The 72,089-nt window shown below is 38.4% G+C and overlaps 3 protein-coding genes across 3 annotated transcripts in view; all 3 read right to left on the bottom strand.

Moving 5' to 3' along the window:
* The window catches only part of LOC143536332 (F-box protein At5g51380-like), a 2,382-nt gene extending 847 nt beyond the window's left edge, over positions 1–1,535 (bottom strand). The window contains exon 1 of the mRNA XM_077030353.1: positions 261–1,535. Within this exon, the coding sequence (XP_076886468.1) occupies positions 261–1,333 (1,073 nt within the window). The 5' untranslated portion in view covers positions 1,334–1,535. The remainder of the gene's footprint in view (positions 1–260) is intronic.
* Positions 1,536–9,438: 7,903 nt separating this feature from the next.
* LOC143536334 (uncharacterized) lies at positions 9,439–23,425 on the bottom strand. The gene is made up of 48 exons (XM_077030354.1): positions 23,228–23,425; positions 20,347–20,644; positions 20,032–20,260; positions 19,611–19,950; positions 19,407–19,520; positions 19,193–19,321; positions 18,919–19,110; positions 18,631–18,825; positions 18,383–18,520; positions 18,177–18,293; positions 17,854–18,107; positions 17,666–17,769; positions 17,490–17,584; positions 17,155–17,391; positions 16,880–17,089; positions 16,710–16,791; positions 16,556–16,623; positions 16,244–16,389; positions 16,042–16,150; positions 15,807–15,953; positions 15,667–15,714; positions 15,454–15,582; positions 15,132–15,368; positions 14,917–15,048; positions 14,759–14,838; positions 14,578–14,683; positions 14,393–14,488; positions 14,154–14,312; positions 13,821–13,994; positions 13,530–13,744; positions 13,291–13,423; positions 13,061–13,213; positions 12,932–12,976; positions 12,783–12,860; positions 12,571–12,687; positions 12,343–12,469; positions 12,162–12,262; positions 11,742–12,080; positions 11,543–11,662; positions 11,395–11,442; positions 11,164–11,310; positions 11,021–11,082; positions 10,786–10,939; positions 10,515–10,706; positions 10,346–10,450; positions 10,120–10,254; positions 9,708–10,046; positions 9,439–9,624 (listed from the first exon to the last, which is right to left on the bottom strand). Exons 1-48 carry the CDS (start codon positions 23,324–23,326, stop codon positions 9,475–9,477), a joined length of 7,224 nt encoding a protein of 2,407 aa, XP_076886469.1. The 5' UTR covers positions 23,327–23,425; the 3' UTR covers positions 9,439–9,474.
* Positions 23,426–29,321: 5,896 nt separating this feature from the next.
* On the bottom strand, positions 29,322–30,527 carry LOC143536309 (GATA transcription factor 4-like). Its single transcript, XM_077030332.1, has 2 exons — positions 30,090–30,527; positions 29,322–29,897 (listed from the first exon to the last, which is right to left on the bottom strand). The coding sequence occupies exons 1-2, from the start codon at positions 30,342–30,344 to the stop codon at positions 29,352–29,354; spliced, it is 801 nt and encodes a 266-aa protein (XP_076886447.1). The 5' UTR covers positions 30,345–30,527; the 3' UTR covers positions 29,322–29,351.
* Between the last annotated feature and the right edge of the window lie 41,562 nt (positions 30,528–72,089).

The following is a 72,089-nucleotide window of genomic DNA, read 5'->3' on the forward strand; positions in this document are numbered from 1 at the left end:
AAATAATATTAATGAATTATATTCAGTTGAGGTCTGCATGGGTCGATTTAGGCTCAAACCAAACCAAAATTTCAGCTTTTGAGTCTTTGAAAACCGTTCAGTTTAAGTTTTCTGGTTTCGCTTTTTTCAGTTTTTGGTTCGGGTTCAGTTCGCTTCCGGTTGAGCTTGAAAACCTTTGGCTGAAAAAAAATATATACATAAAAACAAAACCGAACCGAAAGTTTGGTTTTTGTTTGAAAAGAATAAGATCATACTCATACCTACAAATACTCACAGCACCAAACGAGTTATTATCCAACCCCCAACAATCTTCAAACCCCAATTCCCGAACCGCTTCACACACCAAAAACAACGCTGCCAACCCCTGCTTATCTCTCAACTGACACCGTTCCAAATACAACTCTTCAAGCGTACGACACGATCCCAAATACTCATTCGGCCCGGGATCCAAATCAATAAACTTACAAGACTGAAACCTCAAAGTCTTCAAATTCGTACAATACGACAACGCAGCCAACCACCCGTTTTCCATCTTATGGTCAACAAAAGTCAACTCTTCCATCATCTGACAACACTGCCCGATCGCCTTAACCCCATCGTAACTCCCTTCACACCCGACAAGCTCAAGCTTTAACAACCTCGGACACACCTGCGCCAAAATCGTCAAACCGATATCCGACACCACCGACTCGTCATCCAACCCGTTAACCGCACCGACAAGTTTCAAAATCTGTAAATTCCGAAACCCGGAAAGCGCTTTCAAATCCGTATCCGTACAAACACGTAACTCAAGCTCCTGCAACGCTAAACACTCGTTCGCAACCGACGCCAACCCGTCTTCACTCGCACCGTAAAGCACGAGCTTTCGTAAACTACAACACCCGTGGGACAAAACCCGTATCCCTCTATCGATCAACCGCGTACTTAAAAACTCGGGTTTCCAAACACGTACATTATTATTATCCGAAACGAACGAATTAACATGGACCGAAAGAAACTTATTACTCAAACTAATACCCGAATTACGGGGCGATAAAACACAGGCTTTAACAACATTAACATCAATAAGATTCGGGAACCGGAAACATACCCGACCCGAGATTAAAAACTCCCAATCTAATAACCTCAATGTGGTCACTAACCCGCCGGTAATTTGTAGCCAACGTTTAGACACCAAGGAGGTTGAAATTAGCTGTGGGGTTGTGAAATTGGAGAGTATGTGGGTTAGAATTTTATCGGAAAGTAAAAGGGTGTAATCTTGAGGTGATAAATTGGGTGAATTTGAATTTGAATCTAGGGTTAGGGTTTCGGAATTGGGTGAATTGAGTCTCATGGTGGTGTGATTACATTGTGTGGTGGTTAATTGGTGGGTTAATGGTGATTAAGGTGTTAATTGGATTTGATGGATTTGGGGATTTAGGGTTAGGGCTTGAATTGAATTGAAATGAAATTGAAGGTGTTTGTAAAAATGTGAAGTGTTAAAGGTTGTGTCTGAAATTGAAATTTTGTCTTGCTTTGTTGTTGTTATTATTATTATTTTTTTATATGTATATGTTTGTGTGTGTGGGTGTAGGTGTGTTTGTTTAGTTATGGATGAGATTCGTGGGATGCACAGATGTTGTTTTTCTAAACTACATTATTGTTTTGTCTTTACTAGGTTGTTAAATAAGTTACTTACTTCGTGTCACTTGTTTTTATCTATTTTGGGGAAAATAAAATTTTACTAAAAATGATGCTAGGATTGTAGTCTTTAAATGATTTGAGTCAAGATTATAAAAGAGAGATAAATTTGAGTCAAGATCATAGAAGATATATACATTGGATTTGGGAAATAATATTGTAAATTAAATTACGAGAGTGAAGGCGAATTGACAATTGATTAATCGAACATGAATTAAACAGAATTAAACATAGAGAATATTTGGTACAACTTATTAATTTTAATCGTTAACAAAATAACTAAAACTTGATCAAATCTCTTAGAGCATTCACATCCCATTCTATATATTTTTCCTATAATTTAGCTAAAAACATCATTCCATAAATTTATCTATCATTTTTCAAAATTCTTTCACATTCTATTCCCTACTCATATTCATAAATTAATTCTTTATTATTTTTCTCTCTTTTGTCTTATTACATAGTAAATGGTGATTGGGAGATATGTGATATATTATATGGTATAGATCAAAAATGAGTCCCTATATTTAGGGATTTACTTTAGTTGCCATATAACTCATCCATATAATAGGGAATGGATTGGAGATGCGATTTTGATGGTTTTCTTAAAATTTACCCTAAATTATATGGGTTTGACAACTTTAGAGAATGGGTTGAGAATGCTCTTATAACCATAACATGAATTAATCGAAGTTATATAGAGATCCAAATAATTAGAAACAAATACAAACTCTTATTTATTTATTTACTAGTATGAAACCCGCGCGATGTTGCGGCAACAACAATTTTCAATGCGATACTTGTTTATGTTTGTTTATCAATCATCTGGTAATATATTGTACAATACTTATACGTATGTACTTTAAACTTTTTTTTTCTACACGTTATGTCCTTTACGCTAACTGGGTTAGAAAAACTCAGTTAAATGCCCTCACGTGAGGCGCATGTGAGGGCATTTTTGTCTTTTCGTCTACCCTGCAACTTCTTCTTCCTCTTTCCCTATGTTTCTTTAATCTCCCTTTCCTATTGTTGCATCATCCTTCCCCCACTCAACCCACCATTATCCGACCACCATTTTTTCCGGTGACCACCACCAATATTCAGCCATCATCTCCTCCAGCCACCATCTGCAACTTCCTGTCTCTCGCCCTCCCTTCTTCACTCAATTCGACCATTACAGCATCAGCTAAAAATCGTCGGCCACCACCTCCGACACAACAAAACCACCTGAAACATGTACTTACCCACACTATATCTCCTAATTCATTCGATTTTAAATCTGAGCAAATTAATTTTTAGATCTAATTTTTGTTTTCGCCCCCACTATTTATCTTTCGGCGTGTTTCAAGCAAACATCAATTGAACGATTATATTTCAGATCTGGTGAGAGAGAGAAAGGAGACTGGACGGATGATCTTTCCCAGCCGGATTTGGAAAAAGGAAACAAGTAGAGAGAGAGAGAGACATGAACTTGCAGATGGTGGCGGGGGATAGTTGTGGTTGCCGGAAACGATGAATGTGGTGGCAATGAAAGATGGCCGGAAACGGAGATGAGGGTGGCGGTGGCTCAATTCGATGGCGTTATATCAATTCCAGGAGCCGAAAAGCGAGTAGTGATATACACAACCAGCCTCCGGATCGTCCGGTCAACCTTCGAAGCCTGCCGTACAGTCAAATCAATCCTACGCGGCTTCCGTATCTCAATCGACGAACGAGACCTGTCAATGGACTCGAGGTTCCTACACGAGTTACAAAACCTCATGTCAGAGTCTGGTGACGTGGACGTTGACCAGTCAAAATTGGAGTTACCTAGGGTTTTTATCGGTGGTGAGTATATAGGCGGAGCTGAGGAGGTGAGGCAGTTGCATGAGGCAGGTGAGTTGAAGAAGTTTGTTGAGCGGTTGCCGGCGGTGGCTGCCGGAGTTTGTGAGGTTTGTGGTGACTTTAGGTTTATTATGTGTGATGAGTGCAGGGGGAGTCGTAAGTGTTACAGTGAGAAAGGTGGGTTGGTTTGGTTAGGTGTCCCTTGTGTTAGTGTCGTTGGATTGGTGGGGTTATTGGGACGGGAAATAACGCCGGAGATTCTTCGAGCGATGGGTCGGGTTCCGGTGATAGGGATCGTTTGCGGTGGCCGGAGTTTATGGTGGTCGGAGTTTATGGTGATGGTGGTGGCTTAAAGAGAAAGGAGGGGATTATATATATTTTCTTTTTTTTTAATTTAAAGATACACTAAAATTACAATTATGCCCATCACATGTCTGGCACATGTCATACTTAACTGAGTTTTTCTAACCCAGTTAGCGTAAAGGACATAACGTGTAGGAAAAAAATGTTTAAAGTACACCGCCTGCAAGGAAACTTAACAAAGGACACGAACCGTAATTTGGCTTTTTTTAAAGGACAAAATTTGTAATTCTGTCTTTTTTATATGTATATGTTTGTGTGTGTGGGTGTAAGGCGTGCTTGTTTAGTTATGGATGAGATTCGTGGGATGCACAAATGTTGTTTTTCTAAACTACATTATTGTTTTGTCTTTACTAGGTTGTTAAATAAGTTACTTACTTCGTGTCACTTGTTTTTATCTATTTTGGGGAAAATAAAATTTTACTAAAAATGATGCTAGGATTGTAGTCTTTAAATGATTTGAGTCAAGATTATAAAAGAGAGATAAATTTGAGTCAAGATCATAGAAGATATATACATTGGATTTGGGAAATAATATTGTAAATTAAATTACAAGAGTGAAGGCGAATTGACAATTGATTAATCGAACATGAATTAAACAGAATTAAACATAGAGAATATTTGGTACAACTTATTAATTTTAATCGTTAACAAAATAACTAAAACTTGATCAAATCTCTTAGAGCATTCACATCCCATTCTATATATTTTTCCTATAATTTAGCTAAAAAACATCATTCCATAAATTTATCTATCATTTTTCAAAATTCTTTCACATTCTATTCCCTACTCATATTCATAAATTAATTCTTTATTATTTTTCTCTCTTTTGTCTTATTACATAGTAAATGGTGATTGGGAGATATGTGATATATTATATGGTATAGATCAAAAATGAGTCCCTATATTTAGGGATTTACTTTAGTTGCCATATAACTCATCCATATAATAGGGAATGGATTGGAGATGCGATTTTGATGGTTTTCTTAAAATTTACCCTAAATTATATGGGTTTGACAACTTTAGAGAATGGGTTGAGAATGCTCTTATAACCATAACATGAATTAATCGAAGTTATATAGAGATCCAAATAATTAGAAACAAATACAAACTCTTATTTATTTATTTACTAGTATGAAACCCGCGCGATGTTGCGGCAACAACAATTTTCAATGCGATACTTGTTTATGTTTGTTTATCAATCATCTGGTAATATATTGTACAATACTTATACGTATGTTAGTTTTCTTAATTGTGTAATACTTTACAAAAGTTTATTACGTTAATTGTTTAATTGGTTCGGTTGATACATGTATATAGGGTTGTACAAAAATGTTTTATTATTGACTTATACATTATAATCTACACATCGGGTTTGAAATTTTTTTATATCTAAACGTCGACAAAAATAAGCACTTCGTAATTTAGGTTCGGTTTCTTAAAAACATAATGCATTTAAAGATATAAAGGGAAACAATGTAAGGCTCCATTACCGGTGCCCTACATTTAGTGTTGGATTTACTCATAAACACATTCTAAATATCAGAGTTAATTAAAACTTTCACAGAATAACATAAAACATCAATAGTCATTACAAACATTCATAACTTGTCTTTAAAACATAACTTAAACATGTCTTTTAGTTCAAAACATAACAAATAGATCTTCAGATGCCAGCTTCTTTATTCTACCGTCATGTGTCCCCGCTCAAGCCAGTTGCCTCATTCTACTCACCTGCGTGCATACTAAAAGTCAGCTACGCTGAGTGAGTTCTAGTTAATCACATAACATACAATACGTACACTTACCTTCCATTATGCACCCGAAGACACATAATAATTACGTTACTATTTTACTTTCAGTACATAACTTCATACATACATACATACATACATACTTTATTACTTTCATACTATATATTTACTGTCCATTCTATCTCAGATATTATTAGGGTCTGATCCCTTCCTTTTCTATCTCAGATATTATTAGGGTCTGATCCCTCTTTCCTTTGTCTATCTCAGATATTATTAGGGTCTGATCCCTTTCTTGTCTATCTCAGATATTATTAGGGTCTGATCCCTCTTTACTTCTCTATCTCAGATATTATTAAGGTCTGATCCCTTTCTTCTCTATCTCAGATATTATTAGGGTCTGATCCCTTACTTCTTCATCTTCGTACATTCTGTCTTTACGTACTCGTAACATACATAACATTCTTTACTCTTTCATACACATTCATACATATATCTATCATACACATCCATCTATCATATACATACCTCCCTTGTCAATACGTGCAATATCCGAAGATCGTTCACGTACCGACAAGCTTTCGATCACATTCAAGATATACATAATTAACATATAAATCATACATGGCATACACTTACCATTTAAGGTAAGTGTATTAACTATCACATCGAGTATGCACACAGCCCCGAAAACATAACAAGGAAATGGGGCTAGAAACTCACCCGAATGCGGTTACGTTCACCGTTTATAGTTATTTCCTTCTTGAGCTGTGCACGGCTAACTGTATAATATTTACATGTATCAACTAACTATTACCACTCATATCGTATTTCTATCTTTATATAACCCACAACGAACGGGGTCCGGGGGCAGCGCCCCTGGCAGCGGGGTGTAGGGGCGGCAGCCCCTAGCAGGGTCCAAGGGGCAGAGCCCCTGGCTGGGGTCGAGCTGTCTTATCACATTTTCCATTAGGATTTTAAATTCTTTTTCTAATTCGCTAATCATTTTCTATAACGAATTAAGCTCAATTCGTTCTCTAATTCGTTATCATTCCTGGTCTGATTAGCTGGTTCGTTAGATTCATTCGTTGTCTTAGTTCGTTATTTTCATCAGCTGATTCGTTATAACATCATAACGAACTGACGAATAGCGAATCCTTCTGATTTGTCATCTTATCATAACGAATTGGCATATAACGAACGACCTGATTCGTTATCTTATTTAGCGAATGGATAGGTAACGAATTTAGGGTTCATTCGTTATCAAGGCATGCAAATGTGTCCCATTCGTCATGGCTGCATAATGAATTGACAGGGATTCGTCTGTTCTTATCCAAACTTTGACCTAGGGTCAAAGTCAAAATCGTCAAGAACACCCAGCAGTCAAACTATATTAAATCTGCGATTAAACCTTCGTTTCTTAACCAAATAACACGATTTTGGTATCCATGAACTCGTAATCACAGCGCTAACAAACCCCAATCATCAAATCGGCCAAACGTTCACGTTTAAAGGGTGCGATTTGGGCATATATATATACGGGTTTATTTAGGTTAACAATTAACCCATCAAATGTTAATCAATTTCCATAAGATTTGTTGTTTTGGATTCGTTTATAACAAACTAACACAGATCTATGATTTCCCTAATCAAACTGAACCTATATGAACGATTTCTAAATATAAACGTACCTTAAACGAGTCGAACCGCGAACACGAGCTGGTCTTTGATGTTGTTTTGGCCGGGCACGACGTTCCAGCACCAACAAGCTCGGGTTTTCGCCTTCGGATCTTGGTTCGGGTTTGTGTGTGTTTTCCAAGGTGTAGGCTATGGTGTAGAGATGAATAAAATGGAGAGGTTTAGGGTTTAAGGGGTATTTATACTCCCTTAAGCCCATGGACCTAAGGCCCATTCCATTTCTTATTCCATCTTCTAAAGTCCAAGCCCGCCTTCTATTAGTGTATTTACATAAAACGATACACGACACATTATAAAATAAACGAAATTTATTTTATTAATTCTTTATAAAAAGTAGGATGTTACAAACAAAAAAATAATAAATTTGTCATATTTTTGTAAAGATGAGAGGTTAAATGAGTAACAATTATTTAATATTACAAAAGTTATCTAAAGTTTAAGGGTAGTTATTGTAAATATAGAATGAGAAAGCAAATGTATTTATATAGTTGCATAAATAAGTTGTACTTTAATGCTTTATTGAGTTGTACATTATAATCTAAGCATTCGTTTTGAAAAATTTTTATATCAAAACATCGACAAAAATAATCACGTCGTAATGGTAGGTTCGGTTTTTAAAAAGACACATTATATTTAAAGATATTGACAAAAACAAACAAATAAATCAACTTGTAAGTTTTTTGGATAAAGATGAGGGGTTGAATGTGTAACTATTCTTAAATATTACAAAAATAATCTAAAGTTCAAGGACAATTATTGTAGCATAGAAGGGTAATTATTGTAAGTATAGAATGAAAATGAATATTGTGTAAATACCAAAATGCCCTCAAAAATTTAAAATTATATGCATTCAAAGTTGTACAAGTTGCATAATAATTTGGACCTCTTAAAATTTAAGAGGTCTTTCACTCCTCCTTTATATATAGTATAGATTTAGTTATTTATTACATAAATAACGAAATTGACCCATTAGCTTGAACCGCCCCATCTTATCAACCCATAACTTGAGTTTGGGAATTAACTCCAGCATTACATTTATTGTAAAATACATGATTGATCTATAATCTTTAAAATTGAAGAATTTGATACTCTAACCTACTTATATTTCTCTAGTTAACTTATTTACAATTGGGAGTAATTTGATCTTTCAATTGCTTATATCTTTCATTATGCACTTAATATTTGCTATATAGCAACTAATTCGTTAGTTGGGACCGACTGCGACCAAAAGAAGATATTGGGACTAATAAAAACCAATATACCTTCTTTAAAACTAAAAATGAAAAATATATGTATCACTGTATCAAGATGGGATAAAATTTGTAAAAAAATGCAGGCTTTCTAATAACCATTCTATTCTACTAACTGTCCTGTGATTAGAATAGCTTTCTTTAAAGCTAAAATCAACAACAAAAAAAAGTTCAAATTACTAACTTGTGTAAAAGACTACACACAGACCAATCCAAGTTAGTTTTTGTTAAAAATATATGTGTATATCAGTGAACTACCAGTGAAACTTGTACATTTATATGATTTATGTTTTAGATTATATCAGTAAAGTTCTATTAAACTCAAAAAGGTTTTACAGATCAATAAAATTCATCACAAATTGTTTGAATGTGGTAAGTGTTCAAAATCCAATGTAAGAATGTATGCATCAAAGAAGTGAACATCAATTTACTACGCTTCGCAAATGCGAACTAGCGTCAAAAGAAGTTTTTATAAATTTTAGAAGCTTGTTAACGTGTGGTCTTAGAACGGTCGTTAGCCAATTTTAGAGAAGAGAATTGGAATAAAGAAACAAATAATGGCATGCTAAATGCTGTTAATGGTCAAAAGTGTTTTATGATAGTCTTAAAAGCCTGATTTGGATAACTTAAGAACATTCACATGTGCATTCATTTTGATCAGATTAAAACGTTCAAGTTATACAATAAGTCAGATATGAGACACGTCTAATATTTGCTAACTTAAAACAAATCCAAATGTACCAACACCAACCACGACCATTATTGGTACATTGCGAGGCTTATAAAAACGTTACGAAATGAAAAATGAGTAATATTCATCTTTAAAAATAAAAACACAAATATCTATAAAAAATGTCTAGAACCTTAACTAATAATTAGCCAAATAAATAGTTAAAAAAATCCCAGTGCTGCTAATGCATGGTATCAGATATTCCTCCGGCAACCACACTATCATCCACAGGCTTCGGCCCACCACACGATCTTGAAACCGATTCAAACAGTTTCTCAATCTCGGGAGCACACCTTGTGAAAGATCTGCTCCAGAAATTATACCTCGGATTCTGCTCAATCATTCATAAACATAACAATCAATTATCAATCTGACATATACTAAAGCTGTTATTTACATTGAATGATTGATTACCTTGATAAGCTCAATGAAAGTGATGAGTAGGCCCCACGGGTGCGGTCGGTTAACAATCAACCGCTCCAATAAAACTCTAGTTATCTGTTCTTGAATAGCTTCCTGGTTTGACTCGGAAAACAAGTAAAGAAGGATGAATGAAAAGTAATGTGTGTGGTTGTTGGGATAACGCAGTTGGTTAGCAACCGCGTTTAAAAAGAGGTAACGTCCTTCGGTCTCCAACTCCATTATCAATATTTGGAAAATATCCAAAGCAGCACCCACCAAGAATATAGCGAGTGATGCATTACTCGCCATTGATTGTCCATGTGGCGTTCTAGCCTGCAATTGCAAGATCGCCTGCATCCATTATTAAAAGTTAGTTAACTAGTTAGACCGGCGATCAATCAGTCAGTCAGATAGATAAACGCACCTGCATTCCAACATAAAGAACGAGAGAGTTCATCAAAGGCACGTTGTAACGCGTTCCTGCCCGTGCAGCTTCACTTGGTGAAAGAAGCAGTTTTTGTTTTAACTCAGAAAGAAATGAAGTCCCTTGTGGCCTCGTCTGTATATAAGATTAATATTAATATTAATATTAATATTATTATTCCAGTGATAAACAACCCGTTAACAATTTTACAAATAAAACTCTGTACCTTGAGATACTCATCCACGTCATTTTTCATTTGCTTGGCTTTTAATGCAGCATCAACCTCTGACAGAATTCGAGGTGATTGACTGATCTCGGCTAACAAATCAATCTGAAAAAAAAAGATTTACTCATAAACGAGTAATATATATCGGATAGGTATGTCAAAGTCAAACCTTTAAGTTGGGAGTTGAAGGGTCGGGTAGCCTCATGTTCCGAGGAAACGCGCTAAGTACTATATTTCGCATCTGAATGCAGCTTGGAGGAATAATATCACAGAAACTGAAATGATAATCACAAAGGAACTCGGGGAAATCGTGAAGTAGCACTAAAAGCACTCTCAGTGTGCCTTTGTACAGAAAACGAACCTGCAAATAATAATAAGATGATGATAAAGTCATTCAGGATTAGTGAAGTAAGAAGTAATGGGCGAAATAAGATGCTTACCGGCTCGCCAAGTTCAGCATTCCTCAAGAAAGGCTCCATAAACTGGAACAAGTCAACCAGCAAACGTTGAAAATATGGCCACCCCTTTTGACCGTTTCCGCTTAATAGTTTTGGCATGAAACTTCGGTGGCTTACTAGCTCGAGCCATACAAAGCTGAAAAAAGGCCGTGTTATATCACACGCAAATCATAGAAAACAAAGTCATTGATATAATAATCCAAAAACAGTTACTAACCTGAATGCGGGAACTTTCAGAGGCTGTAGGGTATGAAAGGAAGTTGCTAGAGCTGTCAAAACCTGCAACAGCACAAGGAAATTAATGAAGTGACATAGGTGATCATTAAAGCGTAAATAAGTTGTTTAGAGAAATGTAATTACCTGAAAGTTTGCACCTTCAAAGACAGGATCGAGGGTGTTAAGGTCAAGCAGCCAATCAATGAATAACCTAAAGTAAGGCCTTGGGTTAAATGATGTTTTCTTCTCTTCTGCATCCTTTTGAATGAATCTCACTGTCACCGTTAGCACCTGCATCACAGAATTCAGATTAATATTACACAAATCATATGCTAGTATCTTAAAATCACAAACAGAAAAAATAAATTTTCAAACCTTTGACAGAAGTGACATCTTGCTTGATCCATGGTCAGCGGCAGAGAACTAACCATACACAATAGTGAAAAGACGTGTTGAGACAAAAAATAAATAAATAAAACATATACAGAGAGAAAGTTCAAAATGTCAAATCAGCAGGCCCTACCTTCAGTATTGAAAAGACTAGTGATGCATACATATCAATGGCTAGAAAAGATAATGCCTGTGTCTGCTGATGAGATTGGACCGCACCCTCAGAAGATATACAGTGTGATACAGCAATATCCTAAAACAAATTTTAAAAGATAAAACGCAAAGTTTCCTTAAAAGTATAACTAAAATCAACTTAAGATTTTAATGAATACCAGAAGACGACGAAAGAAGCGATCTGATGTATCATCGGCTTTCAAAAGGCCATTTTGTTGAAGTTGAAGAACAAAACGAGCAGTCAACTGATCATTCACACCAGGAAGTTCATATATCTTGTACCATTCAGCAAATAGCAGAGAAACCTGTTCTTGAAAAGCAGCAGGATCTGGTTCAGAAGATTCCAGAATATTGGTTTCATCCCTGCTAGCTACAACATGATTAGCGGCCTTTTTGTCTTTTTGTTGTTTGTTCAAATCATCCTTCCCAGCTGCAGGATTCCTAACTACTTCAACAAGTTGTTGAAGCGCCTCAGGAGCATCAGGCCTTGTTGCAAGCTGCGTGTGATTTTGTTTCTATCAGAATACTCTATTTGATCAAGTAAAGATGAACTTAAGTATATAAGAGTTAGATCATACCTTAGCTAATACATCAACAATACTATGAAGTTCAGATATTACTCTCGCGTCACTAGCCACCAGTGTTTGAATGAGAGATATTGCAAATTCAGTTGCCACCTCTGCTTATCATATAAACATTAGTTTTTTTTCGGGATACTAAAGAAAGAAATTATAATATAGTTTACACTACTACACATACTGTTTTTGCCGGCATCAAGAAGCTTGGCCAAGTGATTATTGTAATCAGCGAGGTTCAACAACTCCCTGCGAATTAAGCAAACAGTAATATCCTTGTTAAATTTCCTATCTTCATCAGAATATATTACCTGCAAGAACACATTGTGAGCAAATTAGTAAAGAAACTAGAAATCTAATGAAATAAAAATCATTGTAGCAAACGAGCGAAGAGAAAAAGGAACAAACATACCCAACTAGTTAGTTGATTAAACACAAGCTTGCTGACATCACGAATGGCAGCCAACATGGCAAGGTGAGCACCGACATGAGAGGCGTTTGCTGCGTTTTCATATAAACCTTGAAAGACCTATGGCAAAGGTTCAATTCAATGCAATGTTAAGATCGGTTAGCTAACATGGGTATGCTTTAAAATAGTGGTAATGAATGTAACATTATAACTACCTTCTGAGCAACAGCCAACGCAGCCTCGTCCCGACTAATACATCTAAGAATCACCCCGGGTACCTCCCCAATAATTGCCTAAAAACAATTTCACATTCATACGTTTTAGATATATAATATCTTTAACAGTGATTGAGAATAAACATTACCTGAATTTCAGCTTCTTTAGCATCCTTTGCTATCAAAGATTCCAACTGAAAGAAAATTTGATAGAATTGTAAGTGGTAAAATCTATTAAGAATATTATTAAACAAGACTAAAAGGAACAAGAAGTTAACCTCCTCTGAGATGAGCTGATACTTATCAACTGCATCTTTAGTAGTCAATGAAGGTTCTGCAGTGGATGTACTTATAATGCGATCTGAAGCTAAAGGTGAAGGTGAAGGTGAAGGTGAAGGTGAAGGCAAAGGCTGTGCAAATACACTCGGGTCCTACCAATTATTAAAAACCACGTTAACCAATACAAACTCAAAATCTTAAACTCCTGCTAAATTAACAAAATACTGACTTTGGAGACACTAGAAGCTTCCGGAATGTGTGGTTCAGGAGCTGATACTGAAGAAAACGAAGACAGAGCCGCTTCATTCTCAAAGTTGTGCAAACCCATTCCACCACCCATTGAGCCATGTACCGATGAACCACTAAAATAGAAAAATAATAATAGTAAAAACATATATAAAAATTAAAAATGTCAATACAACGTAAGTATATAAAAGGGAAACCTTCAAGTCTGTCAACCAATCATACCTAAGGAGTTTTACTGAAGTAGGCTCCATATCTTCAGCATCCAACGACTGTGCTACATTGATACCAGATGAGAAGATATCAGGGTTCATTTGACCCGAAACCGAGCCTGACCCGTAACCCCGGTGTAGAGCACCACTAGGTGGAGCCGACGGGCCAAGTGGTACAGCATTAGAATTCTGGTTAGATTGATTCTGCCACGGTAACCGAACAAAGTCCTGCACCAAAAAACGACATATAATTAATATTGAACCTTATACCGAATGATAAATCAATGATGGATATAGATGGTACCTCGTAAACCCTCTGTTGAGAATGGGATAACCGGCCGGGTTTAGGGCGCAGGGCTTCTGGTAGCACACCCACATGACCTTGTGTATACAGGCTTGTATCAAAATAGGGTCCTTCTCTGTGCTTCCTTCTTATTGAAAGTTGAGGTGCAAGTTCACTATCTATTGTTTGCACAGCCTGTATGTAACAAAATACATATATCAACAAGCACACTCAAATGAGGAATAAATTAGATAAGTCACAAATCTAATGTTTGCACAGCCTGTATGTAACAAAATACATATATCGATAAGCACGCTCAAATGAGGAATAAATTAGATAAGTCACAAATCTAACCTTTTCAGTTGCAGCCTGTTCGATTAGTGCACAGCCCAAGTCGAGGTTATCATTAGTAACAAGCTGAACCGCATGTTCAAGAAGTTCAGTTGCAACATTCAAATTCAGAGCCTGGAGATTGTTTCTTAGCTGACTTGATATTGAACCACGGAGTGGTTCCTGATAACAGAAATAAGTTTAAGGTAGTGTTAACTACAAAGTAAGATATTAACACACAATGTGATAAAGACAAATCGAACCTTGCATGTGACATGAGCTAGACTTCCAGCTAAACTTGCAACCATCAAGTGAGCTGCACTATGTATACGACTCTCATCTGACTCCATTGCATAGTCCTGCCATTGTATGCAAATGTGTAAAACATATTTGAAGTATGAATTTAATAATATTAACACACGATGAGAATGGGCCAGTGCAAGGTTACCTTTAAGACAAGTTCTTTTGTTGTTTGGGTCGCTATTGACACACTACGCTGAACAATGCTAGACACTATTTCTTTGATAGCCATTTCCATCGTATATCCAAGCACACTGTAAAAAAAACAAATAATGAACTTTTCGTTTGCCTCTGTAAGTAGTTCTGTTTATTAGATATGATTATATTACCGCTGGAAGGGCACATGCAAACCGAGAGCTTGGAGTTTAGGGTTGATAATAACTTGTTGATCCATACTTGATGATGGTAGCTACAAAGACAACCAACATTTAGGTGGAGATTATACAAGACATATATATAAGAAATAGATTGAAAGACATATACAAACCTGACCAACTGAAAAGGGCAATTGTGCTTGTAAAAGCCCTTGAGCAGATGGAAGCTTATCAGATAAGCCTAAAGCTGCCATCTTTTCATCTTCACTTAAAGTAACAGGAGGGAGATGGTGTGGAGCAGCATACTACACATCAAAATATAATATAGATAATAAGTTTTAATGTGTTTTGAGAAACATATAAAAAAAGACTATAAAAGAATAATAACCTGGGATAATATGCGTGAATGACCACCAGAATGAGTAGAACTACCAACTTCAACTGGTAACTCGACTTGATTTATGGATAATATATTAGATTTCACTTCTCCGGCCATTGGTTGCTGAGCTGTCCCGACATCCTTGGTAGAAAAATCAGGGTTTCCTTCAATTTCCCTCACTTTGTCAATAAGATGAGATGATGGAGTTACTTCCTTCAAGTCCACATTTAGATTCTTGAACAATACCTGAGACACCACAACAAATAGAAAATAAAGTTCACATACAAAGCACACATATATTCAAACATATGTGTGTATACGTATTACGTACCTCAATTTCAAACTTGAGATTCATTTTCAGATTAGGCATTGCATAGATTTCAGCAAGTAATGCAAGAACTCCCATGGTCCAAGGATTAGGCGGTTGATATGCTAGACTGTTTGAACATGACTCTAAAATCTACATCGTCAAAATATTAATTTAATATCTCACCATCATTACTCACAAAAAACAAAAAGGTAACCATAAACAACCAGCGTGTACCTTAGAGGTAAATGGAATCACTGCAATCATTAAACCCTTTTCATATGCCTAAAGTATTGAAAGTAAACTTAGTTAGATACACTTAAAACAATGAAGGCATGCAATTGTGAGGATTAAACATGAAAGTTTTGTATAAGAACCTCAATAACTAAAGCCTTTGGATCAATTTGATTAGCACGCAGAACATGGTTTCTACCGATGGTGATCTTTCCCAACCAACCTCCAAGATTCTTCAGCAACGAACGTTCTTCTGAACTAGATTTTATAAGTTCAGACCCTAGGAGAACCTGTTGCATTACCATATAATATTTAGGAACACAACAATTGTAGAATAAAGCAATGACAACCACCAGATAATAATGTAGTAATTTAGACCTTGCAATTCTCATAGGTGGCTTGAACAATCTCTTTGTTCAGAGGTTTTGAGTTGGCTTTCTCAAGAAACTTCAAGTACAAGTCATGAAAATTTGGTTCTATACTTGCTCTGTCAACAACATCAATTAACTTTAGTTTGAATGTTTTCACAAATTTACCAAACTTATCACCAAAAGATGAACTTAGTGATGTAGATTCTCACCTTTTCATGACCATGTACTGAGCAAACCAAGCATAGTACTGTTCTTTCAAAACTTCTGTGAATTCCTTAGCTTTAGCTTCAATGTTGGCAGCTGATAAATTATTAATAATAAAAGAAATCTTATCCTGAATTTCAGATGGTGGGGCCTGTAAGGAAAGTTCACAATCTGTTAGATGTTACACAAAATATAAATGTACTTGCCAGAAGTCAACCCCATCTAAACAAGTTAATCGTTTATAAAGGGAAACAAGCTCTTGCAGATTGACCATTGAAATTCATCTTAATATAAGAATCCTAGTAAATAAACAATACCTCGATAGGAGTGTCTCTACGTTCAGCAGCAGCAACAAGTGTTTCAATATTTAACGCAGAACCAAACCCTGAATTACATACCATATGTCAATATACCACAAAAAGACCTACACGAATGTGCCGATAAAAGATTTGAGAAAAGTTGAAAGCTTACTAGCTGAAGTAACAGCTCGAGAAGAACGAGTAAAAGCAGGAGATGAAGCCAATGCTGCTGAAGAACTAACCACGCTATGTGGCTGCATTCAACCATCAAAAAATGATCATAAAAAGAAAACCGGGTGAAACAACCATCTTGTATAGATAAAATTACAGCGTAGTGGTTACCTTAGGAATATTAACAGGATCATTCGGTGGAGCAACTGAAGCTTGCACTGTGGTAGTTAAGTTAGACTTCATATAGGAGGAAGCTACAGAGGCTCTATTTCTCTCATCTAAATAACTCGGGTTCCTCTGCTGAAGCTGAATTGGAGAAGATATGTGTGAACCAAGTTGTGTACCACCAGATCCAATTAGCGGGAAAGATGAACCCGACACCTACAAGAAAAACAAATTTGTAAAAACTTCATAACATATTATTTGCTGGGAACATAAACATGTACCTCAACATTTGTATGTTGAATAGAATTATGATGTTGGTCAGCAGCAGGATTGTAGGCTGCCGCTTCTGGTTCTGGATGACTTGATGAGTTTCTAGCAAGAGCCCTTTCAATGAAAGCAACAAGCTCGGGATGGGTCCCACGTAGATGCGAAATTTGTAAGATGTGTTGACAGTACTGTGGCCATTCAATCAGACGGTCCATAAACTTCTCCAAAGCCTTTGTACCAAAAACAAACATCTGCATACAACAAACATTTTTCATCATTGATTAAAACAATTGTTTTTATATTTAAAGCATAGAAAAATCATCACGTATCACCAGAAATTAATACTAACTTTGGAATCCGCAGGCTTACGCAAGGCATCCAACACAGCTCGTAAGGCAATACCAAGTGTCAGATGTGTCACCAGTTGATTCTTAATAAGCAAACCTGCAATTTTCAAGTTTAAAAAGATACCAAAAAGACAATAATATTTGTTATATCAACTTGATATATCAAATACTAACTTACCAAAGAGAGCTGCAGCGATTCTAAGTTGTCTGTCAGGGTATTTAATGAAAAACTTGTATTCTTCAAACAGATTCGCGATCATGCACTCAAATATGGATTGTTCTCTGAGAGATTAATTACAATTTAATAAAATGAGAGAGAAGATGGTATTGACAGTATACAAGAAAAAAAATGGAACAGGGATAAACCTTCTTTCAGAAGAATCCTTGAATCGGGCCAGCATTTGAATCATTGCATCAACCGTCAACTGAGCAGAAAACATTTGATGGAAATAAGAGTTGGCCTCTGTCTCTATATCATCTGCATATACTTCAGATGTTGATGAATCAGGACCACCATTGTTTCTCATCCTTGAATTGTTGTTTGTAAGATTCAAATTTAATCTTTCCAATTCCTTAGAAAGTTGGTTAGATGAGTGCAAGTCTGTATGTGCTTGAAGAACCTAAAGCAAAACAGAACAAAAACTTTAGCAATATGTAAGAGTAATGAAAATTTGAAAGAAATACAAAACCTTTATGAACACGGGAGTTGTCTCCATATACAAACTCCAGATGTTTCCGGAATTATGCAATCGATTTGAAGATTCCTGAGCATTATATTCCACCTCCTTCAAGAATCGAAGGCACTCCTAACAAGGTAACAAATTTATACATCAATATCATCTCCAATCTCAACTAACAATGCATGACAGAATATGATGATGAGAATATCATTTACCTCAATGAAAGTATCTTTGTAAGTACTTAGATTTGAGCTCAGCCACTTCTCCAGATCTACAAGATCTTTCCTAGATGCCAAAGCAGCCAGCCTAATACCAAAAAGCATAGGTACCATATCCAATACAGGAGATGTAATCTGTAACAAAAAAAAGAAAGATATTTTTAAATGTTGGAATTCCAAATCAGAAGTTAGAAAAAAAAAAGAAAAAGAAAAAAGAAAAGAACAGATTAAAACAATATTTTGACCTTTAACTCTTGGCACAAATCCAAGACCCTTATGACGTTATCTGGATCAATGTTTATTGCATCATTTAAAGCTCTCAACAAATAGGGTGGGTTAACACGCCAAAGATGAAGCAAAATGCCACCAACAGAGGCGTCTTTTAGCATCACAGGAACAACAGCCAAAGAAACTTCATGTTGAAGGAGATCATATGGTGTCTGCATATTTTGAAGCTATGTAAAATCAACCAAAAAAAACTAATAACGAAGCAGATATATAATAAACTACTCAACAATGTGAAAAGACAATACATTAACATGAGCCATTCCGAATAGCAACACTTCAGAGAATTGTTTAAGAGGATATTCAAGCAGCGATCGAACAGATTTCGCAAGGCCTCTCTCTGCTAGCTGGCACAGGACCTCCAAAAGGTCAAGGCATAACCATGCATGATTTGCATGACCAGATTGCAACTTCTGACTATAGACTGCATCAGCATTTGCCTGCAAGAAAACCAATAATGTAAATATTTGGATCCATCATTCATAATATATGTAATAATTATCGACACACAAATGTCAGTACCAATTGTCTTTTGCAGTGTGCAAACGTGAATAGTTCAGGTGGTGCAGAAACAGCATACTTGAGAAAAGACAGTTGTCCTTCAGTGTTTCTCCAAACATCGCCACAAACAGCAGCCAGTGGAAAAAGATCCTACAATGCCGTCAGTAAAGATAAACTTCAACTCTATAAGTCTATATTAGATTGATAAGAAACTACAGGAAACAAAGATTAAAACCTGTGATGCATATTTGTAACAAGAAATCAGTAGTGAAAATGCTGCCTCATCTGGAACATAAAAACCTTCATGATCAAGGTTTTCAATCACAGTGGTCCAGTTGATTCCAGGAGCCTATAATTTTTGTTCATGTTAGTATTGGTATATATACAAACTACATCGGCCAAATTGATTAAAAACAGAAACTAAAAAACTGGAACTAACAAGCTGCTTAATTGATTCAATAAGGACATCAGTGTTCCAAGAGTTCGGTGAGGACATATCAGAGAGATTCCCTCTACCAAGAGCAGAATAAAATGTGTGAAATGCATTTTCATGGTCCTGAAAGCTGGCATCGGATCGGATAACTGTCCCGAGTATCCTAGCGACAGTTACTTCGGTTAGAGGTGAGAAGGAAGATAGCAAATCTTTGCATAGTGGCACGTCTAGTGTGCACTTATAGCCCAATTCTTTCAACATATCAGCCATGTTCATCTCCCTCTCCATTTCTGCTAGGATAGCATCAAATTCATTCTCATTGCCTTCATTCAGAAAATCCAAATTCCTGAAATTTTCAAATTATAATATGATAAATAAGAAATGAATTATTTACAATAGAACAAACAACAAAAAATAATATACTCACCTCAATAACTTAGAATCTTGTAGCTCTTCTGATAGGAAAGGAGCTAAAATAAACTCTGAATCCTCATCAAACTGAACCAGAGATAACAAATGCATAAACGAGTCCACATGTTTAGAAAGGACTTCAGACTTGTTAAGAAACAGCAATACATCCTGAACAAAGTCAGCAGCCTGCAAAGAGGCATTGGTTGCACATAATTCCTCAATTTGCCTCATACAAAAATTTCTTCCTGCAAACAGCAATATAATTATCATATGGTCATAAACATAAAACATTGAGAAAGGTACAGATTACAGAACCATAGAAAAGGCTTACCAGCCATTCTGATGTCATTATTCTCTGAATCCGTCAAAGCAAGACCAAACCCAAGTTTCTCATATGCCGATAATTGTAGAGCAGCAGAAAAATTATCCAGAAATTCCTCAGTGATTACTGCTGGCCTTACTGACATTGAGAATACAGTACTAAACTGTGGTTTTTCCAACAACTTTCTAAAAATTGAAGCAACTACAGGCTCCAGACGAGTACTTTTCAAGTCTTTTTCAAACACATTAAAGTGGTGCAAGCAGGTCTCCAAAAGCAGAATGTTTCCCTCAGTTCCATAGTCAACAAACTGCTCAAAATGCAACTATGTCAACAAGGATAAACCCTTGAATGTGTACAGTTACATCATCTATACTAATATACTATACTACATTTTTACATTATATTTTAGAGTTTAAAGAAGCACAATGGTCTTTTTATGAATTTGACTATCTTAATTATCTTCTACACACACATGCCATTTATGTGATTAAATACAAAAAAAACGTAATTGAATGATATTGATTATATACACCATAAATTAGTCCAACTACAACTTCAACTTTGAAGTTATCACATCTAATAACAAAATTTTCCTTTAGAAAACTAAAATATAGTAACCTACTTCCTACTTACTTTATTTTTATTAACATTTATTCAAACCTTCAAACCTATATCATTTATTAACATGTATTAACATTTATTAATACTTCACCGGTGTCTGTGTTAGTGTGTTGTATTCCCCGCTACATAATGCGCGCACCCCTCTACTCTAGATGAGACATTAACTAACACAAGTATGACCTTTTAGCTAATCTTTATTGCGGAAAAATATCAGATATAGGTTATCACGGTGGGATATCAGTAATTTTAATATCATGCAGAATTTATATATATAGCAATTTAACACCAACAATTCAGTATACTCTCCTGACTCAACAAATTAACCTCTTGCAACTTACAAAACACTAACAACTGTAGCAAGTAGGAACTGATTAGAACTTAAAACACTAAAAATGACAAAACTTAAAAAGCTGATATCGGGAAAATCGGTGATACATCGGTCAAACTTATCGGTATCGATATTCTGCTAGAGATCCGATAACCACTATAGCACCGATATCAACTGCATAGCTTTAAAGTAGAAAGTGATTAAAACTTAAAACACCAACATTAAACACCAAAAATTGACAAGACTTAAAAAACTGATATCAGGAAAATCAATGATATATCAGTCAAATACCAGTCAATATCGCGATATTATCGGTACAATATTCTGCTAGAGGTCAGATAACTGCTATAGCACCGATATCGGCTGCATAGCTTTAATGTATCATTTTAAGTAAAATTTCTTCATTCGCTATTCTTCTGATCAAATAACCGTATTAGTGAAGTAAATACATGCCTCATTAATCGTAAACCTGTCGATTAAACACCTAAGATTTGATAGTCAATATCGCGATAATCGGTACAATATTCTGCTAGAGGTCCGATAACTGCTATAGCACCGATATCGGCTGCATAGCTAATGTATCATTTTAAGTAAAATTTCTTCATTCGCTATTCTTCTGATCAAATAACCGTATTAGTGAAGTAAATACATGCCTCATTAATCGTAAACCGGTCGATTAAACACCTAAAATTTGATAATTGATACCGATTCCAATTACAATCACGTTAGCTAATTAAACACCTAGCGTTTGAGCTATCAATTAGATTGATTGCCAGAATACAAACAGATAAAAAAAACAATTACAATCATGTGAGCAAACTAAAACTTAGAACACTAATATTAAACACTAAAAATTGACAATTAACACTTAAAAGAACTTATATCAGGAGAATCGGTAATATATCAATCAAACACCGGTCAATATCGCGATAATATAATCGTTACAAATATTCACTGATTCATTCTCCTGATCAAATAATCGTATTAATGGAGTAAATACATGTCTCATTAGCACGTAAATCACTAATAAAACAAACATTAAAGTATTGGTTTATTGGATTTTAATAATCCCTATTGACTGGTATTGGCCGATAATAATCCCTATTCATTTTATCGCCACTGGCGGTCCCAAATTTCAAAAGGTTGCCCCCAGTGGTCCCCCGTTAAAAATGGCTTAACGACGTTATACTTTTTTCCGAATTTCAAACTATTTTTTAGGGATTTTGATGGGAAGGAGAATACGAATCGATTGACGTAAAACTTAACTCGAAACAGGGATCCAAAAGGCTTGATTTTTGTTCATGGGAAGTTCAAACACACGAATTGAAGCAAAAATCAAGTCCTTTAGATCACTGTTTCGAGTTAAGCTTTACATCAATAGATCTGTATCCTCCTTCCGATGAAAAGCCCTAAAATATTAGTTTGAAATTCAGAAAAAAAGTATTAACGCCGTTAAGTCCTTTTTAACGTGGGACCATTAGGAGCCAATTTTTTTTAAATTTGGGACCACTAGTGGTGATAAAATGAAGAGGAATTATTATCGGCCGATACCAGTTAATAAGGATTATTAAAATCCAATAAAACTAAAGAATTTAACACTAAAATTGACAATTAAGACTTAAAAAACTGATATCGAGAAACCGGTGATACATCGGATATTCTGCTAGAGGTCCGATAACCGCTATAGCACCAATATCGACAACATAGCTTTAATGTATCATTGTTCTTCCGATCAAATAATAACAGCATTAGTGGAGTAAATACATGCCTCATTAACCGTGAGCTAATTAAACACCTAGGGTTTGAGGTTTGATACTGATTTCAATTCCGATTACAATTACAATTACAATCACGTGAGCTAATTAAACAACTAGATCGATCAACAGAACACGAATAGATACAAAAACAATTGAATCTAATAACATAAGATGCGTAATTAACCTGAGTGAGCTCGCGAAGAACGGAATCGGAATTGGATTCGTTCAAGCTCTCGAGCAACAGCCGGATTTCAGTCGAGAATCGTTGCATCAATGGAATCATGGTGACAAATCAGTTAATTGATTGATTGCTTGAAGAACTAGGGTTTCGAAATAAACCAGAGCGAGGGAAAATTGGGGATTTTATACGAGTAGTAGAAGAAGATAATAATATTATTATATTATTATTATACAGTGGATTCGGGCCTGATAAGTTTATCTTTTTTTTTAATGACCAACTAAGTAACGCCGGATATTTTGTACGCGGCCCCCATTGGCCAAAGGTAGCTCGAGCCGGCCACTATTCCAGACGGATGAAGCCCCTAGCGGTCCACCCTATTGAGGGATTCACCGGATAAAACCCGACCCCACACCCACCAAATGGCACGACAGCGAGGAGCCGGTAAAACCGGGTGAGATCAGGATTCGAACCCTGGCAAGCCAGGGTCATCCCTCATATCTCCCATTAAACTTATCTTTTAACGGGTGTGTTATGACTTGTATTCAGATATATCGTGTTTGGATCTTGTTATTAATTATATTATGACAGAATTACAAATTTTGTCCTTTAAAATAAGTCGAATTACGGTTCGTGTCATTTGTTAAGTTTCCTTGCAGGCGGTGTACTTTAAACTTTTTTTTCCTACAAGTTTTGTCCTTTACGCTAACTGGGTTAGAAAAAGTCAGTTAAATGCCCTCACGTGAGACGCATGTGAGGGCATTTTTGTCTTTTCGTCTACCCTGCAACTTCATCATCATCATCATCTTCTTCTTCTTCTTCATTTTGCATATCTCTTTCTTCCATAACTCATCCACCACCACCAAACCCACCATCAACTCGCCGGAGCTTCCATCACAACTCGCCGGAGCTTCCATTTTCTCACAATCAGAGCATAATAATAACTCAATCCACCCACAAACCCACCAACACAATGGTCAACAACAAACGCAAACCCCGGCGACAATCCAAACGCGTTTTAACATCAAATTAAAGGACCGTAACACCTATCTTCATTAACGGTAGGCCATATCTTGTCGTCTAAACCCACTCCTAACCTCTGATTACTCTAAAACTCCCTCTGGATATCGTGATTCTTCACCTAAGAACCGTTTTCCGGCGAGTCCGTTCGCCGTCATCCCAACACATTTTCAGGTAATTCGTATATGATTTTTGATCGTCATTAACCAATAATCAAAACCCCTAAGTCAATTTCAACGAACAAGGAACCGATTTGTGGAATTCATTTTCGTCGGGCTTTGCGTTTGTTGTTGACCATTGTGTTGGTGGGTTTGTGGGTGGATTGAGTTATTATTATGCTCTGATTGTGAGAAAATGGAAGCTCCGGCGAGTTGACGGAATTGGAAGCTCCGGATTGAGTTATTATTATGATCCGGTGATGGAATTGGGGTTTTTGGTTTGGTCTGGAAGATGTAATTGGGTTTGGGAGGGGAGGTTTGTGGGTTTGGTGGTGGTTGCTGGAGGTTGAATGGTGGGGTGAAGGTGGGTGTTGGTGGTGGTGGATGAGTTATGGAAGAAAGAGATATGCAAAATGAAGAAGAAGAAGATGATGATGATGATGATGAAGTTGCAGGGTAGACGAAAAGACATGCCCTCACGAGCGTCTCACGTGAGGGCATTTAACTGACTTTTTCTAACTCAGTTAGCGTAAAGGACAAAACTTGTAGGAAAAAAAAGTTTAAAGTACACCGCCTGCAAGGAAACTTAACAAAGGACACGAACCGTAATTCGACTTATTTTAAAGGACAAAATTTGTAATTCTGTCTTATATTATATAACTAATCGAGACTGTATGATTGTCGTTAACAATTTAATATTGAGATTACAGGGAGTTCGTTAGAGAATCGTAGATAGTTTCAGAGCTTCTGTGATGCATTTTTTATGGTAAACTGGATTTTGATTTAAGAATTTACAATTCTAGTAGTGAAATTGTACATTATATAATGGTTAAATTGTTTACAGACAAATTACAGGTTGAACCTTTTAATTTGTTTGAAATCCCTATCTTATACGTTCTGTATGAAACGCAAAAAAATGGAGTCGTCGCCATCAATGTAGCTTCATCATTGTTCCCACGATCTACCCTGCTGCCATTGTTGCTAGCCTGCTACCGCTCCCCACGCCATCACTACCATTATGGTTGTGGTCATGGAAACAACGACAAACTAGGCGGGCACTCAAGGTGCTGGTGGGTGTGAGAATAAATCATCTAGGTCAGAGTACTGCTATATGAAGACGTTATGAGTATCGTCATTCTTGTAGCAAAAGATTCTCCGAATCTAAGATAGCAAATCTACTTTCGAGTCATCAATTTATATCCCTGTTGGTTCACTACAAAATCTTCCAATCTCCACATGTCTCACAATAATTTAATGATAACTTATAATCGGGGTGAAGACAAAAGGTTACAGCCGCAACAAACTTTTATAAGTCTTGAATTCATGAAATATCATTATATCCTTCAAGTTTGCACCAATTATATAATTCGCAAACTCTCAATCACGCAAAGAAAGGACATATGTAATGTAAAATTAATTCGCAATTCTCTTATTAAATCAAATGTGAATATTCTTTTGACATATGGAGAGTAGCATTCAAATAGAATATGAGGAAATAAAAACAAATTTACAGTTTACAGTTCAAGTCACTTAATATATAAATTGGTTTCTACAACATCTGAGAGCCATCATGCATACCCCAAGCATATGCATTGTTTCCCGAAGAGGTGCCCCCGTGAGTTCTCTATTTCAATATTGTAGTCTAATGGCTTGGGATTATTAATCGTCATATATATTCCCGTTATCAGGACCGAATGGTTGTCATAAAACTTCATTAAGGTAGTAATCCAAAGCTATTTATATTTCCTTTCAACGATAAGGATATTCTTTACTTGTTGTACCCACTAATTTATTTCCATATAAAGAACATAGAGGATGGAAATACTCAATAATAGGAAAATAGTTGCCACTAACATAAAAGTTCCTTTTTAGGAACTTGTAGAATCACATGAAAAGTCCTTAACTTGATGCTTAGCCCAAGTAATTGCCTGCTATGGAGAAGGGGGGGGGGGGGGGATGGGGGATGTCATGTATTGTTAGATTCCATTTGTATACTTAGTGGATTTGGCATATATTAACCAAATCCTTAGCATGGGCTTTGATGTATGTTTGTAAAGATTTAAGAAGATATATCTTAGGGCTTTATTATTCTTTTATGTAAACAAATTGGGGGTACATTAGTACGTAATAAAAATCGTTTAAACGTAGCATAGCAAGTCTTTCAAGTCTAGTATGTAATCCTCAAAATAGACATAAACGTCCAGCAAAAGAAAAACATAAGTAAACGTCATGCCAGTCTCTAAGTAGGGTAGCTTTCACTTCCATGCCAGCCAAGACCTCCTGAGCTCCAATAAAACCTACACCTTGACCTGATGTGCATACTAAAAGTAATTTTTGACGAGTGAGTTTAGGTTTCATAATTCATCTAAAAGTTCTTTCAACATGAAACATAACATTTTTACATCATAAGATAACTTTAACATGAAAATGTTAAAACACAACATGTAAGAATACACTTCAAACATAATCATAACTCAAATACTTGAGTTATTTGAGTGTCCATATCTACAACTATATTGTTACTCGTTGCCATCGTACCTTAAAACCTAGGTGTACAATCAATGACAAGCCACAGAGGCACTGCCCCATGAGATACAGTGTCTCTGTGACATACTTACAACAGACCAAAGTTGGTGACCAAGATACTAGAAGAGTCATATACCATTTGTCATTGAAAGAATATAACAGATTTCGACAATGTAAAAGACTCATATACCATTTAGCTGTTAGCTATTGACGTATTTAATTTCATTACTATATTTTTGTTAATATTTATTTTTATAACATTAATGTCGTTTAAAAAAATTAGCTTATATATTTTGTTACTCGTTAGAGTCTAATGTCATTTTATTTCGGCTCGGCCGAGGTACATAAACTCTCGGGGACGGCCCAGACTTTGTCTTTAATATTCTTTACACATAACAGTTAGGATTTACCAAAACATCCACTTTAAAACATTTCATCGTACAAAATACATACATTTCTTCATTCATGGCCGATTCTTAAGTTTGAGACAAGACCAACCTACAAACACTCGCCTAAAACGAGCACGCATGTTAAAGAAATAAGACCTTAAGAAAACCATTGCATACCCGCTTGCATTTGCCAAAGATTTGGCTTTTTAAACCAGGAACAAACCTAGTGGACACACCTCGTCCGCCAAATGAGCTACAAACATCTAATTCTTATAGTCGGGTGGATAGCTCGTTACACAACATTTACCAATCAATCGTGTTCTCCTATGAGTAATTTCATTGACACCAAAAGTTGATCATATAGTCGAGTGGATACGGTCGTTACACAACTTTCACCAACAGTCTCGTACTCTTGTTCTCCTGTGAATACCCCGATTGGCGACCTACACCCCGATTGGCGACCTACACCGAAAGCAACCCAAAACTCTCATTTTATTTGGATGTCTAAGTGATAAATTGGTGGACCGATAAAACTCAAATGGTATTTGGAATGAACCCACTGTTCTTAAAAGAAAAAATAAACATTTTGAATGCGCTCATAATTATATCAATAAAAGTTGCATTGTTGCAACGTAGACCCAAAGTCCCAAATAATGTTTGGAGGTAGAGGTGAAAAAAAAGGGTTTTCTGATCCAACCCAGCAGTTTCTATATGATACCGGATTTGACCCCACCTATTCTGTGAGTACGAACCGGGTTTTGGGTTTCTCCTCAGACCTGGAGCCGACCCAGATTCGTCGGAATCAGTTCCACTAATACCCGATCGAAACACAACCTGACCTGGAACCCGATACAACCCGGTCAAATACCCGACCATACACGAAACCGGTTCCTACCCGACTCGATTCTTGACTTTTTGTTAACCGTGTCTAAAACCGGTTCCTATCTGGTTCCGGTTTCTAGAAATACTAGGTTTGTACAACTCTATTTGGAGGTCTTGAGCCTTCAACTTGAAGGACATTTTTGGGTCCATTAGATCTGGCCCACAGTTTTTATTTGGTCTAACGAATTTGGGCCGACACTTTTAAGTTGAGATTGGTTTTTCAGAAGCTAAGAAGTAAGAAGTAAATCTCTTTCACATTCTGTTAACTTAAAAAATAAATATTAATAACAAGTAGTTTTGATCGCTTAAAATGTTAAGAGTAAACATGTCACACATTGCAACATGCCCTTGTATATATGTCAGTGTTGTGTCTTACTATTTTTGTTAGTCAAATAGGAAATATTTAGAGACCAAAAAGGTAACTTATTATTAAAATATAGCCACTTAAATTATTATTATTTTTAAATTATATTTACCCATGTCATTAAATATGATTCGTAATATGACGATGATATCCATTCCTTCTCGTTCCCTTATACTCCAATCTCTCGTATATTAATAGAAGTTTTAAAGAAAATATACCGGTCATGAATTTGAAAATAGTTATATTTGATATTATGATTATTGATTTGTATATACGACCTAAAATTATTCAATTTTAGAAAGTGTGCTTGGCTGATGTTGATCGGTCAACCAACCTATCAAAAAGTCAAAACATTATATATTTTGACCCGTTACTTAACCCGATTTACCGGACCAATTTGCCACATATACTACTTGTTTTCTTTTCAGAGGCTCTAATTTAATCGATATAATCATATAAATTGTTAAATTCAACAACAATAATAATAATAATAATAATAATAATAATAATAATAATAACAATAATAATAAGGTTCATGAACCGGTAAGAAAGGTGGGTGTTACTATCACACATACGGATGCACGTGCTTACCGGCCCTATCACGTGGGGAGTCATCACTTCTAGTAGTTGAACATTTAAGTAACCAAAATAAAAATAAAAAAAAATCATGTTACATTAATTTATTCAAAATATTAATCAACAAAAATAGATGATCATCAATTCATCATTCATTAGTCATCACCTACAGAATGAACCCCAAATGTCTCAAAACTATTTTCTAACTGCTGATATCAACACACCTCATAGTTGTTACGGTTGCGATGGCCGTACATTTGATATTTTGAAGCTGGTGACGGTTGTTGTTGTTGTTGTTGTCGTCCAATTATAACCTCTTTTTGTCGGCGAAGCTCCATTACTTTTCGATGAGAGTTCGAGTGTTGAGTCAGCACAAACGTTGGACTCGCTGCGGGTCTATACTCCGGGACAAGTCTTCCTGACTTATACCTAACGCCACATGCGTTACACAACGTTTTCGGCCCTAATGGGCCGGTTCTCCACTGCGGCGTCTTTTCAGACGCGCAGTGGGTGCATCGCCGAACTACTTTAGCCTCTGATTTTGTATAAGAGCATGAAGAGGTCGGCGATGTGTACGACGACATTGACGTCCAACTAGTGTTGTTTGTAGGCATTCGGGTTCTCTTAGTCCTGGATCGGCTGTGGAACGATGTGTTCTCCGGACGGTAGTTTATCGTTCCGATAATGTTATTCGATGGAAAATCGTTGAATGAGTCGTGCACGAAGTTCGACAGCCATTCTAGCTCCGCCACGTCATTACTCTGTAACGCAACACTAATATTATGACCTCACAATCTAAAAATGTAACTTTTAAAAAAGTTAATTTTTTTATCAAAAGATATTTGATCGTTTGCCACTAATATTTTTTAATATACATATTTCAACTTAAAAATGCAAAAATAAAATGTAAAGTAGAATACGAGTATCAATAAAATAAAGTACAAAGCACTTACAGGAACGCATAGGCCATCAGTGAAGTCAGTCATATGGTTGTGATAGTTGGCAATGATATCGTTATCATTATTACTATTACCACTACTACTACCTCCATATTGGTAATGTGTGGACGATGAGGTAATGTTGTGATGCTGATAAGTCATATCAGTGGCTGAGGCGCATATGAGGTCAGTTTGGTCATTAGAAAAGTTAAGCAGCCCATCCACGCCAGAGAAATCCTGGCTACAACACGACATTCCATAAATATCCATTCCTCCGTGCGTGATGGCGTCACCAAACAGTCAGTCACAGTTTGGTGACGGCAGACGACGACGGAAGAGGAGGATGGAGTGAGAGAGGTGGGAGGGTGTGGGTTGATTGATATAGTAAGTAGGTATTGGAAGGCATGTGGGGACAAGGGAGCAGTGGAACGTGAGTAGAGTGACCATGCAATGTGAGCAATCTTTAATTCTTTCTTTTATTATCTTTTACTTTAAACCATTTGGTTTCACTTTTAGTACTAAAAAGAGCATAATTGTGTTTAATGTTTCGTTTATATAACTTTAGGTATATTGGACTATCTAAAATCTAGAAACAAATTCTTATGTATATTAACATATAATGATGGTTTTATTCATGAAATTCAATAAAATTAAAAATTTGAATTCCATTTCATAATGTTATAATATATTTTGGAGTTGGAATAATTGACCACACATTGTCTTCGCATCTACCACCCTTGGCCACCTGTGTCACACCCACCGGTCGCCTAGTTTGAAATGCTATATAAATACGTTCCAAAATAACCAAGGTTAATAGTGTAATACACGTCAGTTGAGTTTGACGCGGTACTAAACTCATACATGGTCATTCTAATGGAAAACAAACACCTATGAATTGTCATGTCTAACGCCATGCCAACAAAACCGTCTACTCTAGGACTCACTTATGTGTAACATGGATACGATTCTCTTTAAGTAAACCGTAAACGTTAATGTTTTAGAAAAGCATCCGTACAATCTACGAAATAAAACGGTTAATATAAATGTTTGTAGGCAAATATATTGTTTTTAAAGGAAATAGATTATAGAAAAGCATTTACACAACACGTTTAGAACAAAACTTAGCATGAACTACTATGATAAAATTATTATCTATAAACATATTTGTGGGGCAGAAATCTATTTTAAGTTTATTAGATATATATTGATCTACTAGACGGGTGCCCGCGCGATGCAGGGGGTGTTTAAACCTGTTAATCACGTATAAATATAAGTGTTTATGGTTCGGTTAAAACCTTGAAATCGTTTAAATCGGTTATCGGTTTGACTTCTTTTTCCTTTTTTTTACTTTCGATTTGTTGGTCGGTTTCAAAATTTTCAAAACGTAGTGAACCATTGGTTCGCGGTTTTTATCGGCAACCGGCCATATGAAACCAGAAAAGACTGTAAATTAACCTAATTGCAATATGATTCCTTTTGTAATCTTTGTTGTTATTATTTCACGTCTTAGATCTTCCATTAATATTTACCATTTATGTGGCTAAAATTATCATTTTTTATTTATGATCATCTCAAGTATCATATTATTTTGGTTTTTAGTTAAAATTGATGGTACATTTAAATTATTAATTATTTTAAACTAAATTTATTGTTAAAGTTTAAGATGTGAAACCAAACTGGAACCAGACCGTTAGTAACGATTCGGTTTCAACTTTCAATGGTTGAGTTTGGTTTTGGACGACAAAAAAATAGTATTAACGGTTGGACTCACAAGTTTAACTTTAAAACCATCAAAACCGACATTGAACACCCCTACGTAACATATTAATTTATTTAAAATGAAAAAAACTTACAACAATATCATATCCAAATTGAAGAGAATAAAATGCTCGTTTTTATGGTGCAATTTGTTTATAAAAATATTAACGTATGAAAAGGCTATAGTCGTTTAAAAATCATGGGTAGGAAGTTAGTTTACAAGTTAAATTAAAAAATAAAAACATAATATGGTTAAAGATGAGGGACCAAACTTGTAAGTTGAATGGGTTATGTTTAAAAGACATGTTTACCCTTACTAATACATGTACCTCATATTTTAAGTGTTGTAAATTACTTAAAAATGAGTGTCTTAATTTACTCTTGTTTGGTGTATTATATATAGTATAGATATATTATATACGAATAACGGATGTGGTTGACACACTTTCATCATGTTTACTACGTTATGATGAACATGAGTGTATTGTATATCTAAAAACTCTTGACAAGAGTATCTTTATCGGTAAAACCGAAACTAATAAAAAACTAAATTACAGTATTACTTTTAAATGTTTAACCTAAGTGTTTATTATGAACATAAATTTTAGTTAAAAATGATCTAAAGACCAAAGAAACACTAACCGGACCCCGGGCAGATTACGGGTAACCTGGGGGTTAGATAGATGTTTCCCACGAGGGGTTAGACCCGGCAAAGATGGTTCTTCCGATAACCTGCAAAACAGACACCGTGAGCTCGTCACTGAGAAGGGGGGGTTCCTCCTTGTGACCACCCTCCGGCGTGAGAATCAGACTAGATTGCTCTTTAAATATAAATGTATATTAAGAGATTGCTAGAGCAGATATCAGGTATAATATGATGATAATATGATAAGATGATCATACCATTTGGGGTATTTATAGCCGAATGTAGGTTTCCAAGGAGGTGTGGCCGGCTGAATAGTATTCCTGTTCTACCAACTGTGGCCTACGCACGTGCCCTGCTGGTAGTTGGTGGGTAGGCAGCGGCTGACAGTGACCAGGCCTGCTGTGTACTATTCCTTTTCCACCAACTGCCGGCTATGCACGTGGTATGACAGGAGTTGGTGAGTAGGCAGCGGCTAATAGTGACATACAGTACAAGAGCATGCTGCTCGCCATACTGTTGTCAATAAGCTGTCGTATCTTTAGTCAGATCTTTTGCCCATACCTCGTCAGGTACAGTACAGAAGATCTTCCCGTATCGTACGGACTGGCTTAGTTGGGCGGGAGTATTCCCCCTCCCGCCTTTGTGCGGGATTGTTCCCGGCTTTGCTCATTCCTTCAGGTGACAACTGAATGATTGAGAGCTAAGTGCCTTGTGCGTGTAGCCTTGCTGCGCGGGTGGCCTTCCCTGATGGCTTGTATCCGCAGCTGCGGGAACAGGCAGAGTCCTTCACCATTGGGAGGCATTTTCTGCGGGAACAGCTTGTGTACTGCGCGTAAGGACGTCACGTCTCTGAGCATGGTGGGTCCTGCGGATCCAGTTGGTTTCTGCGCAGACGTCCCTCTTCAAGGTGAGTCTTGCGGGTCCAACTGGGCTCTGCTGGGACCTACCTCTTCAAGTCCCCCCAGTCCAATGTTCTTCTCATGAATGTTTAATAAAGTGAGGTGAACTTTTGGACTTAAGCAAAGGGTTTTTGAAAAGGGTTAGTTTTAAGGTTTTCCATGGGGATTCTTCCCGCGGAAGTCCTTGTCACTTGCAGAAATTCCCGACTTTCCTGCTTGATCTTTGGGTATGATGCGGGTAGGTCTGTAACCTCCTCGCAAGTCAGGAGCGTTGAGTCCCACTTGTGTGGATTCTCCATGAGGTTTTGGTAGTTTTGAACATAGTGATCAATTATGTTAAAACCACCAATTCCATCCTGGAGCTTCAAACAATGTAGTTCTCGACGTTCCCGCTATGCGGGGATGTTATTTCCGTTTCCGCAAGCATTGCCCAGAAGATCCTTCTTGGTTTCAATTCCCTGCGGAGCGGTAGGTATGTGAAGGGTTTTTCCTTGACACTGTACTCGCGCTCGTCTTACGGTTACTTTACTTCCAAGGTATTCCTGGCGTCAATTCCCTGCGGGTGCTAGGTATGTGAAGGGTTTTGCCTTAACACTGTACCCGCACCCGTCTTATGGTTACTTGGTTGCCAAGGTATTCCTGGCGTCAATTCCCTGCGGGTGCTAGGTATGTGAAGGGTTTTGCCTTAACACTGTACCCGCACCCGTCTTATAGTTACTTGGTTGCCGAGATATTCTTGGCTTCAATTCCCTGCAGGTGCTAAGTATGTGAAGGGTTTTGCCTTAACACTGTACCCGCACCCGTCTTATGGTTACTTGGTTGCCAAGGTAAGGGGTATTTTCCCGCTTACTTTTGAATCTTTTTGAATTTTTTTGAAATTCGAAGAGTTGGTGAAAGGATAAGAACAGTCCAAACCTCTGAAACGTCGTGCGACGGTTTCTTCTGACTGTGTCAGGACGTGCAGGAAGTTATGGTGACGTGACAGTACATGGTCATTCCAGACGCTTTTTCAGGCGCGTGGGCGCGATTTTTCGGGCGCGTGGCCGCGAAATTAATGGTACGCGTCCTTTCAACAGCTGTTGCCAGCTTGCTTTTTGCCACGTGTCATAGTTTCATTGCACCTTCGATTTCTCTCTCTTCCGCATTAAATTCATCGCATTAATTGCGATTAGTATATAAAGGGGGAGAGGGTTCTTTGTAATCCACACTTTCACTCTTCTCTTCATCTTCAAAACGATTTCCGGCGAATACTCACCTTTCAGTCGAGCATTCTCTTGAAATCGTTTTCTTCTTTCATCTGTAAGATGTCTTCTCGTGATCTCGAATCTACAGCCCAGGAAGCTGGGGTGTTTGCCGATGGCAAGAGTACTGCTGGCGAGTGCCAGTGTGCTCTGCCTGTCGATCTGTATCAGTACATCGTCAGGAAGTTCATGCTCGAGTCTCTCGAGCCTGAGTTTCCTGAACCCCATCAGACGGTGTATGATGCCCCCAGAAGCAAGATCGGGGTATATGCTGCATTCTTTGTCTATGGGAATCTTAGGTTCCCGTTGACAAAGTTTGTGTACCGTGTCCTGGAGAGGCACGGTGTGCACCTGACCGAGGTGCACCCGATGGCGATCGCGAAGATTCGCCACTTCGAGTGGGTGTGCCGGATTCTGGGCATTGAGCCCTATGTCGACCGCCTGACCTTCTACTCTTGGAGGTGCATCCAGGGGTGGTATACGCTGATAACCCGGATCAAGGGTTTGAAGATTAGCGCAACCGAGCGCAGTCTTCGCTCATGGAAGCGGGAGTTCTTCTACATCTCCGCTCGCGCCATCCCCCTTGCCATGAAATTCAAGAATGGGCAAGCACTCCCCAGCCTTCACGCCTCCAACTAACAGGAGGCGGAATGGTTCTCGAAGATATCCCGAGTCCAATCTCCGGTTTACCGGTTTGCGGAGTCCGGGATGGTGATGCTCGGGATGAGCCGGGTGTGGAAGGATGCGGATGCGCAAAAGATCCCAATCGTCCTTGAATACGGTTCGAACTCTGTTCCTTACGGTATGCTCTGTTTCTTTTTGTTGATTTAGAATCTCTTCTAACTTCTTTCCTGTTTATTTCAGAGGGGAACGACTTGCAGTCGCTCCTGTATCCGCGGGAGGCTGACAGTCCCGCTCGGATGGGTACTCGTGCTCTAGATGAGAACGAGTTGCCCATCCTAGAACAAACGGCGGATCGGTTCGTGGAGGTCTACCCGCTAGGCCACGAGATCCTGAGCGCCAGGCGGCCAGGTAAGGCGCTATTCAACCCTCGACCCCTCAATGTTGAAACCTCTGCTGGAATTCCTCTAATCTTATGTTCTGATGAGGAATCCGCATATGGTCCTCCGTTGGTGCGGAAGAAGAAGGCTGCCGGCGGGAAGGGGAAGGAGAAGGTGGCCTCCACTGCCGATCCGGTGCCTCGATCTGACTCAGAGGCCGAGAGCGAGGAGGTGGCGGGGAACCCGGGTGGTGATAGGACCACTGCTCCGGAGGCTGCGACTGTCACCTCCGGAGAGCCCCGGATGACGACGGTGAGCGGCGCAAAAAGGCCGGCTCCATCGGGTTCGTCCTCGCCTGTCCGCACTTTTAGGCTCAAGAAAACCCGTAAGTACAAACTTTATTTTTAACTTCATAGCTTAATATCATTAACACTTATCTTCTTTGTGCAGGCGTGGATGTTAACGCATTCCAGGGTGGAGCGCAGAGGAGTACCCCTCCGCCCATGACGGTAGGCTGAGGCGACGACCCAGGCGGCTGCGCCTGCGCTTGCTTCCGCTGGTTCAGTTGCTCACTCCGTTGAGCCGACTGTTCCAGCTGTGATGACATCACCGCCGGCTGTCAGTGCCATTTTTACCGCATCTTTCACTGAGCCGGCGGTTACTTTTGCTGCGGATTCCGCAGCGGCGACTGCGGCGGCTTTTACCATGCCTCCTCCGTCATCGGCAACGACGGCCGATCCTTCAGGTATGCATGGGGCTTATTGCCAACCTCTGCCTCCTTCCCATCTGCCTGACCTCTTGGATGGATTTCCCTTGGGTTCAGGTGATGGGTTTTGTAGGTTCCTGGACGGATCGTACACGGGATGTCGCTAACAACGCAGGTGCGGAATCCCTGCGTAGGTAGATACGAGTGTAGAGTATGTAGAGATCGAACACACAAGCAATAAACCAAACACGTTATATTGATAACAAACACGTGACCCGAGGTCACTATTACAGACAATGACACGTAACACACGAAGTGAACAGCTGAAACGAAAACCCTAAACGACCAACCCTAACTGTTTCGGCTGAAACAGTATATAAACATGACAACTTCGCCATAGGCGAAGTTGTCAATAACTTCGCTGATTCAACAAGTTCGCCAGAGCGAACTTGTTGACAACTTCGCGTGTTACAAATATAAACATAATCAAAACATAATTGCATTACAGACTCGATTACAAATGCTAGACTATGAACTACTGACACACATGTACCAACAGACTCCCCCTTGGCAGTAGCTTCATATCTTGATCTTCAAATCTTGAGTCTTGTAATCTTGCATCTCTACGCATGCGCCCCTTCTCTAACACATACCGACACCACCCGTTGATATTTCCTAGCTTGATCCTTCCAAGCAGGAATGTAGAAGATCTTCTTCTCGTTGAGCACTTTCAGATCAGCCTGCGATAGATTAACAAGATGCATCGGGTCGTAAACCCGAAGTACTTCTTGTTCATCCTCATCTTCCATTACCGCCTCAGCTGTCTCACAATCCACGTACCACCATTTTAGATCTTTGAGCACGTCCTTGGGCATGAACTTCATCGGTACTTCTTTAAGGCACCGGATCGGTTTGTATTTCATGACCATCCAAGGTTTTCCATCAACTCTCAGACCTCTATCCTTGTCTTCGACAAGTTTCCCCTTTTGTGGTTTCAGTAGCTCAAACTTTTTCTCTTTAACGCACTCTTTCCACACGATCTTCGCAATGATTCTAGCCATGTTTTCTTCACTTCTGTTTATCAATCCCAATCTGGCTAAATCTTTTACTTCACATTCTGGCAGTGTGTTTAGAGATCTCAACTTTCTCTGGAAGTACTGAATGCCATCGTATCTCTTGATCACGAAGAGCCGCAGCTGCTCGTCGTATAACCAGCAGATAATACCTTTCTTGGCTTCCGCGTATCCCTTAATATTGTAACTTTTTCTGAACATCTTAGGGACCGCCGGCTTCTTCGTCTTTACTAACCAGTGGGCACAACCCTCCTTCCATTTCGGTTGTTCCTCCCACTCAGCATCTTCCTCCGCGTTCTCATCACCCAACTCTGGTCTCTCAACCTCCGGAATCTCGTGTTCCACGGAGTCATCAACAATCTCCCCTTCCTCTAACACGTTTTCAACCGTAATCTGCTCTCCAATCCTCTCGATCTCATCAACTGGCAGCACATCATCTTCAATCATAAACTCATCATCCTCCTCATCCAACTCTTTCAATGCGTCGATAACATCTTCAACATCAGCATCATCATCAACCGCTACCACGTCGTCACCAGCTGCATTTGTAGACTCCCCCTCAGCTGTGGAAGCCCCAAGAGCCTGAGAGGTTCTTGGCAGCTCACCACCTGCACCTTCCGGTGCATTGGGATCATCGTCATGATCTTCTCTCCGTTTCGTCCTCAACTCATCTCCCCTACAAGTCTTTTCCCCCTGAGATGCCAAGAATGCCTTGAAGGCATCTATAACTTTACCGTGTTCAACCAGGAGGGCTGCTTGTAGTTGATTGGATTCCACTAGGCTTTGAATGTTCTTTGTCTGTTCAGCAACAATCCGCTCTAGCGATGCAATCCTTTCGTTGTCAGAAGTAGGCGTTGGAGTTGGCGGGACATCAGCAGCAGAAGTAACCGCAGGTGGTACACTTGGTAACCCTGCAGTAGTAGTGATGGTCGACTCAACAAATCGTGCAACTACCACCGGTGGATTAAGCGGTTGGGGTGGTAGAGACACAATTGCTGGGGCCGACGTCTCGACAGCAGTAACCTGTGCTGTGGAAGGAATAAGAGACATACCAGACAAGGCAGGTGGAGCAAAACGTACCAACCTCGAAGATTCTCCAGCTCCGGAACCCATACCTGTCCGTTCTCTTCGTGAACGTCTGAGCACAATCTGCACTGCCTCCTCTTCATCAACTTCGTCCTCATCCTCGTCTACAGTTCTCGGCCTCTTTCCCGTAGTTCTCTCCCGAGACACCATAAGTCGTCTCGCTTCAGCAAACGTTTCGTCTAGATCGGAGTCAGCTACCGAAGTAACTGCTCTAGTAACATCCATAAACTGAGGACCCGAGACATCCATATCAAACAAACCATGTCCGCCAAAGGCAGCATCAAGATCAACGTCTTCAGCAGTAGACACAGCAGGAGATACCGCAGCTGGCACAGCAGCAGAGGCAACAGTAGATACAACAGGCGCAGCTGATACAGCATGTGGTGCTGCCGCCTGATGTGGTTGCGGGTCTCTGAACTCGTCCCCTCCTGCAGGAACATACTCCGGATTGATGAGATACCCGAATAATGGAGTATGCCTTTGACGCAGCTCAGGCTTGCTACGAGTGCTCGAAGTGCGGCACTGAGCAAAGATACGTTTCGTCACTCATTCGACGTATCTAATCGGGCGTCTCTGCGGTAGCGACGGAGCGACATGATTCAAAATCATCTGTAAGAAACGAGGATACATAGTGAATCGCTCGCGCGCCACAGCCCTTCTCTGACGATCGATCTCGTAGAATATCAGCTGACTAAAAGAATATCGGCGGTTGTAAGTCAGCGCTATCATGGCTGACTGCATCGTCGCGCCCATCCCATCTGTTCCTGCCTTCCTGCCGGACATGCATACAATCAATACATGCATCAGGAAGCGCCATTGATCCAGCAAAAACCCTTTCCTCCTCTGCGAGTCCCCCAGCGGACCCGAATAACCCATCCTCAAATAAGCTCCATCACGGAAAGGAGCTACGAACTCCGTTGGGTCATCTCTTGTTTCTTCACCGAACTGCAGAGCCAACCGTATATCTTCCGAGGAAAACTGTATGTCATGACCATTTACGGTTGCTCGCATCACCGGAGGCTCAGGCCTGCAATCATAGTACACTGTCTGCCAAAAGTCTTCAATGTTAGGCAGAGAAATGGGCAGTGTATTTGTGATCGCATGAAAGACTCTTGATCGCTGGAGAAACGTGATAATCTCCTTGTAGTCTTCTACGCCTCGTGCGTCTGGATCTAAAATGATATACTGATTATGGGCCGGAAAGAATTGTCGTTGATCATCACCGTCATCACCACCAGCACCTCCAACAGCAGCCATATCTGTACAAAACAAACCAAGTTAGACAATGTGTAAGCAACTCACAAGTTCGCTATGTACCACGAGCGAAGTTGTGATTAAACCTGTACAGGCGAACTTATAGGTGAGGCGAAGTTGGGAACAACTTCGCTTTATCTGTAAGTTCGTCTAAAAACTGTTAAGTAAATTGGTATAGGCGAAGTTGATGATAACTTCGCCTTATCACAACATCCCCTTATGCGAACTTGAGTTCAAGGCGAAGTTACGGATAACTTCGCCACAGGCGAAATTAAGCTTCAGGCGAAGTTGCGGATAACTTCGCCTTAACCATAACTTCGCCTGAATCTGAAACGGCGACTGTTCAGATTCAATCGGCCAAGATCCGATTTTTTCGCACAAATTTGACGATTTAGGAGTGACGAACAACACATAATAATGGTGTTAAGACGTAAAGCTCGTCCATGAACACGTAATACACGGTTGAAAAACTAGGTTTTGAAGGTTCGACGAACCGAGGTCTCGAACCGGGTAAAACTATAACGAACGAGTAAGTTTGGGATCGATATTGACCACACATACCGTCAATAAACACTAGAAACTGGAAACAAAGATCGAAATCGAAAAGCAAACAAGATCTCGGATAATCTGGTATTTGATAGTATGTTCGCCGGAAAACTGAAAATAATGGTACTGTTCCACATTTAAAATTCCTTATATAGGGCGGAGTTTGTTCAGGCGAAGTTACGCTTAACTTCGCCTAGGCGAAGTTAATAACAACTTCGCCGAATTCAACAACTTCGCCCGTAATTTCAAAATCAGCCCTTTAAGTTTGAAGAATCTTGCACTTAACATTAGAAGCTTCCAAAAAGAGTTAAACAAATATGATCATGTCCAAGTAACCAGTTATACAATAATACAACTACAAAAATAGAAAAACTTATAAAAATTTAACGAAATAAGGGATCAAATTTCAGTCTAGTCAGGGACCACTACGTTTTTAGAAAAGATCCTAACAGGAATCATACTAACTACGTGACTGTCACTTGGATCCGTGTTTAGCTGTATTATGACATAGAGAAACAGGTTGTAGGCATGTAAATAACTTAAATGGTTTTCATCGTTTCTGTGATACGGATTAAGGTTCAGTTAAGCTCAAAATTTTAAGTGGGCAACAACTCAGAGATAATGATGTCTTCTATCTATTCTCAAAGCGTATTTGGCTATACCCAAGTCACCCCGAATTGACTTCGACCCATAGTGTCTGATTAACTTGTATATACTCGTTGTCTGCTTCCCGTTCTCTTCTTACTCCAGAATTGAGAAGTCTTGATTGTTACTATGTCTCATAAGTACTAAAAAAATATACATGTATAATAATTTTTTTTTTTTTTTTTTTTTTTTAAACCAAACATTCTTATTGACTTCGGAGTACTAAACCACTGCAAGTCCCGAATCTAGATCACTGCAGTGTCTTGAAATGCTTTCTTCACGGGAATCAGAACACTCACGGGCTCGAGTATGACTGGGTAGTTGCTTTTCTGCCTATCCTTCGAAAAGATATGTATGAAGACATACAAAACTCTTAAGGAGTTTCCACGTAAATTCGAGTAGTTTAAGTTAGTATCACATACACTTTTACGCACCATAAAAATTACCATGACATACAATGACTGTTCTAAAGCCTTTTAAGCCTAATAACTTCACTAGTTAAGCACACACAATCAGTATATATATCATTTTCCAAGGTTGGATCAATTTTCTGTTAAACACAGCAAAGAACTTCTTACGAAGTATTAGACTTGAAAAGTAATTTCATTTCCCGATAAAATTTTTTATTTCAATCGCCCCGATCACGTCAAAGTCGTCAGGTAAACGGCAATCCTGAAGATCCAATGGATCAACTGGACCGACCACATACAAGTATGTGTCCTTCTTACTAAGAATGACCGACTAATTTTCAGCAACTGAAGAACACACGTCATAGCTGCCCCGGTCACTTTCAGTCTTCCGGTTAATGGCTAACCTCATTCTCTAAGTCGAAACGAGGACCAAAACATATCCGAGGATATGTCCATCAAACTGAGGTAACCGACTAATTTTAAGCAATAATGACAAATTTTTTTTCTTTTTTTTTTTTTTTTTTAAATACACACAAAGACATGGTTACTCGGAATTGATCATCCCGTTCAGCTCAATTAGGTTTTGAAATCTGGATTTATCAAACGCTTTTGTAAACAAATCAGCAAAGTTTTCCAGTGTATCAACCTTTTCGATCTTGATCAGTTTCTTCTCAGCACAATCCCGTATGAAGTGATGACGAATGTCAATATGCTTAGTTTTACTGTGCTTCACGGGATTGTTAATTACTGAGATGGCGGCAGTGTTATCAATTAAAATAGGAGTGAGTAAGAAATTCAGACCATAGTCGCGCAATTGTTGCTGAATCCACAAAACCTGAGAGCAGCAGTTGGATGCTGCCATGTATTCAGCTTCGCATGTTGAAATTGCAACTGATGTCTGTTTCTTGCACTGCCAGGAAACTAATCTTCCTCCAAGAAACTGACAGCCTCCTGTTGTTGACTTCCGACTCTGATTGCATCCTCCATAATCAGAATCTGTATATGCCACCAGTTCAACGTCTCCTCCCTTTGGGTACCACAACCCTAGTTTCGGCTTGCCTCTGAGATACCGCAAAATCCTCTTCACACCTTTCATGTGAGATTCCTTTGGGTTTGCCTGAAAACGAGCACAAAGACAAACAGCAAACATTATATCAGGCCTAGAAGCAGTTAAATACATTAAAGAACCTATTATCGCCCGATACAGAGTTGGGTCCACATCTGCGTCACCATCTGATTCAGCACCCAATTTGTGATTGACGCAGATTGGAGTATCATATGGAGAACTGTCCTCCATCTTGAATCTTTTCAGCACATCATGAACGTACTTCGTTTGATGAATGAACATCCCGTCCTTCTTCTGATCAACCTGCAATCCTAGAAAGAAAGTTAGTTCACCCATAGCACTCATCTCGAATCGTTTCTTCATGACAGCCTCAAAATCCTGACACATGGATACTCTTGATGCAGCAAAAATGATATCATCCACGTAGACTTGAACCAGTAGGAAGTCACATCCTTCTCTCTTCACAAACAACGTACTGTCAATCAATCCCCTTTCAAAACCATTTTCCAGCAAGTAGTCCGATAACGTTGAATACCAGGCACGAGGTGCCTGATGTAACCCATATAACGCCTTGCTCAACCTGTATACGTGATCAGGAAAGTCTGGGTCAGGAAAACCCGGAGGTTGCTCAACATACACAACCTCATCAACTTTCCCGTTTAGAAACGCGCTCTTCACATCCAACTGAAATACCTTCATCTTTTTAAATGCAGCAAACGCCAAAAACAATCGAATCGCTTCTAACCGGGCGACAGGGGCGAACACCTCATTGTAATCAATACCCTCTTGCTGATTAAAACCTTTAACAACCAGCCTCGCCTTATTTCTTACGATAATCCCCTTATCATCTCTCTTACACTTGAACACCCATTTTGTGCCTATAGCATGCACATTCCTTGGTTTTTCAACCAAAGTCCAAACTTCCATTTTCTCGAACTGAGCCAACTCTTCTTGCATGGCTTTGACCCACGAGCTGTCCTTTAAAGCCATTTGATAATTCTTTGGTTCAATTTGGCTTATAAAGCAGGAGTACAAACATTCGTTCAGTATACCCGTTTCCTTAATGCTTGTATAAACACAGGTGTGCTCACTCAAGCTACTTCTGGTTTGTACACCGGAGGACACATCACCTATAATATTCTCCAATGGGTGATCTTTGTGAATTCTCGTGGTCGGAACAGCACCGACATGCAAATTATCTTCCAAATTTGAAGAGATCTCATCTATGGTTGTTTCAGGCTGAGAGTGAAAAGGATTAATAAATTCATCTTCAGTTGAGGCCGCAGGGGTATCGATAGGGTTTGATGTGGAAGGTTGAGATTTCTCAAACATCTGATGTTGCAATAGATTCTCTTCCTCATCAAGTATCATCTTCGTCACAGCTCTTTCGTCTTCTTCAGAAATTTCCAAATCAGGTACGTTAAACGACTTAAAAAGTTTAACATAGTCGAAAAGCTCAGCAGGTCCATTGCTTGGTTTTGGCGGTTGGTAACTAGTAATGTCGGTGTTACAAACCACCTCCACCTTGCAAGTCGACGTATTGAAGACCCGTCTGTTGGGAGTCCCAACAACATAACCGACTAGGATTCCCTCATCGGCTACTTCACCAAATTTCGAATTAGTCTTCAAAATCGAACAAGGAGACCCAAATGGTTCAAGACCGCACAAGTTGGGCTTCCTTCCGTGCATAAGCTCGTAACAAGTTTTTCCAAGTCTCTTAACGGTTAACACCCTATTCAGAACATAGCAGGCTGTAGCAACTGCTTCAGCCCAGAACATCACAGGAAGCTTCGAGTCTGCCAGCATAGTTCTGGCTCCTTCAATTAACGTTCGGTTCTTCCTTTCAGCCACTCCATTCTGTTGTGGAGTATACGGAGCGCTGTATTGATGTTCAATTCCCTTCTGAAGACAGAAGATTTCCATTTCAAAGTTCTTGAACTCTGTCCCATTGTCGCTTCTGATGTATTTAACTGATTTACTCATGACGTTCTTAACTTTTGTAATTAGATTCTTCACCATCTGAGTTGTCTCGTCTTTTGTTTTCAGAAAATATACCCACGAGTATCGCGAGTAGTCATCAGTTATCACCAAGCAGTAAGAAGTACCACCTAGACTTTTTACATTCACTGGACCGAAGAGATCCATATGAAGTAGTTCTAGAGTACCGGCAATAGAATTAATTTTCTTGGTGAGATGGGATTTCTTGTGTTGCTTTCCCTTCTTGCATGCTATACATTTGTCTTCAAAGTTAAAACTTTTTAAGGGAACGCCCATCACAAGCCCATTCTTGACAATGAAGTTCATCTTCCGAAGATGAATATGTCCCATTCTCCTGTGCCATAATTCTGATTCTGATTCGCTTGCTTTTGTCATTAAACAGGATTCTCCAGTGGCCATTTCAGTAGACCTCATATCCATCACATATGTATTCGTTTCACGTGGAGCTTTCATTACTATCCATTCGTCTGGTATTTGAAAACCAGGCTTCAATACGATCGCTTCATTCTTCGTGAAATGGACAGTGTAATCTTTATCACAAATCTGCGACACACTCAGCAGATTGTGCTTTAATTCCTCCACAAAGTTTACATTCTCAAGTGTCATTCTCCCATTCGACACAGTTCCTCTACCGGTAATCCTGCCTCCGCTCTCACCAGCAAAACTAACTCTTGCTCCCTGAACAGGTTTTAAGTCTTGCAACAAGTGTTTGTTGCCTGTCATGTGCCGGGAACAGCCGCTATCTACAATCCAAAGATTGTTGGCAGCCCTGTTCAACTGTTCCTGCACAATAAAACAAAGAGTTAGAATCTTGGGACCCAAGACCAATTGGTCTTGGATCGATACGTCCCGTACCCTGGCTTTCTCAAGTTAGCATCAGGATAATTTCTGTAAGTCCTGTTAGGGAATCTCCTTGCAGATTGAGTGTAATGCCTTCCAAACCTATGAGAGTTGAAAGTATTATATCTTGTGGTTTGGTTGAAAAACTGAGGTTTGTTTTTATAAAAACTTGAATTAGTTACATTTTTGCACTTTGAAAAGTGTTCATTTTTAGCAGTAACAAAATGACGCTTATCCTCAGTTGTATTTGGCCTCACACCTCTAAATCTCGGCTTCAGAGGGCAGTCTGCAACTAAATGCCCTAATTTGTTACATCTAAAGCAACACCGACTCTCCATTTTCTTGTCAAATGTTGGTTTGGATGTAGAGGCAGTGTTACCAGCCTTTCGTCTCACATAAGGTGGGACGTACGGATTGAGTGGAGAACTCTTTTTAGAAATTTTATTTTTATCTCCACCGTTGGGTAACCCTACTTTCTCTTTTGTCTGACCAGATTCGGACAACTTATCCGAATCCGATGAGACTGGACTCGAAACAGAAATATTCACACTAGAAACAGGCGAACTCATTTCGCCACAGCTAACACTTGGTTCTACCCTTGTAATCTTGATTGGAGTTGTCTGAGTAACCTCGAAATCAACAGATTTCTGAACACTCGGATTATAGGTATAATTGTGGTTAAAGGGTGGTGGAACTTCGTGATATCCGATTCCTCCCCTCTTTGCAGAGGTACCTTGATCACTCACGAGGTGATCAAGGATGGCCGAGGAATTCCTGAACTGCTCAAGTTTGCGGTTCAGTTCCACCACCTTCACCTGGTGGTCAGCAATCTGTTTATCCCGATCAGCAATCAATTTAGTTTTTTCTTCTAAAACTTCATAACTAAGATCAATTATTTCAATTTTCTCAGCAAGTTTAGTTTTTAAGCTTTGAATGTCTTTTTCACATGCTTTTATTTTAACTTTATAACTGTTTTCTCTTGATTTAGTATAATGGTGATCTTCTTTAATAGTTTTAAAATCAGCATCTAAACGGACGTACTGATCAGTTATCGTAGTGAGTTGCTCAGACAAATTCTCACAACTAGTACAAATATTCTTAGTACTTACCTCGGAGCGATTATCCTTGTCATCTGCCATGAAAGCGGTTTCTTCTTCATTAGCTTTCTCATTTCCATCAACCTTCTCACATTCTTCAACTTCAGACTCAGCCATGTTCGCTTGCTCACCAGAACCACTTGAATGCGGGTTCCAGTTGTACTCACCTGCTTCTCTGGTCAACATGGCGTTAATCTCTCTGTTAACTCCAGAGTGTTGTGTAGGCCGACCTTGTCCTCGTTCAACCCTCTCATTTCTGCATTCCTTGGCAAAGTGCCCGTACTGTTGACAATTATAGCACCTTACCTTGGATTTGTCGAACCCGGGCCTACCACCAACAAACTTTCTCCCAGTTTTGTTCATAAACCGTTTTACACGCCTCACAATCATTGCCATTTGCCATTGCAAATCCATCTCCTCCAGATCATCAGCATCGATCTGGTCGTAGTCCTCATCCAGTACAGCAGGGTCCACAATCTTCCCATGGATGTAGTTTTCGTAGGAAGCAATAAATGATGCATAGACTGCAAACTGCTCTTCAGCAGATTTTACACTCATAGGCATCTTGGAATAATTATTGCTTGAGGCATTTGCAGAAAAACCACTTGAGGATGCTTGAGGCTTTGAAGTACTTGATCCTCCAGCAACGAAACAGACATCACCGTTCATGTTCACAGAAACGTTTCCTTCATGAGAAGAGTCAGGACCTGACTCCCCTTTCGAGTAAAAAGCAGCAGATTCAGGCCTCGAACTTGAGCCTGAGTTAACCTTTGCACCATACATACCAGGGTCTTGTATCTGATCTGTTGGTGTTTCTTTTCGAACCATATTACGCTCATAAGTTCTGAGCTTGTTTACTGCTGTTTCCAGATCATAATTTGGAAAGTCTCTGTCTTCCCTCATAAGAACGGTGTACATTTCCCACTTCGGTGGGAGAGCATCGAGAAGCTTTTCAACAATCTCTTCTTCTCGATAGGCAATCGAATAATTGCTAAGCTCTGTCATTAGATGATAGTATCTGGTGATAATATCATCCAGTGATTCGTTCTTCAAAAATTTGAAGACGGAGAACTGGGTCTTTAAGAGTTTGATCTTTGATGCACGGATACCCACATTCCCCTCGAATCTATTTTCAAGAGCATCCCAAAGCTCTCTCGCAGAAGTGTACTTTCTGAAAGTGTGGAGAACCTCTTGAGGAAGTGCCATTGTTATAGCTGCATGGGCCTTGCTCTCAGCCTCATACATTTTCTTTTCTTCGTCCTCCATTTTGCTGTACTTCTTAACCACGTCACGGCCTTCGTATTGCATAGTTGGAGGGATATATCCATCCTGGATGCACACCCACATTTTGGCATCCTGGTATTTAATGTATTGGATGAATCTGTCCTTCCATGCCACGAAGTCAGTTCCTTTCATCAACCTCGGGGCCTTAGTGGCTGACCCCGCTTCTACTTCCATCTTGACCAAATCGGAGATGTTAATTGACGACATCCTTGCGAAAACCTGAAAAACCTGAAAATAAAAAAATATTAAAACAGCTCAGTAGGCGAAGTTAAGAATAACTTCGCTTGAAAGTTAACTTCGCTGAAAAGAGAACTTCGCTGGGTCTTAAATTCGCTTGACTTGGCGAAGTTAAAAATAACTTCGCTTAGAATGAGCGAACTTAGGAGGTAAGCGAACTTGGGTGGAAAGCGAAGTTGCGGATAACTTCGCTAAGGCGAACTTATGAGGTAAGCGAAGTTGTGGTTAACTTCGCTAATCCTTATATCTTCGCCGAAACCCTAATTCCAGTGACGGCAACTTCGCCTGAAGAATGGTAACTTCGCCCGAAGAACGGTAACTTCGCCCGATGAACAAGGAAACTGTTCAGATCTGATTTCGTCAATCCAGCAGTTTCCGATCAATGCAATGGCTTGAAAATGACTGTCAAGCACAAGCAAAACACAATCCCAACAAAAACACGTCCCGCGAATAGGTCAAACGAGACGTTTTCTACACCCGCGTGAAATCCCGAACCTCATAATCGAGCCGATCGCTCTGATACCAATTGTAGGTTCCTGGACGGATCGTACACGGGATGTCGCTAACAACGCAGGTGCGGAATCCCTGCGTAGGTAGATACGAGTGTAGAGTATGTAGAGATCGAACACACAAGCAATAAACCAAACACGTTATATTGATAACAAACACGTGACCCGAGGTCACTATTACAGACAATGACACGTAACACACGAAGTGAACAGCTGAAACGAAAACCCTAAACGACCAACCCTAACTGTTTCGGCTGAAACAGTATATAAACATGACAACTTCGCCATAGGCGAAGTTGTCAATAACTTCGCTGATTCAACAAGTTCGCCAGAGCGAACTTGTTGACAACTTCGCGTGTTACAAATATAAACATAATCAAAACATAATTGCATTACAGACTCGATTACAAATGCTAGACTATGAACTACTGACACACATGTACCAACAGGTTTGGCGGCTATCGGCCTGTTATTGACCCTACAAGTGCGTAGGGTTCTTTTGGCCTATTATATATTTTTTTTTATCATCTTTTCCTAACTGCTTTTTGTTTTTTGCAGTGTCGGATTCCAATGAAGTGTATGTTCCACGATGGAACATCCGCCGAGGAACAACCCTTCGCACACCTGTGGAGTGCGTGGAGTGGGCTCGTCACGCAGCTCCCAGTGGTGCATTGGGGGAAGCCATGGCTAGCTACCAGGAGGGTAGGCTAAGCAATGAGCTTCGGGTTCTCCTGGCCCGGATGCAGCCGCGCGTCGAGTTGCTTTGTCGTGAAAACGACAAGTTAAAAGCAGCTCGCATTCAAGAAGTAGCTCAGGCGCGGGCTGTCTGGGAGGAGAATAGGAGGCTCTCCGCCGCGGCTGCGGAGAATGAGAAGGCGTTCAAGGCCCTTGAAGTTGAGGTTCAGGCCCGTCTCGAGGCCCGTTCCAAGGCTGCCCAAGCTGTTAATGAACAGCTTCGGCTGGCTAAGGAAACTGCTAGGAACGCAACTGAAAGAGCCACCAAGGCTGAAACTGTTGCTGAGCCTCTACGCGTGGAGAATGAAGAGCTTAAAGCCAAATTAGAGGCTCTCCAGCAGGCTCATGATGCCTTGGCGATGGAAGACGCCAAAAAGCTCCAAGAGATCTTGGACCAGAGGAGGGTGCTTGACCACACTGAGCGTAAGCTAAAGGGCGTCGAAGAGGCTGCGGCTAAAGAAGTGTTGCTTGCCAACCTCAACAATAGTGAAGCCGAACGCGCCAGTAACGTAGCTCAAGCTGCCCTCCAGGAGGCTCTGGTTGCCAAGGAATGGCTTCTTCGAGAAGCGTTGTCTCAGGTATGCTTTTCATGTCTTTACGCTTTTCTTTGTAAATAGAAAAGGTTCTGATACTTGTATATTTTCTTTTTTGTAGGTTGTGCATCGAGTCTTCACGGAGACGTCTTATGACGATGCTATGAGCGCAGCCCTCAACGCTTCTCATGAGGATGGGGAAAAGGCCGGCTTCCTGCTTGGTCTAGGGTTCGTTGAGAAAGGCATCCCACCTTCCAACTTCCCTTTATTTGATGTGGATACTGAAGCTGTATATGACCAAGCAGTGAATCAGTATGCCGCCTTCCCGCATCCGGTGGTGGAGAAGGTAAACGAAGTTGCTGCTGCTGATGATGGGCTAGCTATCCTTAAAGCTTTCCTTGAACTGCCACGCTCTACTGATGGTGCTGGTCCAAGTGGAAGTGGCCCTGAAGCTTGATCCTGAAGATCCCTTCCCACTGCTAGGATAGATTTAGCTTGTATAGATTTATGTTCTTGTAGGCGGGTAGTTACCCGGCCATTCTTGTAATGAATATTATGAAATATAAATCTTTGTGCGGGTAAGACCGCTACTTTCACTGGATTCCTTGCTTTATAAACGTTATATGACTTGCATACTTTAGTTTAAATTAGCAATTTTCCAACTGCTTAGAATAAGTTAACCTTTGAACGTGGTAGATAATAGGTTGAAGTTTTGCTTCCTCTTTCGTGATTGTGCGGGTAGGACCGTCACTTGCACTTAGTAGGATGGCTAAACTTTACCTACATCTAACCTGCGTGTAGGTTTTCCTCATCTTTTTTGAAATTTCTAAGTGTTTAGGATAAGTTAACCTTTGAACGTGGTAGATAATAGGTTGAAGTTTTGCTTTCTCTTTCGTGATTGTGCGGGTAGGACCGTCACTTGCACTTAGTAGGATGGCTAAACTTTACCTATATCTGACCTGCGTGTAGGTTTTCCTCATCCTTTTGTTAGAAATTCTCTGTTTTGAATAAGTTATCCGTTCGACGCGCGGTTGTCAATAGGTTCGGTTTCCTCTCATGATTTGTGCGGTTAGGACCGGCACTTTCATTTAGTTGACCAAAGTTTACCTATGACTGACCTGCGTGAAGGTTTGCCGTTTTTTGGGTTTATGCGGGTTTTGCCGCCTTCCCCACGCAACGACTTTCCACGTAATTATGCGGTGAAAACCGGCATCAGTGTTGAATAAATTAACCGTTCGACGCGCGGTTGTTAATAGGTTAGTGTTCAGTTTCCTCTATCATGATTCATGCGGATAGACCGGCACTTTCATTTAGTGGGATGACTGAACTTTACCTTTAACTGACCCGCGTGAAGGTTTGCCGTTTTTTGGGTTTATGCGGGTTTTGCCGCCTTCCCCACGCAACGACTTTCCACGTAATTATGCGGTGAAAACCGGCATATCCGTGTTGAATAAATTAACCGTTCGACGCGCGGTTATTAATAGGTTAGTGTTAAGTTTCCTCTATCATGATTCATGCGGATAGACCGGCACTTTCATTTTGTGGGATGACTGAACTTTACCCTTCAACTGACCTGCGTGAAGGTTTACCGTTTTTTGGGTTTATGCAGGTTTTGCCGCCTTCCCCACGCAACGACTTTCACACTTATGTATGCGGTGAAAACCGGCATCAGTGTTGATAGTTCATAAAGTATAAATGTAAAATCATCAGCGTCGATGTTCTAAGGAGAATCATTTCCATTATAAGTGGCTCTGGGCCTTTTCTTTACAAATTTGGAATTTATCTACATGCAAACTGTGTAATTGAGCTCCCTTCCCTATTGTTGGGATGGGAGTGCCATCGAGCCGATATGCACCTGGTTCGGGATCTCGTTGTTTGCGCAGTATGTAGTCTCCAACATTGAAGCTGCAATTTTATTCGTGTTTTCCCCAACTGGGGTTCTACACGCATCAGCCTGCTCAGCGTTCATTGCGCCACGAGGTGCGCGAGCGTCCCATCTCTGACAAATGCTTCGACCATGTCCTTTACGTCTGTGCATTCTTCAGTGTTGTGGCCTTTTGTCCTGTGAAAGTCACAGAATTTGCTCCGATCAGCATTGGGACGATGTCGGATTATTGGAGCCTTTGGCCATGGGAGCTCCTCAGTGGCGAATATCTCGGTGACGCTTTTGGTGAGTGGCGTCCATCTGGAGTTCTGGTTCGACCGTACGTTATCCCTTCCGCCTAACCGATGTTGCAAGCCGGATGAGGTGTCAAAGTTTACCCTTGACTGCCAAATGCCTAGCTTCCGCTTTTTGTTTAATCGGGCGGTAAGGACGTTGTCTTCTCTTGTTTTCTGGGTGTAGAGGTTTGTGCTCTGTGGGAGATCTCTACCCAGTTGCTTCTCCGTTTCCGCAAAGCGTTTAGCTGCTGTCATGATGGCATCCCATGTGGATGGCATGCCATCTTTACCCGTTAAGGTGCGGATGAGCTCTGGGTCGTTCGCGCCCTGGATGAAAGCAGCGCGAACAAGATCTTCGCTGATATTACCCAGACTAAGCTTCTTTGAGTTTAAGCGAGTGATGAAGTCTAGCAAAGATTCATCTTCCTCTCGAATGCATTTGAGGATTGTCCATTGCTCCTCGGTATACTTTCTTTGCTGGCTGAAGTGTTGGCTAAACTTTTGTTGGAAGTCTGCCCAGTCGTAGATGTGGTTGACCGGTAGACGATCGAACCACGCTCTAGCAGCCCCAACAAGCATCATTTGGAACATGTAACACCACGTAGGTTCCGTCCAACTACTGACGGTTGCCCCCGCTATGAACCTGTTCAAATGATCGTCTGGATCAGATATACCATCATAAGTGCCGATGTTGGACATCTGTTTGGCACTTTTCGGGGCGATTGCTTCCGCAATGTCCCTTGCAAATTTGGACGTTCCCGCATTTGCCACAGTTGGTCTGAATGTTTTGGAGAAGTCACGTGGATTTCCACCTGTGTTTTTTGGTTTGAAGGCTTCTCCAAAACGCCTTCTCGGTTGGGAGTCCGTTTCCTTACGCTTCCCTTTTGCCCTATGGCGAGGGTTCGCGTCGGTGTCGGATTCCTCCGAGTCATCGTCCAAGTATTCTTCGAATTCGTCAGCCTGTTGGACGGAACGCAAGCGTTCGTCCAACTCAGCTTGGAATTCCTTCTGACGTGCCTCCGCCCATGCCTTAACTTCATCGAGTGTTTGGCGGGGGAGTCTTGTTCGTTTCTCTAACTGGGTATCGGTGAATCCCAGTGAGCGATTATTTACTGCACTTGCCCCAGCTTGGGTAACTGGGGTAGTGTTCGTAAAATTTACTTTACTTGCCCCGGCTTGGGTAACCGGGGTAGTGTTTGTAAAGACTGTGTAGTCGCCGGTATTCCCCCCAGTAGCTGGGGTTGTGGTTACCGGAGTTTCTTTAACCATCTTTCCAGAAGTTTGAAAAAACTGAAAAGAAATGAAGTTCTAGCTTTTATGCACGGATGGCGCCAATGAAGAAACACTAACCGGACCCCGGGCAGATTACGGGTAACCTGGGGGTTAGATAGATGTTTCCCAGGAGGGGTTAGACCCGGCAAAGATGGTTCTTCCGATAACCTGCAAAACAGACACCGTGAGCTCGTCACTGAGAAGGGGGGGTTCCTCCTTGTGACCACCCTCCGGCGTGAGAATCAGACTAGATTGCTCTTTAAATATAAATGTATATTAAGAGATTGCTAGAGCAGATATCATGTATAATATGATGATAATATGATAAGATGATCATACCATTTGGGGTATTTATAGCCGAAGGTAGGTTTCCAAGGAGGTGTGGCCGGCTGAATAGTATTCCTGTTCTACCAACTGTGGCCTACGCACGTGCCCTGCTGGTAGTTGGTGGGTAGGCAGCGGCTGACAGTGACCAGGCCTGCTGTGTACTATTCCTTTTCCACCAACTGCCGGCTATGCACGTGGTATGACAGGAGTTGGTGAGTAGGCAGCGGCTAATAGTGACATACAGTACAAGAGCATGCTGCTCGCCATACTGTTGTCAATAAGCTGTCGTATCTTTAGTCAGATCTTTTGCCCATACCTCATCAGGTACAGTACAGAAGATCTTCCCGTATCGTACGGACTGGCTTAGTTGGGCGGGAGTATTCCCCCTCCCGCCTTTGTGCGGGATTGTTCCCGGCTTTGCTCATTCCTTCAGGTGACAACTGAATGATTGAGAGCTAAGTGCCTTGTGCGTGTAGCCTTGCTGCGCGGGTGGCCTTCCCTGATGGCTTGTATCCGCAGCTGCGGGAACAGGCAGAGTCCTTCACCATTGGGAGGCATTTCCTGCGGGAACAGCTTGTGTACTGCGCGTAAGGACGTCACGTCTCTGAGCATGGTGGGTCCTGCGGATCCAGTTGGTTTCTGCGCAGACGTCCCTCTTCAAGGTGAGTCTTGCGGGTCCAACTGGGCTCTGCTGGGACCTACCTCTTCAGACCATCACATAGGACTATGATATCATTAACGTGTTCATTTTTTTAATACACAAGGACGGTGTTGAATTTGAATATGCAAAGTATTTGTAACGTTTTATGCAAAAAGAAAATAAACAAATAGGTTTTCTAGGGACACTATCCTCCTTTTTTGTTAAAAAAACCTCATCAATACGTCTCGTATATGATTATATGAGACGTATATGTCCCCATATATGGTCCGTATAGTCCTATGCGAACATACAGTAGTCGGATGTGAGGGACATTGTTTTAAGATAATGAACAAAAGATAATAAATCACGTGACCGACACTAGTGAATCACGTGATGAGTGAAAGATAGGAAGTGATGATCCCAATGAGCATACAAACAAGTCACGTGCACCCTCATGTGCTCATTCGTTAATTACAGCTTTTGTTACAGATTATATTTTTAATTATTACTAATCCCAATATATTAATTCTCTCTTCACTAATTACAATGATCCAAGTATCACTACCTAGGGTTTACATGGTTCGGTTAATCGATTTGATTTATTCGGTTAATTTTTAGGTTTTCTATTTAGTTCGGTTAATTTTGATTTTAGCTAAAAAATTGTACTTAGAAAAATATATGAAATAAAAATGTACTCTCTATGAAATGAAGATATAAATACATGAAATTAAGTACATTAAATGTTTATATAAAACATAAAACATATAAAATATATGTATAAAAGTTAGAAATGTATGAAAATATGAATGGTTTGGTTCGGTTAATATCGGTGAACGATGGTACAAAAATAACCAGAAACAAAATTCTGGAGTAGTAAAATATGAAATGCCTAAGTTAATATAAAATGGTCCTTAAGACTAGCCCATTTGATAAGAGACTCTTGCCACTTGGATAGGATTTTTTGGGTTCAAACTCAGATATGAAGTGTGTATTAGTTTGGAGTAGTGTGAGAGTATGGGATTTGTCGTAAAAATAAAAATAAATAAATAAATAAATAAAACTAGATTACAAGAATGTACAAACACCAAGATGAAAGCTTCTTAGAGTTGGTGTTTTTACTAAAATAATGTTGTAATTGGAAAAGGAAGGGTGTGAAATTCCTCAAATGTTTTCTAGCTCAACTGTCTACCTCACTACCTAAAACTTAAGGTGTTAAAAAAAACGGTTCAGAAACCGAAAACCGAAGCAAGCTACCGGTTCATATAGCAGTTTGAGTATTTCACAATCAAACTGGTTATATAACCGGTTAAACTGGTTTAAAACCGACCCAAACTGGTCCGAATTAGTTTGGCAACTTCTATGTTTAAGCTGGTTTCTAAACCGAACCGGTTTGATTTGTAAAAAAAAACGGTTTTATATACCTCTACTTAAAACCACAACCGAATTATTTATAATAATTTGTTTTTGTTTCACAAGTGAAATGCAAATACAATGCATCTAACTTAGTAAGATTATTACATGAAATTAAAGTCACCTCATGTTTTACCCATAAGTTGTTTATATGGACCATTAAAAAGATTTGTTCAAACTTATGGGCACACATGCATTGGTTGACTCCAGATTCAATGGTTTCATGTTCCTCGTTACCATAATTCTAAATTCCTTTGTACATACCTAGTAATTGGTAAACCCACACTCAATTGTTTCATAACCTGTATGTCTAATAGCAAACAGTGTATAATATTTTTGTTTTACAAGACTCAAAGTTTGATATTAAAAAATGTTAGGCATTATATTTCTAATATTGTTTGTACGAACTCTAAGCGGTTGTGATCGGAAAAAGACAATCTACCCATTTTAATAAAATAAAATAGTATTCTTAGCATATTTTTCCCGCTCAAAGTCCTATCTGTAATCTCAGCCGCTGGTTCATCCACTCTGACGATTCAATCGAACATATTCAATCTATTTATTATGCGGTGTGTTTTATTAAATTTAATGGCGAAAAACACACTTCTTACACTTCTTAGGAAAAATCTATTACTTATTATAACCTTGCTATACACACACAAACCTGTAGATCGGTTCTAGTTTAAACGTTGTGCTTAAATACGTGTCATGTTCAAATATATAATTTACAAGAAAAGGTGATCATTTAGCATCTACAGCACAAAACATATTGAATTCGTTACTATTTCAATTTGTAAACTAGCATTATTGATCCAAAAGTCAAAGGGTACTTTTGTGTATTTAGTACTGATTCCTGTGTCCTGGACCATGTTTGGTTCAGTGTACTTGTATAATGTTATGTGGATGGTTTTAAACCAAAAATTGGTACTGACCACTTCAGTTTGTTTGCTTACCGACAAACTAATAACTTTAAAATTTAAATACTACTTAAAAGAAATGCTACACAAAGTATTATTTATCATTTTATTATGTTAATTAACAAAAGTATAGATGACAAGTGATACTCTTAATAATTATGATTAAATGATAATTTGATCCTAACACAAATTCTCACTGTTTTGTTTTCTCAAACGCAACACAAAAATTCACTAAAAGAATCGAGTACAAAATACGTGTTGCACAATTAAAATACAAGTTATGTAATTATTGGTATGTGTTGCGTAATTATTTAACTTTATGTGTTATCATAGCATGAATTAAATTACACATCTCCCAAGCGCTATGTGTTGCACATAGTGCCTTCGTATCCTATGTACAATACTCACTAGATATATGTGTGTGTATATTCTATAGTTTATTATGTTATCCTGATGGATGTTATTGGTTAACTTTTTCTCTTAAGTATTTATTTTATATTTGTATTACATATATTGATTAATGAAAATAATTAATTTATGTGTATACATTCTTCTCATGTCACTTGGCTTTTTAATTATGCTAGTTTAATAATACGTATATAAGAACATAAATGCATTTATATAAATTTAAATAACATTAGACACATAACTAGAGGTGTACAAAATCGGTTTTAAACCCAAACCGAACCGGTTTGGTCAACGGCTGGTCAAAACCGGTTTGACTCAAACCGGTTTAGAAGCTAGATAGGCTGGCCTGGTCACGTCGGTTCGGTTTATAAATCGGTTTTCTTCAAACCGGTTCGGTTTTAAAACCGGTTTAGTATATCTTAAGGGGAACTGATCCTGAAACTGACGGTTTAAATGAAACGTTTTAATCCCAAACCGGTTTTTTTTACACCTCTACACATAACCGGCTAAAATTGAAAAATAATGTTTCATAAACATCCTTTGAATGTGGGCCCCATTAATGATTTGGGCTGTTTCATTGCACCTTTATTAATTTCCCACTAAAACCTAACAAACGCATATTGGGCTTTTCACTATGGCCTCAAGGGCCCATTGCCAGATATGAAAACAAAATCGAAGACAATGGTGGTAACCGGTAAAACCGTGCTGACCACATAAGTGCAAACTGTAGGTGCAAACTGTAATTAACTCTTTCCCACTACAAACCTAACAAATGCATATAGGCCTTTCAAAATGGTCTTGTAGGCCCATTGCGAACTTACAATTTTTAGTATTCAATACTTAAAAAAAAAAAAAAACTAAGAAAAGATGTAACAAATTCATTTGTAACTTTCATGAATGATCATAGCAATCAATGTGATCATAATCATGATCAAACATATAGGCTACCAACAAATTTATTACTACATGCAAACAAATTGGGTTGGGCGGGTGGGGCGGGGCGGGTCACGCGTCAAAACATGTTAGGGTCGAAATAAGTCGATTCAAAAAATGGTTATTTGGTGGGGTCAGAACGAGTTACACTGGTTAGAAGTGATTTGTATTTTGTAGAATGGTACGAGCTTTTAATGCAATCATCTTAGATAGAAGTTAGAAAGAATAGTTTATTATATTAACCTTTTGAAGGCCATTTACTCGTCTTATATAAGCTACGATTTATCTAATTTCGATGGTTAGCACGGATTATAGATATAAAGTTCAAATAGATTAATGACAATTAGTAGTCTAACATAAAACAATAATTTAAAGTTAGTTAGGCGTAAAAGGTTATATTACTAAAATAGAAATGAACATACATTCCTTTTAAGTGGATTAATCAAAGATAAAAGATTATAGATGATACGATTGTACATTAAGATATTAAGGTTACCCTACAAACCGACAACTATTAGTTTATGTCAATGACATCTCCCCAATCTTTTGTATAACATTAACACTAGGGTGTGCGTGGTGCAGTTCGATACGGTTTTTGGCTAAAACTAAAACTTCGGTTTTTGGAGTTTTTGAAAGTGTTCGGTTTCGGTTTTTCGGATTTCGTTTTGGTTTCGGCTCGGTTTCGGTTTTTGCCATTTGAGTTTGAAAATTTTGCGCCGCAAAAAAAGTTGACAAAAATAATAAATTTAGGTATAAATAATTTTGTTAATTGTAAAATAATAAATTATTATGCATTTGATAAAAAATATTGGAGTTACATATTTATTAAATTCTTATAAATTACTTAATATAAAATATAAAAAAAAATAAAAAAATTAGTAATTCGGTTATGTTCGGTTCGGTTTTTTCGGTATTTTTACATGCAAAACCAAAACCGAACCGTTAGTACGGTTTATAAAAAACATAAAACCAAATCGTCGGTTTTTGTTTCGGTTCGGTTTTTTCGGTTTGGATTTATCGGTTTTTTCGTTTCTTGCACACCACTAATTAACACCACGTTTAAAATCATTAAATCTATACTATATATAAAGCATGAATGAATGACCTTTTAATTTTTAAGAGGTACCAAACTTGTTGTTTTTAGTACAAACTACAATGCATTAAATTAAGACTTTTTAAGAGCAAAATTGTATTTTGACAACTTTGTCTTTTAGCAAAAGCAAAATCATGTTACCATTGTTTTTTATATTATTCAAAATTATTTACAAGTTTGGTCCTTTACCTTTAATCACATTTTGTTAATTTATATAATAGTTACATATATATCCATTTTTATAAACCAACTACCCCGACAATGTTTAAACACTTATAACTTTTTCACACACTAATGTTTTTTTAAAAACATTATACCATAAAAACGAGTATTTTATTCTCTTTAATTTGAGTATGGTATTGCTATATTTTTTTCATTTTAAAAACTTAATGTGTTACGTGATTACCATTAAAGACCGGCAAAAGAATCAGGCGGGTTCGGCCGTTCGGGTCATGGGTCTAAAAGGGTAAGGTTGGAATGGGTAGATACAAAAAAGGTTACTTTGGTTTGGGTCGGGACGGGTTTGGGTTGAAAGGGGTCAAGTCATAACAAATTTCGGGTTAAAACAATGTCAAGCGGAACAGGTTGCAGGTAAAGACGAGTTCAATGTAGAGTTACGTGCGCACCGGCACCTGATTGTGCGCGTACATTTGTTGTGTGGCGTGCTTACTAACCCCGGTTAAGATTCCAATGCAGCAATACGAGCACACTATATTCGAGTTACACGCGTACTATTATGAACTCACATGTAGAAACGGTAACATCGGTTACGCAATTGATGTCATGTTTGCGTGTATACTCCGCGGCATCGCACGGGCACGCAGCTAGTGTACATACAATTTATGACATTGTCGTATACTCTAGACAATAACATTAAATCCTTCTTTTAGTTACACTACATGACAAACGTATGAAACATCTTATTCGTGAAAGGATTTAATTCTTGAAATCGAGTGACATGAGAATAAGAATAAATACCAAAAACGTGTATACAAGAGCAAGTGGAAGAAAAGGCTACCTAAGAATAGATAAAGTGAGTGATCAAATGATCAATTGTTCTTGCTATCAAATCATTTTATATAATTACAGGTTATAAGAGTTATGAATTTTTAAGGTTATTTTTTACGAGTGGTTTTAAATTTACGGTGTCATTTAAGTTATGAGAACGTCTTGGTGTTGGGAACTTATACCAACACCTTTACATAAACAATCCGTTTGTAAAACCTATCGAGTATAATAATAGAAAAGATTAAGAAATAATAAGTAATCCTTCTAATATTATTTAATTTTTCTACTAATTTTGGTTTTATTTATTACATAGAAATTTAAAAATAATGAAAATTAAATGTTGGGCCAACGTATTTTTTAAAAGAAAAACATGGCATGTGTTAACTTTAGCCGAATGGCACACGTGTATATTGTTTTTCTTTTTCTATTAAATCAACAATATCCAACCCCTTTTTCATCAATAAAATCACCACCATACATTTTTCTTAGGCTATACATAGTGAACGGCAAAATAGACGATTTATGGGCAATTTATTGGAGGAACATAGTCTTATCACCTTGCCCAAACTCAAGCTACTTTTGTCTCTATGGGTCACCTTTTTTCCGATGATCAATGGTAATAAACTAAGCCCAAAAAAAGTATGGGTAAGTCAGATAATACTCTAACAGGTCATGTCAGGTCGGGTTAACAACAATCCTAATACTAACGATATGTGGTATGCAGACGCATAAAATGATATGGTAATATTTTATAACTGACCTTTGCATTGGAAATGAGAATCAAGAGGCATCAAAATTACTTATTTACGTAAATTTGATAAAGTAGCATATGAATAGTTTAAGAAAGAAAGAGATCAATGGAACAAGTCATTTTGAGGATTACTGCCCTTGCGAAATATATCGTAAAATACAATTTAGCATTCCATAGATCAAATAACTAATTGTATAAAGGAATATTGGATTTTAATAATCCATATTAATTGGTATTGGCCGATAATAATCCCTATTCGTTTTATCGCCACTGACGGTCCCAAATTCAAAAAAGTTGGCCCCCAATGGTCCCCCGTTAAAAATGACTTAACGGCGTTATGGTTTTTCCTGAATTTCAAACCAGTGTTTTAGGGCTTTTGATCGTTAGGAGGATACGAGTCGATTGGTGTAAAAGTTAACTCAAAACAATGATCCAAACGACTTGATTTTGGTTAATTGTAAGTTCAAACACCCGAATTGAAGCATTGTTTCGTCATTTTGAAGCACTATTTCAAACTAAGTTTTACACCAATCGACTCGTATCTTCCTAACGATCAAAAACCCTATAACATTGCTTTGAAATTCAGGAAAAACTATAACACCGTTAAGTCATTTTTAACGGGGGACCATTGGGGGCCAACTTTTTTGAATTTGGGACCGCCAGTGGCGATAACACGAATAAGGATTATTATCGGCCAATACCATTTAATAGGGATTATTAAAATCCAATATTCCTTGTATAAAGAAGTATTGGAAATTGTTTTGAGAGTCATTGAGATGTTGTAAAAGTTTATCCCGATTAGGAAACAACAGGAGCGTTATATTATAAATTAATGACGATCTTCATGCACATTATCTTGGACATAATATCCAAAACAAGTTAGCACTTTTAATAGCTCATAAAATTAAATCATAGATCTTCAAAAGACAATTATGGGGTTTAGAATACAGTTTTAGTGATTTTAGTATCATCAATCCATTAGTTTATAAGTTGAATTTACTTATAACTATCAAAACGGACTCATAACAAACATCAATACAAGTTGGGTTATGTAGAATACATGTTTGTTTGAAGCTATTGTGCTTTCCTGCCCCGGTAAACAAGATAGCATAATATACTACAATAGAATCTAAAAAATTCTATACAAATGTGAGATGTGATAAAATCTTGTTGATTGGGAAGAGGATAAAGAGAGATGCATGAAAACAAAGTAATTTATACATTTGCTTTTAGTTTAACTAACTTTATCTTCTTAATTGAATCATCAAATTCATTGTCTGATTAGCGTGGAAAGTTGTTACATAACACATGGAAGTTTTTTCGGGTTTGCATGATTAAGAAGATTGCATAAGAATTGATTGTAGGAAAATAATTTTATTTTCTAACAAAGTAACATATTTATTTAATTAAGAAAAACATCACAAACTTATAAATGTAAAAGAATTTATAAAATTTATTTTATCTTTTATTAACAGGAATTCTGTAAGCCTAATGTTCATGATAAAGGATAATATTTTAAGACTCGAATTAATAAGATAAACATTGTTTAGTTTAAAAAGGAATTAGTTACATAAATAATCCACGAGATATAGAAATTTACATATTTATAGCACAAGTGTCACCAAATGTAACATGGGCGAACCGCTACTAGATTTGACTAGTTGTCGAACCATTTTGGCCAGAAACTGACTGTCAACTTGGTAATCTAACCCATCTTCGTCTAGGACTTTATGCCTAGTTTCCACTAGATGATTAACCACACATTTGTATTAATCAAAATGTTTTGTTCTTAAGTAAATTAAAATCCCATTTCTCATAAAGAAGCTAAACACATTGATATGAGTACTATTCATTCATGGATTTGTCTCCTCCAGTCAGCCATACACTAAGTTTAATGCCATCAAGCTTTAAGTAACGGTCATCTTCCTAAGTAAATTAAAGAGATAAACTTTGTTTAATTAACAGTAAATGCGCATAAATTCATTACTTGTTTTAACTTCATTTCATGCATATCCCTTTATCCTATTCCCAAAACAAGAATGATTTTATCACATTCTCACATTTTTATAGATGTTACTATCCTAGTAAATTATGTTATCTTGATTATGAAATTACCAAAACCAAGTGTGTGGTGTTGGTTTTTGCAAGTTATAAAGTCAAAGGGGACAAAAACAATGCAATATACTTAGTTACCTTTTTTAGCTATTGTTTAACCTTAACTTTCTTGATGAGAGCTCTAGATGTCCCCACCCATGCTTTTATATATATATATATATATATATATATATATATATATGTATATATATATATGTATATATATATATATATATATGTATGTAGGGTCGAGATACTATACAATAATGTCTTAATGTACAATTGGTACGCGAGACGTTAAAGGCAAAAAACAATGGCAAAAATACTAAAACGCTCAGCCAAAAACTAAAACGCTCAAAAACAGTTTTGGTGAAGAAAAGTAAAAAATTGATCGTTTAACGATCCAAAACTGTTTATTTTGGTGAACTAATGATTAATTGGGTATATATTGACGATTTCAAGATCTTGTTAGGCTGAGGGGTGTGGGGCGCTAACCTGGGCGCGTGAGCCCCTCCGCTCGCGCCCCCAGGCGCTAACCCCACACCACCGGGGCGCGAACCGGGACGCGAACGGGGCGCGAGCGCGAGCCCCCAGGCAGGCGTGAGTGTGGTCGCGGGAGAAGAGAGAGAAAAAGCTGGTGGGCCCGCCCAAAAGAGCCGTTGAGCTCCGATTTAAAAAAAAAACATTAAAAACTCCTATATAATACCCCAAAATCAACCCATTTCAACCATATCAAAACACAACTTCAATCTCCAAACTCATATATAATACCCCAAACTCCTATATAATACCCAAAAATGTATGGAAATTGGTACCCAAACCTAGATTCAGATTATATTGGTGACGATTTATGGTCGTCACCAGACCAACCGATGTTTTATTCGGGGCAGCAAGAAACATCCGGCTTTCAACCATCCGACATACAACCGTCTCCTAACTTTGTTGTTCCAGAGACACAAGAATCACACGGTGATGCTACCGGAGCAAGAAGACGTGTCCACCGGAAAAAACAACCTGCAACGGACGGGCCGGGACCGGCTTCGACTCCGAGGACGAAACGGAAAACCACTCCGTGGTCATCGGATGAGAAGGAAGCCTTGTGTCAGGCTTGGATAGTCATTTCTGAGGATCGGCGTTGCGGTAATTGTTTTAACGTTTTTAAAAATGATTTTTAATAAAAAAGTTAAATAAAAAAGTTAACTGGAAATCTAATTTAATTACTCATTTTGCAGCCGACTACCAAAAAAGCAAGGTTTTTTGGACAAAGGTTAGGGAGACGTTCTATACGCTCGTTGGGAGTACAGAGCGAAACGCCGATATGATTTCGGGTCGGTGGTCCGAAATCAGAAAATTTGTCGGCTTGTTTACTAATCTTTTCAACAGGAACGCCGGTCGTATGAGACCAAGTGGCAGTGATGATTTGGCGGTTTACAATTTCACTGTCGAAGAGTGGAGGCAGGAGTGTTTGCGGAGGTATGAGACGGTGAAGACGTGGGACGATTTAAAGTTGTGGGAGAGGTTGAAAAGGTGTTCCAAGTGGGTTGAGCTTGTGGCGCCGGACCATGATGCGGAAGTAGGGCCGAAACGGACTAAAACTAGTTCGTCTGGAGCGTATAGCACTTCCGCCGGGTCGGATTGCCGCGTTGGATTCGACCTAAACATTGCGGGGGAGGAAACGTCTTCACAGCCGAGGAGGCGGCCATTGGGACGGGACGCCAAGGGGAAAAAACCGGCTGAGGGGGGAGCCGTAAACATCGTCGATCTTGTTGAATCCCTCAATAAATTCAACAAAACCATGGAGGTGGTCTCCAATGACAAAAAGGAAAAAAGTCGAATGAGAGATTTGGACTTCCTTACAAGAGACTTCAGTAACCTAAATCCGGTCGATCAAATGCTGATGGAAAAGCAAAAGGAACGTATCCGAAAGAGGTTGATCGAAGAAGACCAAGCCGAAGAATAAGAATAATGTTTTTTTAGTACTTTAATTTTTATTTTATTTTTAGATATTAATGTGTTTTTTTTAATGTGTGTTTTTTTTAATAATTTATGAGTTTTTTTAATAATACGTTTTTTGAATATATTTATAAAAAAATAAAAAAAAAATCCGCTGGAGCCCCTGCTGGATCCCCTCCACACCAGGGCCAGGGGCTCCAGCGGGGGCTCCAACACCCACCTTATCCAGTTTCTCTCTCTGCCACACGTCACAATATTATTGGCTGGAGCCCCCACTCGCGCCCCCGTTAGAGCCCCCCACACCCCTCAGTCTTATGTGATTTCATGAATTGATTTAATGAAATATAGGTATTCTTGTATTTTGTACGTTGAGCAATTATTGTATTATATCTTTTACTATATATATATACACACACTATTATACATACAATCCTCTCTCTCTTTATAACTGAGAACGACTGCAATTAAGGAACCTGTGGTCGACCTCAACCTATTTAATAATTTAATTCAACCACACCTACGCTTTTCATACACGCATATATATCTAGTATATATATATATATACACACACAGGTGTATGTGTGTGTGTATGTTTCTCTCTCAAATTAAGATAAAGAGTGGTGAATGTTAATAATAATAATTATGGAGGATGTTGAAAGAGTTTGTTGCATGTGTGGAGACGTTGGTTTCCCTGACAAGATCTTCCGATGTATCAACTGCCAACACCGCTTCCAACACTCGTACATATTCATCATCTCTCTCATACATACTTAACACACACAAATTAACAACTGTTGTTTTAATGTTTTGTATGTTCTCAAACCACCAGTTTTGTTCTTATCTAGTTATCTTCATGATGTTTTTTTTCTTTTGGTAATTTACACATCATGTATTATATTATTATAGTAGTTTTTATTATTTAATAAGTTCTTATAACTCTTTTCTTGATGAGTGCATATCGGAGTTAGTAGGTCAACCAGAAATTTCAACTATTATTATTCTATTAAACATATTATTCATGTATCAGCTGCATACATCATACAAGTCTCACATCTAATCTCACACCTTTTCAAATAGTTATTCTGATAGAGGTCGTTTTGACCATAGTATTCAGAGCGACAACACACATATTTGCCAGACGGCCGTTTTTAACCAGTATTTTTTAAAGTTTGATCCCCTATAGTTATAGTTAGAACGACCATCTGGATAATGTTCAAATCACAATTATAACTATAATTTTCAAAGTTTGACTTTTATGGTCATAATGAACGTCTGGGGATTTTGTGGACGGTTATTTGATGATGACCCCTTACTCATATATGAATTAGGTTATACCAAAACGTATAGTAATTTTTCTTAAATAGTAAGGTTATACGGCTCGTATGATACATGATAAAGATGTATACATGCTCATATAAACATATAATAAGGTGTACACGAGCTTTTATATATTAAGATCTACAAAAGTAATACATTATGTTACAACTTACAAGTTGTACATCTTTTATATATACAAATGTAATAACATAGTTATAGACTTATAGTAGCACATTTACTCATGAACTATTATTACTCGAATACAGGTATTGTAGCACTAGCAACTACTATAGCAAGTCATCCGAGCCACCAGAACTCTGCGAATGCTGCCAAAGTGAGGTGAGCCAGACCGCCAAACCGTGTGGTTCAAAAAAATCAAGCTCAAAAACCGGCAGTAAGATCAAGCAACAAAATCGCAAAGAGGGTTCGGAAAGAGGCAAGGCATGGTCTTCTAGTGGTGCTCCTTCACCAAGAACAAGTACTCGAAGGTACAAGCTACTTAAAGATGTCATGTGTTAAATAAAGGTTTGATATTTATGGAATTTAATGTTCTACAGAGTGTATTATTTGTTGGACTATAGAGTAAAATGGAAACAATATGTGAGAGGTTTTTTTTTTTTTTTTTTTTTTTTTGGTAATAATAATAATATTAATAACTAATTAAGTTTCCAAAAATCTCACGTATTTCAAGTTTCGTTAGAAAGTACTTAAACATGTGAGTTTCATGTTGCCATGACTTTTAAAAAAGTGGCATGACATGCATCGTTGGGTCATGATTAAGGTATGTGCCAATATAATCGAAGTATATTTTTTTAGGAATATGAAAAAGGTTATAAAAAACTAACGCAACCCATAATATCTCGTTACAACGGAACCAGGTAAGTCGTAGCTAGTACAGACTTGATAGCCTACAAAAGGTTACAGTTGGTATATCATATATGACTGAATTTATGCTTTGTTGAAATAAAATTAGGGTTTTGTGAATTTACGAACACTTGTATCAAATTAATTTAGGTTAACATTTTGACACTCAAAAAGTCAAAATATAAGAAAAACAAAACTTGTACTTTATAAACAAAAAACGTTTCAATTAATTAATATAGTTATGGATTCTAGAATTTGAACGACACTACGTGTTTTAGATAAGTTTAACATGTACTTTTAGGAAGTTTTCACGTGAAGCATTATTTTTTGGTCTACCAGCAAAGCATCCTAGTAATTAATTAAAACCTATTTGGGTTTAAGATAACATTATATATACTTAGTATTATTTTTATCAAAGTAAAACATAGAGGACTATTAGGTGATGCCAGTTATCTTAAAAACCTAAAGTCTTCGGACAGTGGCGAAGCTTGAACATAAACGTTGAGGGGCCGAACTCAATATGTATAAAAACATTCGTAAACTAGAGGGGCATGGGCTCAAAATTTCGGTCGAAAATGGGTAAATTTACACTATGTGTAAAAGTTTTCGGCCAAAAAATGATAAATTTACACTACCAAGTGAAAAACGGAGGGGCATGGCTCAAAATTTCGGTCGGAAACGGGTAAATTTACAATATGTATACAAATTTTCGGCCGAAAAAAGATAAATTTACACTTCCGAGCAAAAAAGCGGAGGGGCCGAACTCAAATTTTCGGTCATAAACGGGTAAATTTACACTATGTATAAAAATTTTCAACAGTAAAAGGATAAATTTACACTATCGAGTCAAAAAACGGAGGGGCCCGGGGCCTCCCCTGGCCCCAACTAAGCTTCGTCCTTACTTCCGGATACACGACTTAGAGAATACTGCATTCTAAAATTCTGACCGATAAAAATATTGTAAAGTAGTGATTGAAATGTTGGGGCGTACCCATGTACAAAGAATGATGGTGCTATTTATATATGAAAATCTTAATATCCCTATCGTTCTCCATAACCCTGATTGCCTGTATGGAAAGAAATCATGGGTCTGTCACTACTGAAAATGGCATTAGTCATTTACTATAGTTTTTACTTTTTACTATTAAGGCTAGTTTATAGCAGTAATCTTCGTGCATATGAATATTATCAAACCAAGTCTTACAATGAAACATTTAAAAGAAGCCCGACATTACTTTTCATTACATATGAATCGAAGTTGCAAATTAAGCCTCCACATTCTACAATGTAGACATGATCTATACTAATTAAACCGATAGTTTTAAGGGATTTACAAATTTTCAAGCAAATGATACAAGTATAAAGAAGGACAAAGTAGTCTTTCTATCATAAAAACCCACATGCATTTCATATTTTTCAAAATATTTACAACATTTACCCCTTAACTTTAATTAATTTTTGTAAAATTAAAGAATAGTTACAATTTTAATCCTTCATCTTTTATGTATATATTCTTTATATTTTCACTTTTAACTCACCGCGATTTTTAAGCGGTCATAACTTTTTCGTACGTTAATAATTTTTTTAAAAAGTTACACCATAAAAACGAGCATTTAATTATCTTTAATCTGAGTATGATATTGTTATAGTTCTTTTTTCCAGTTAAAAATAACGTTTTACGTATATGTATTTGTGGTTCGGTTTTAATGGTTTTAAATTAAACTGTGAGCCAAACTGTTAATAACACTTTTGTCGTCGAAAATTAAAACCAGACCGTTGAAAATTTAACTCAGCAAAACCAAACCATTAGCAATGGTTAGGTTCCGGTTTCGTTTGTACTTCGATACTAAATTGAGTTTAAAATAAGAATTATTAATCTACCTATACCAATCAACAGTTTCACGGTTTAAAACGGAACACTGAACATCCATAACTCTATTACGTGATTATTAAGGTTTGTATTCCCCGCTGCATCGCGCGGGCATTCGTCTAGTCATATATTCATATACGGTTATACACCATTTTAGCAAGGTTGGACGTTGGTTTATCATTAAACTAAAAAGTAAATTAAATTCCTAGATTGGGCTTGTTCGGGCCCACTCTATCGGACCTTATTGGGTTTACCAACAGTTGGGCTTGTTTGATATATATTTCAAAATAGTGTATGGTGGAATTTAAAACCAAACCAAGTCAAACCGTTACAAACGTTTTGGTTTCACGGGTTAGGCTTTATCGGGTCCTTACATATAATGCATAAAATAAGTAATTTCCTCTTATGCAACTTTTATGTGAAAGAGCGGGATACGATTTATCATAACATCGGTAACAGTACATTTTTGCTACAAACTCATTTTATTTATCTTCTAAATACTAATATAAAATCAAAATAATAAAATATATTTTGAAATAACCTCATTTTATTTATCATCTTATTATTAACTTTTTTCTAATTGAAACACTCGTCCGAATACAAATTTGTCCCAATGGTATTTGGGTGTGTTATGTTAGATCAAAGGCTCAGATCTTGCAGTAGGCAAATTAGGTGAAATTACGAATAGATTAGGAGCCGTTAAAAAAAGTGTGAAGATAAGCACGAATTTTTCCCTTCTATGCATACAAACTCCACTATCAATCGTTCTTTCTAAATGAGAAAATAATAAATGGCACAAATATTAATCTTTAGTCGTAGCAAATACCTTCTTTTTCTATTAGTGTCTAAGATTTGTGTAAAGTTTGCATATGTTATTTAAGTAAATCAGTTGAATTTAAGAAGTGTACACAAATGACAAAACCCTTAATAGTTTTTATGGATTTGTGTTTTGGCCGACATGGATATTTTTCAGATGCACTAGAAAAACATGTTGATTCTAATAACTATATTTCTTTTAGTACGAACAAAAGAAAATGGAGCACGTACCTAGTAACATGGCTCCATGCCTCCATGTTTTTATTAGGGTTCTTTGTGGTCCTGTTGGATGGTAATTAAGTTACATAAAACAAAAATAACATTAGTTTTCAATTAATGTCAAGATCCATCACTTATCGCTATTTAGTTTAAGGAAAATCCAAACGTTCAGTATAGATCATTATTTTTCAATTTCGTATGTCGGTCTTTATGAACAAAGACTTTTTACCTGACCGGGTCACCAAAATTTATCAATATCAGTACCAATAATGAAAAGAAACCAAACAATATAACTCAACTCAAATTTTATGCGAATCTTTCATGTTAAAAGATTCTGTTATAATACGTTGGATCGTTTTGGTTTTTAGGAACACCACAGAGGATGTGATCAATTTGAATACCATCTAAGTGTAGTTTAATCATGTTTACTTTTCATTTATTAAACCTGTTTAACAAAAACTAATCATAAAAATAAAAAATTCATCAATCAAAACCTAACCACCCAAAAAAAACAAGTTGAATTGAGATAACTTCTTAAATGCTAAGACCTACCACTCAAAACAATACAAGTTGAATAAAACCTATGGAGGCCCTATCTAGAGATATTAACAAAAAGTAATAAATATATAATGTTCTTAGTCATTAACTTTGTTTTTGAAGAAGCGTTTATCGACTTACTTGTATACGATCAACGTTCCTCGGGTACGAGTGTGCTATATCACCGATGGTTTTCCGAGATACGAGTTCTTCCACCTACAAAACGAACAACACCGTGAGCTTACCCCTCAGAAAGGGACAGAGGGGTCCTCTTTGGGGTAACCCTCCGGTGTGAGAATCAGGTATTGTAGGAGAAGATAATCAGGATGTAAAAATGAGTAAAGGGCTTAGAATATATTTTCTTGCCTGCCTCCAACTGTGGAGGTGGTGTGGTATTTATAGTATTAGGGTTTCCAATGATTGGGCTCAGACCCAATTAGGGCCTTTTTGGCCTCCTCCTATTGCTTCGCGCCACGTGTAGTTAGGACACTTGGTGCTTTTTTATTGATTATTCTCTGACCAAGGTATTTCACCTGACCCATGTGCCATCACGTGGTGGCACATGGGCTTTGCTGAGTTGTCCACCCTTCATTGGCAGCTGTCAACATCAGCACATTCTTTATTCTTTAAAAGATACCTTCTGGAAGGTTGCCTGATGAGTACAATCATGGTTGTCCTTATCCTGATTTGGATTAGACTATTGTCTCATTTGTTGTGTGTCGCTTACGCGCGGCCTTTATGCGCCTATCCCGGGGATGCGCAAGGTCTTCTCTTTATTCTCACAGATGTTTCATGCGCTTGCGCGTATGTGATATGCGCCACGCGCAGAATATTTCATGCGCTTGCGCATAGGTTTTGGCTTTGTGTCTTCATGACATCCTGATTTCAAGCCTCTTGTCTATATCTTGTGGGTTGACCCGCCCCCGCTCGATGTTAAGGCGGGTGCATACCCTTTCAAGCCACCCAGTCTAATGTGTGTCCTGTCTCGCGCGAGCGAGGTAAGATAGATATTAGACTTAATAGTTTGCTTTTTCAATAGGGCTTTTTTTTTTCTTTTTCTTTTCTTGTACGCGCGTTGCGCGAAATTCCATCCCTTTGGTTAAAACGAATCGTCAATGCACGTGGTTGGTTGGTGTTGACATGCATCAGAAATAGAGACGTTATGTGTCAGACCTTTCGTGTGCTCGAGGTGCTACAGTGGCCTTTCACGTCTCCTCATGCAGTGTCAGGAACACGTGTCGCGCTTATGTTGGCCTACGCCTGCGAGTGGGGGCGCGTGAGCGTAGATCTGATTATTACTTGTTTCTCTTTCTCTCCCCTGGGCCTATAAAACCAAACCTTTTGAACGGTTTTTTCTTCATCTCCACTGTCATTTTCAGAGCTTTTGCTTATCATTTACATTCCGATTAAGAGCATTCGTCTTCGTCCCTGAATTCCGTGCTTAAAGTAACCATATTGTTCGATTCGCAATTGTATGTCTGATAACCCAGACACCACAATTTCCCCTAGTAAAGGCCGTGTAAAATCAGTGGTTATGTCTACTTTGAAGAAAACCGGCAAGGGTATTCAGGTTGCCGAGGCTTCGTCGGAGGAGGGGGGAAAGAATAAAACGGCGAAAAGATGGGACGAGATCCCCTGCAAGTTGAAACAGCCTGAGCTTGATAGTCTCATTGCTTCACAAGGTTTTCTCCCTGAGTATGGTTGTCTGCTCCCGGCAGCCGGGCAGACGGCGGCGGATCCTCCCGCCGGCTATATCTCTTTATATTCTCACTTTTTCACCCGCTGTAATCTTCGTCTTCCGATGACGAGGTTTATAGGTGCGCTCCTCCAATTTTACGGGATTCATATATCTCAAGTCCATC

The sequence above is a fragment of the Bidens hawaiensis genome, unplaced genomic scaffold (genome assembly GCF_021521415.1).
Source record: "Bidens hawaiensis isolate Kalapana, Puna unplaced genomic scaffold, B.hawaiensis_p1.1 tig00010780_1, whole genome shotgun sequence".
NCBI classification, from domain to species: domain Eukaryota; kingdom Viridiplantae; phylum Streptophyta; class Magnoliopsida; order Asterales; family Asteraceae; genus Bidens; species Bidens hawaiensis.

Bases quoted from the DNA above. Each gene is read 5' to 3' on its own strand.
- LOC143536334 (XM_077030354.1), bottom strand. From the start codon at position 23,326: ATGATTCCATTGATGCAACGATTCTCGACTGAAATCCGGCTGTTGCTC. The intron at 17,392-17,489 runs GTTAGTATTAAT...TGTTGTATGCAG, and splicing joins GTAAGCCTGCGGATTCCAAA to ATGTTTGTTTTTGGTACAAA. The intron at 16,624-16,709 runs GTAAGCTTTCAA...TATGTAATTCAG, and splicing joins TCGAGCTGTTACTTCAGCTA to GGTTTGGTTCTGCGTTAAAT.
- LOC143536309 (XM_077030332.1), bottom strand. From the start codon at position 30,344: ATGGATATTTATGGAATGTCGTGTTGTAGCCAGGATTTCTCTGGCGTG. The intron at 29,898-30,089 runs GTAAGTGCTTTG...GTTGCGTTACAG, and splicing joins CTGATGGCCTATGCGTTCCT to AGTAATGACGTGGCGGAGCT.